The sequence below is a fragment of the Opisthorchis viverrini genome (genome assembly GCF_000715545.1).
Source record: "Opisthorchis viverrini unplaced genomic scaffold opera_v5_47, whole genome shotgun sequence".
Lineage (NCBI taxonomy): Eukaryota > Metazoa > Platyhelminthes > Trematoda > Opisthorchiida > Opisthorchiidae > Opisthorchis > Opisthorchis viverrini.
The window spans coordinates 289,202-361,290 of NW_008751702.1; the positions used below are offsets into that span (position 1 = coordinate 289,202).

Here is a 72,089-nt window from a genome sequence, read left to right on the forward strand (position 1 = left end):
AGGATTGCGTGGAAACTGGGCAGTTCCAAGGGGAGCGGCCATTATCCTACGCGAACGCATCAATGTCTAGAGTGACGTGATCTTAGTTCGGTGTACATCAAGGGCAAGAAACCTAGTTATCATGGCTATTCCCTTTTCTAGGGACCAGGCTGAGTTGAAACGCAGGTCATTAGCCGCACAATGCTTTCAGTTGCACAACCTTGATGAATGGAGTAAAACTTCTTGCGTCAAAATGTTTTATTTTGTTTCCTATGAGTTCAAACCAACAACCATCCTCATGAACCACCAGATTTCATTATCCACTGAGGAAACCATAGCGCTTTTGGAAAGGCCTGGAAGAATAATTTCCCAGCATCGCTGAGTTGCCCTAATACGGCTCAAAAGTTGGGATTAGTAATCTGAAAACAATAGCCTGGTTGCTCCAGCCCATCAGTGACATGTCATAGCTTTCAAAATTCAATTCCATTGTGCAAATAATGAGCGCCAGCTGGTACAGGATTAGCCGCCGCGTTCTAGACGCACACCCTAAATTTTTTGAAACCGTGGTAACACTTGACGGTAATCATTGGGGCCCTTAAGAACTTTTCAAACGGCCATAGTTTTGTTGAAAGTTATTTAAACCTACTCAATTCCCACTATGGGAGTGATATTCATATTCTCAATGGCTGCTACTGTTGAGCACGTTTTGTTCGCGAATAATCTTGTGGACAAGTTAGCTCATCCAAGTTCTTTTCTCTTTCAGTGCAGCTCAAGTCACTTTGAAAGTGTACACGGCCAAAATTTTTGTAGTTTTCGTTCGCTAAACTCCAAAAAGAGTAGCAATTTGCTACCTTTGTATGAAAAGCCTTCTATTGTTGCAGCAGGCGCCCCTGTAGACGAAGTTAAAGTCACGAAATTCGCCGCACCCAGTAGGTTTATTGTTAGTTGTGTGTACCCGGAAGCACACGTCTTACTGATTGTCCGGCAAGATTCCATGTTCGCCGGTACCATTCCTTCTTGATGGTTACTTCCTACTATCTGGAGCACAACCATTCACGCAGCAGGCTTATTTTTGACCATCAGCCGGCGCATGACAGGTGATGAAATAAGGAAGTGTAGTGCCATTTCGAAGTATGGTGCTCCGTCATCGGAGATTCGGCAGTACGTCGCCCACCAATCTGGGATATTACTCACTATCAAAGATGTGAATAATTATCGCGTCTAACGCCGACCCCCTTTGCTAAGTAGGTCGGTGGTTAGCTTTTATTTGGTTTCTTAGATGACATGTCAGTTAAACAATTCCCTTTATTTCCTGTCCGTCGCTCAAACGCAGCCTTCAGCCTACCAACCGATCAGCTAAACGAGCTTGCTTTGATGTCGATCTTGATCGGTCCATTGAGGACAAGTCGAGTCTGCCCCGTAAGGCAGTCGCAATTAATCTGCTTTTTCCGACTTCGGAGCAGATGGATACCGGTAATTTGAGGCCTGATCACAAGCATTCGCTTGGTAAATATTGCTTTCGAATCCCGGGATGACGTGGAATCCGTATGCTTGCTCACGCAGTAACCTCGAAAGCTCCATTCATGTAGGACAGCCCCGTTGACCCCTCTTCAGCTTCCCATTGCGCTGCATCAAATGCTGAATCAATGAACTCGGGCAATCCGCACAGAGTATACATTGGTCCCTCATCACCGGTAATGGGAATTTTGAAGTGCTAAGTAAGTGAGCAAATAAAATTCCATTACCTCAAGGTGCTTAAATTCTGTCCCCGGAGATTGCTTGCTTGCGCATTTTCCGCTTCAGAATCCTTGTCCCGTGAGGTTGATCTTCAGAAAATGAAAACTTGAGCGACTAACAGTTACGCTTGTATCAGCGATGTCAATTAATAAAAATGCAATTCGCCAATTGTGTTTTCGTCAGTTCATTATCAATGCATTTTCAACGCGTGGAGTTATGATTATGGAGCGCCGTCTTTGGGCATTGTGTTAGGCTGTCGTGCATAGGCGAGGCCTCATAATGAGTGCCGCGCACAGCAGTTACGATAAGCAATCGAGGTGAGTGACAGCCGCTGACATTCTCATTCCATCCACAAACGTCATCTCCATGATATGAGTTTGCTCCTAACTGTGGGTAATGGAGGGGTAAATTGGGTGCAATCAAGAGTAGGAAGTGAGTAGCTGCGAGTGTGCTATCAAATTGGGTATGACGGTGCATTGCCGTCGCGGCACTGACATACTTCGGTTTCTGGATAGACCCGCAAGGAACGTCATGTTTGAGGTGGTTGGGCTGGGATGTGCAATTCTTTGAGCAGCCGGGTTTTTCAGGCGACCAAGGGCAGCCACCGAGGCACAACAAAGAAGATGCAAGATACCACTTACAGGCCTAGGGAAGGCATATGATTTCGTGAAGCGGTTTAAGCACATCCGAAGTTGTATTATTTCTGACTGCCGTTTGACAGGTGATGACCGCCGCTGATCGTTGAGCTAGTCTATCATGTGTTGCTGGGGCATTATGGTCAGATACGAGCACGTGTAAGGGCCTGGCAGCTACTAAAGGTAGCGACCATGAGTGACGTAGGCTACGGTTGTGAGTACAATAGGCCGTCGTTGGCCGTTAGCTTAGGGTATCACGCATGTGTGAGGCCCCATTTTTATCGGCCCGCATAGCACACTGGGTTGGTGTTTCCTACAGGCAACGGACAATCGACGGCGCGCACAGTTATGGGTATGACGGGCTGTCGCCCGCCGTTAGATTAGGGTATCCCGCAAAGCTGAGGACTAATGATCAGCGTGGCATATAACCACAGGCCTAGCAGTAGCAATAGGTACCCAAGGTAGAGGGGATTGCTTACAGTAATGATTATGAGGTTCGTCGTTCAACTTTAGATTACGTTTGTGTGCGTAGTTGAGGCCTCGTTTTCATCAGTCTGCATAAACACTGGCCCCGTGTTTATAATTAGTAGCAAACAAAAGCGACAACGCGTAAGTATGAGTATGATGGATTAGGCTGGATTTACTTGCCGCGCATAATCAACGCTGCACATGGACAGGAACCGAACAGGTACGATGAACAGCCAGGCTAGGTGGATTCAAGTACAGTTATGAGTGTAACGGGCCGTCATATTGGGCTATCACGCATTGTTGAAGCCTTATTTTCACCGGTCTACATATACATTGGACTGATGTTTACTGTAGGCTGCAAATATGAGCGGCATTGTGTATGGTATGAAAGACCGTCATTGGACATCGGATTATGTTACCCTGAATAGGTGCAGTCTTATAATCAGCGTTGCACATAGACGCGGGTCTAGCAGTTACAGTACCTATTCTAGATGAGCGAAAACGAGTAGAGATACAAGTACAAGGAGCCGTCGTTTGTCTTTGGATTGGGCTGCCGCGAATAGGTGGGGCCCCATAATCAGCGTCGCACATAGACACGGACCTAGCACTTCCGATAAGTAGTCGGTGTGGGCGACAACGGCCATTGTCATCGTGGAGATCGCTTTATGGTGATCACCATCTATAGAATGTCATATCCATAATAGGAACAACACCTGTACATAGCTCGTGACGCTAATCATCTGCAAGCTAGTTATGCATATTTGGGAAGGGGGATCATCCACAGATGCTCTCCGCATCGCCGCTGCACAGTCCATGCCGATGTCTAACTTAACGTACTTAACGGAAGATGAGATCCATGAGGAAATGTCCTGCAAACAGGTTCGCCAAACACAATCAGCTAATTTGTTTAATCTGAGGAATGTGAAGAGAACAAACGTCTATGAATGACCTCCTAGAGTGGAATTCGTATTAACTACTCTTAACATGTTCTTTCTCCTTATTGCATACCGAGGAACTCGCAAATATGCCAAAGTGTGACTTCGGGTTTTATGTCGCTTAAAGCGGTAGGAAAATGCAAATCGGTGACAGCCTCCGACCTTGAAATTTCACTCACTTAAACCAAATGCCGCATGCAACATGTCACCGGAAGATGCAAACGGATTAGCCTAACTCTCCGTTAAAGGTACAACCTCTGAAACCCTACAGTTTCAGTAAAATCATTTGGGTGTGCGATTAGCCAACGGCCACGTGACGTGAAAATAGCGAATTGCGGGAAATCTGGGGAAGCAACAGCATTGCAGCGATCCAGCTAGTCGGTCTGAACTAGAACTGGAAACCACTGCTGTGATCCCTTGGTCTTCGACGGTGAACTTATGGCCATGGCCACAAAAACATAAGTGGGGTTTGTCAAGTGGATGAATTAGCAAAACAGGTTAAAGGTAGCAAGAATCCCAGAATCACAGCTCACAGTAGGACTGCATAGGCTCACCGTTGGTGCCCGTTGGAGCGTAGTCAGGGTTAAAAGCCGTTTGGAAGGATTAGTTAGTGCGTGACCTCATCGACGTCGGATAACATTCACTCTGTGTGACTACCCTGTTTCCGCGCCAACATGTGTACCCACAGGTCACGCTTCTATTCCAACTGTTCCGTTATGATTATGCTGACACAATGCAATTCATTATCCGGGAATTAATATAATTGCCATTATTATTACCGCGGACTGTAAAGAAAATGATTAACTTTGTAGGCAGCACAAACTTAAAGTCCAGAGAAATGGTAAGATCTGAACAAAAGTTTCATCCCATCGCTGATATGTACGTACCTGCACCTCGGTTGGATTTGAGCAACACCAAGTTCCCTTCATCATCCAGATATTACACACGCACCAGCCCCTCCTGCTCCTGGTTGTGGTCACATGAACAGCATGCAGAGACCTCATAAGTCCCTCGATTCTAGCTCTCACTGCTACTAACTATCGACAATTTGCCACATATTACGCTTCGCTGGAATTCGACACCAGTGGCTCAGTGACTGGCGACCCATAAAACTAACTTTCTGTACACCTTACATAAGGGCTTCCAGTAAATGATCGCTGTAAGTGTGGGCGAAATCTGACGATTACTAGCAACCGCAAGTAAATTGTTTACCTGCCGCAAACATCTCTGAGATGAGTTCCTCCTAAGATGCTGAAGAATTTGTTTGCATTTAACCGTCACGGTCTTGTGTTGTAGATTCATTTTACCTTCAACACTTTTACTTGCGGTGCTCATTCGGCTTCATGCACTACAATTCCATCTTTCTCCTGAATACAATCTACATTTGACTTCCGCCCAACGGCGACACCAGGGAGTCTACCCAGTTTCAGCGAAAACCATACTTCTGAGACGCAACGTGCCATACAACTGTCCCGCGAATATTTTAATCCCCTTTTCCAATTCAGTCTTTGGAGTCACAGACGAGGGAATCAACTGCCCAAGAACTATCATACTTGGCAACTGTTTTCAGTATTAGTTTAAGTTAGTTCATTACTGAGATAGTTGTACTTTTGCCCAAATGTTTAATTCGTCTTTCGCGAGGTACGATAACTCATCACATGAAAAGCATGTCCCTTTGGTGTTGTTTTTCCTCTGGTACGCTGTTGCTTGTCGCGTTCCTATCAGTGTAAGTTTCGCTGCAGCCGCAAGTCAGGCGATAAGTACACTGCATGAAGGATGGAACCTCAGTGGCGCTTGGATAGGCAGTACCGAAATCTTCATAACTAGCGACAGCTACCTTTAGATTCCCTCTGCCTTGATACAGCATAATGTACTGGAAACCAAACTTTCAATTACATAGGACTGATAAGCTTGAAATTTCTACAATTGTTATGATCTAGACGGGACACGACTGCTCAGCTACTGAAGCTACATACAATCATTTGAATGCTTTGTTTGTTCACACAAAATACGTAAACAGTCAGTCACCACCAGACAGACGATGGCAATGGTGTATCGTGACGAGCCCAACTCGTTTAAAGCCGAAATCGCGTATCTTCTCCCCCCCCAGTGGAAAGCTCAGGAACGCTTTTCATTATACCAAGATTTATGATGCTTGAAACAAGAAACAGTAACACTGACTCAAGAACACATGACACCAGCTTCGCCCCATTTTTTCCATGAAAGACAGTATTAACAAAACTGCGACATCACGCGCTCTTTCCAAGAAAAGGAAAATAAAGCGACTACTCAGGCGAAACAGGCACTACACTGTAGTCATGAACAAAATTTCACACAAGTGAAGTTGTAGTGTGAATGAATCAACCCTTTTGTCGATTTAGCACCAAACGGCACTAGAATATGTCTTCCATGGACTCATAAAATGAAGCACGATGGCTTACGCAATATTCGTCGGTCGTCATTGCTAAACCTCCCATTTAACAGAAGAACAGCAATTATCGGACCTCTCTCCAGCAGATAGCATAACCTAAGGTGATGAAAACCGACGGTGAACGATTGTCTCAACATTAGCCTGGAAAAGAAGAAAAAACAGTTACTCAGAGCGCAATCTGCAGCAGTATAGGCAGAGAATCACAAAATAAAGACACCGACAATCTCAATCGAGAATGCTTTATGGCTGATGTATAGACCGAGCAGATCAAGTAAAAAACTGCGGTGTGAAGGAACATTGCGCTAGCAGTTAATAATAATTAATTTTCTGTTCAACATTCAAGGTAGTGCACATGTGCCGTTTGGCTTTTTCTGTTATTTTTATTTCGAAAGCTCGAATACCTCCAGAGATTTGATGTTGCCTAACATGTAACGATAAAGTGGGAAGGAAATACATGAACGTCTGCAGCTACTAAACGGTCTGTCAGAATCCCAAACACCTTCACGATTGCTATTTTTTAGCAATACTCAATGAAACGGGTGAACGGTATCTTCGAGTGACGCGTAATACCAGAACCTCCGGGAAGGCAAAACAAAGTCGGAGCTGAGTTTCTATAAGGTACTATTAATGTAAGACAAATACATAAATTGTTCAGACTTCGAGAGTAGATACTCATCCAAAACAAATGGTCCACTAGGCATACAAAAGTGCAAACCAAAGGAGCAAACAGGCTCCCACGTGAGACAGTCTCACGCGCAAAGTCGGCTACAAATGACCGGATGACCTTAAGGCCAAATAAGTGAAGTGGTAAGGACAAAAATCGTCAGTTCGTATATACACACTGAACGCAAAACAGGGGCGGGGGTTACAAATGGGGACAGAATAAACGTGGGGAATTTCGTTGTCAGCGTTCCGCTCGACACTCGTACTTTAGCGTGCGCGTCTGAATATGCGCGTGCGTGTTTGTGCCCCGTTTACTGTGCCTGACTTGTTCTCACAGGATTCCCGTGTAAAGGCACTGCCAATCAGAGTCACAAGACTTTCGCCGGAAGGGACGTCCGCAACCCACACTATCCAACCACGATTTCCCCTCGGCATTGTTTGGTGTGCGGACCTTGACACTGCAGTGTTCCGGCCAGTGACAGACCTGTGAATTTGTTGACGCCACGAAAGTGGATAATTGAGTTTTGCTTAGCTACGCTATACCGTAGACCCAATTCTAATCTCTGATATTGAGGATAATCAAATTTATGCGTGACTCAAATTTCCGTATCCGGAACCTTAATAAACGATATGTAACCTCGTGTTTTTTATTCATTTCATTTTAACATTTATGAGGGTTTTAGAAGGATCTATGTAATACGTAAAACATCATTGATATAAACGGCCCATATACTGAAGAGCCCAAACGCAAACTAAGGTTGTCGAGCAATTCACTCAAACTTCTCAGTGTGAACTCCGACAACTTAGAGCATCGTCTGGGACTTCAGATCGCTTGTTTAATAAAGGGCTTCAGTCACTTCCAATAGAGATGTCGCCCTGCAAGTAGAGCCAGCTTACGCCCAAAAACACTGCATACCTGTATCATCCTTGTTTGGAATCATCAGCAGCGCGCATCTCGGAAAGTTTCGGCCAATTTGCTCAAAGCCAATAGGTCAGACCGTCCAGCATAGTAATTCAAGGGCCACTGCACTGCGTGCTCTTTAACTGGAACTTGAAAATACTCGAAAAGTCACTATCTTTACTCCTGGGGCTTCATGATAGAAACCTACACCAAATGAATTCACCTAAATCCCTCACACTTCTCTAGCAACGAACAAAGTCGGTTCAGTCTGGCTTCCGAACCAAGTAATTCCGTAGATTCAGATGCATCACGTCCCAACAGAACACCCATTATTGATCGAACCAGCTACGGCGTCATGTGGATTTCAGGCAACAGGAACTATCCTCACACCGATGGTACTAGGTGTCCAGAGATACAGCACTATAGCGACCAGCGAAGCTGATCAACCAACGAATTATGGGCGAATATATGCAGCGCCTCAATAACTCCGGTGAAAAGCAACCGACTTCCTTAAATATTGTTGTTTCGTTTATCGTGATAAACATTCGTACTCCTATGCGTACTGGCTACTGAACTTATACTTACAAATTAAGCATAGTCCCAATGGGCTTTTAAAAGGGTCTTTTGCGGTAGCTCTAGAACCCATTCGGTGCATAGCTACCATGCCACCCAAAGGAAGCGCGACGCTGGGATACCAGGTCGCCCAAGTATAGATAGGGGAAGTCGAGATGCACAGGTCGTGCCCGAACCACGAATCTTTCGGTCAGTAAATTCGCGCTCTAACCGCTGAGTACCTCTCCCCCTACTAGATGTTCATATACATTCTGATATTCTATTAGATATTTATGGCATAACAGCATGTGCATTAATTTTGCGAACCTGACGTGGACATCGTTTCCTTTGCGTTCGTGGTGGAAATGCGGAAGCAAAATTAAATTTTATAGCGGCAACGTTAGGGAGAAGACTGAAAGTCATAATAAACAAACTTATGTGCCAATGTAAGAGCAATGGCTGTTAATCCGACAGATTCAGCATGAATGACGTCCCAAATTTGGGGTGAGGATCCTCGCTGAAAATGGGTCGAGTGCAAGCATGTTTCGCAGTGGTGTGGGCGCCGGTTCTCGAGACGATATCGCTCATAAGGTGTCCACTGGAGACCGCAGAGGGGTGAAATGGCGGAGTAAGGGAACAGGTAGATAACGGAGATGCATACCCTTATCTTCATACATAGTGATCAGTAGGCTCACCTGCTCCGTTCAACAAGAGCCGACTCCAGTTGTCATTCGCGCATCATCTGGACAGCCGTCATTGTGTTATTACGCATAATACAGTCCACTAACCGCTTCACTCATTGCAGTGGACCTGTGGATCGGGAATCTGGGGTGAATTTAAACCGAATGAGTCGGTCCAAACCAGCTTTACACCACCTGACCCATTGTGCCATCAAAATACACACATCTAATGGTAAGCATTTTAGTCAGTGCAGCTAATACTCCTCGGTCAGTTATATTTTTTCGTTGAGCAGACCTGATCACAAAGGCCGTTTTCCTACAGCAGGTCTGTACGACTGCCCCCTTCCATCAGACGGTATTCTAGCAAAAAAGTTATTTTAATTCCCATATACTCATACCGCAAAACTTCTCGTGAGGCAAGCGCCGGAACATCGGATGTCGTCCTCCGAATGCTGACATTTGCCGTCTTGGAAACCACACCAACTGACAAGAATTAACATTCTCAATGCACTACTCATAGGGTTGCTGAAAATTCTTCGACAGCGCTCATCGGGTAGGCGCAGTGTATTTCTCTAATTAACCTTCCCGTCTCAATCGAATTCACGGATTCAAAATTAGACATTCAAACCTATTCCAGAATGTCAGCGGGGAAAATAGTTGCAAGGATCACCCATGGACTAAATTGAAGAAATTCCAAAAGTTCATTGAAACAAGTGCCACAACGAAACTGAAATTCACAGATAGTGTGTCCGAACAGTTTAGTCAAGCAGGTGCCACTTTCGATCCGGAAGTTTAACAACAGTGAGCAAAACAAAGATTTGCCACTTAGGAGCCAGCGTTTACGTCATGGTTCCTGACCAAACAGCACAGTCACACCTGTGTGCATACGCCAAAATGTAATTTCATGGGGTGTTTACTCGAATAGGATACACAGAAAAACGTCAGTTTCACTATGCTTATTTTTCATCGAATAGTAGAACCAACCTATATACGTCAATACAGAAAGCACGTCGTTCTTTGTACGACACGGTAATCAACAACGAACCTGAACGAATTGTAATTCACTAAATATTCGCGAAAATCCTCACAGCGACAGCTTCTGCGTGAAATGGAAACGATAATAAACGAAACGCAATGCTGTGCGAACCAGAGTGGATAAATCCATTCAACCCAGAACCTAAAATGGCACACGTAGCGAGATAACTCGTTTGTTGTCATTACTTTTTTACTCGGTCAATTTTCAAAGCTGCGGAACTGGAGGTGGAGGAATCATTCGCCTGAAAATTCCAGCTTTCAGACTTGTTCGGTCCAAGTGCGTGCGCACTAACGTGGTTCAGTCCGGTTTTACGCACCAGTTTATCAGCTCCTGCACAGCACAGCTACCTACCTCATCTCTCCAAATCGTGGATGGATGAAATTGTGGCAGCTGCAACCAGTGTGTGACAAGTACAGGGTTTTTACAGATGATAATGATGACCTCTAATTGGATACACTGTAGCCGTCTTTTATCTACCCCTCCGTTAATAACCATCGGCGGGATATTAACAAAGGAAATAGTACATTGCATTATTGAGGAACACAATGCGATTTATGCGATTAAAAGTACCGGTTGGTGAGACGATCAATGAGGGAATGGGTAAGAAAGTACGGAAAGCCGTAGTAGACAGTCACGCTGGATGACAACCATACGGAATCACAGTCAGGGATCTCAACAATAAAATTGAATCTGTTTTAAGACAAGGACATTCAAAAGCAACTGGAAGAACCATACAACTGGCAGAGTCGACAGTGCAGAAGGAATGAAATAGAACGCAGTGCGCCAGTCTTCATGATTTGGCACACGTGTAAAAAAACAAGTGATAAGAAAAACGGGAAGATCGTCGGTCAGGAATGGAGAGCGACGCATGGAAGGGCGTCAACAATCAATAACCAAATACCATTGGCAAAAATAACATCAAACGCAGTGGTGAGATGACAACGGAGTGAGATGTACAAAAAAGCATAAGGCAAAGCTCTGAATCACCTAAAGCATATGTAACCGGGTAGCGGATTGTACCAATGACAACACATGCATTGCAGCCGAGTATCAGTAGGCTTGTCTGTGGATGGAGAAAGAAACGATCGAAAAGGCAAGTACTTCTCGTCACAGAGGGGCATCATCATCCAGGTAACGTTTCGATGCAATAGCGAGGGCGTTTGTCTCAATAGGATCGATCTCTTTGTATTCTATTTTATAGTAATCTGCCGGACTGGCGGGAGAATCCGAGCCAGTTACAGTGGAAGTCGGACACGAGCTGGTGACCTGAACATCTTGGGCTTTGGACTTTGGAAGCCGTTTGGGAGGCACAGGTCGTGGAATATTACCGTTGGTTCGCTGAGAGCCTATTTCGAGATTGCAAGGTTCGATGTAGTTCAGTTGTTGCATACGTCGAGTTGACTGTTGAGCAGCCGTTAGGTCTGGATTCGGCGCTGGATTACGACTCGAAGGCTAGGAAGATAGAATAGAACGGAAATTGGCTGCAGAGAACGCAATTCAAGTACGGTTGTGAAACACACACAATCAGAGCAAACAGCTCCCAAATGTGCAAACATCACAATATCCTGTGATCTAAACGTCGGAGGTTCTATTAGTTGAATTGGCATGTACCGAGTTCTACTAAAACAGGGATTGCAACACAGCTGACGGCCATGAAGCAATTGATCAATGGTTAACTGAGCAGAGCTATCTCCGTTCAATATATGCTTACGCGTGGTGGTTCCAGGAGTAATAAGGACATCCTGGATTGCATTGCCGCCCTCTTTAATTCATCCAGTTGCAAGTGGAAGCTTAGTACCTTACAACATAATGAGTTGGTAAACACCCAAGCATGCTGAAGCACTCAGTAGCCAATGCCCAAGGTAACGCGAAACCTTACCGGTCATAAGCAGCTGTAGGACCTAGGCGGAATGAAAGTCTATTAACGAATGACGGCTAATCTGAAAGCTATGTGAGTCATCATCATTATCCGCTGTGATAACCGCGCACTTGTACAGTGGTTGTAGCTGCCACGGTTTCGTTCACCGACGATTTGGGGAGGTGGAGCAGGTAGCTACGCTTTGGAGGCGGGAGCTGATAAAGTAGTGCGTAAATACGGCACTATAGTTGGACTGTTAAGTGGGGGGTTAAGAACGGAGCTATGCATTGAAGGCAATAGCTTGGATGCATGAGCGCCATTGAGGGCGCGGTTGGGCTATGTGAGTAAAAAACAGTACACTCGGTTGCTACTATCGACATCACATAGTTCAAGAAACTACAGTGCCTGTTACAGCATAATCGGCTATGGTGTATCAGAAGACCAAATTAAACCAGTTGGATCAAATGTACCTGAGATCAAGCAAGAAGAGAAATGCCATCTCGTATACTTCAGATTTAGAAGCACAGGTTCAAGAGGTGATGCGAGGTTCTACATGGAACCACCGGTCCGCAAGATGGGTTTGAGCAGCGCACACGCACTCAGATCAAAGCATGAAATTATATATTCAGTGCTTGGGTATCTTCCAAAGACGTGACTGGTTGTGAAAAGGGATCCTTCATTCATCTTAGCCAACTAACAAGGGTGCCAGATGGACAATTTCGTGGGTATAAGTTCAATTTGCGTGAGCACTGCATGCCACGACGGCGGCAGGTACACGGAAAGGGTGTTCGAAGGTCATGTCGCTCATCATTATTAACAAAAGCTCCGGTCTGGTGTGGTTAAGCTCATATTCGTCTATTGAAGATGGCTGCTGAGCAATTACACAAATCACTGCCTCAATAACGCGTTGGTTAAATGTGACGATCCAAACGACTTTGTAATTTCTTCAAGGCACCAGTGAATACACATGTATGCAGGATTCACCAAGAAGGTCAATGAAAACGTATATGAGAATGCGATGAGTTCTTAAGAAGACGCTGCATGATACCTGATCAGAAGCTACTAAACCTCTTCAGTACAGAGATGCTGTGGTCTTGTCAAGTCAGACATCGCGTAATTTTAAAATCAAGACCTTTCGGGCGCAGCGAAGTGCGCTTCTCAAGTAGTTCAATCGAATGGTTCGATTCAGTTTATTGGGGCTACTCAGCTGCACCTTCCGCCAGCATGTAAATAGAGTTGGCTACTCGGCGCCAGTTATTCACACGACTGGATTTGTTAGACGCCTGCGACAGATACATGCTGCTGTGTTGTACGCTCCCTTGATTGAAAAGATTACCGAAATACACATGATGTTGAAAGATAGTTGTACTCCGTCGGTTGGATCTCCATTAGTTCAATATGTCGACGAACGCCGTCTCCGCTTATTGTTGATGCACAGCCGAAGAATTGCGCGTACAGCGTTTCGTGAGTGACGTAGAGCGACAGTGAGTTGAGTTAGAACGATTGATTAGGGCATATACTGACATTGAGGACCGTATTTGAAATGGACACAATAATTGACGTAACAAGGCCAAAGCAATCCTTCGCGAAGAGACCAAGCAACATGAGTGACCACAAATCTGTTTAAATCTCAAGTGCACATCAGTGGTCGGCTGGACTATGTGCGTTTTCTGGCAGTTAGTGGGTTCTCTCGTTTCATACGTTTAAGCACATTACTTCAGCATACCTGCTATAACCTACAGCTTATCAAGGCTCTGTTCACAAGAGATTAGAAATTCAACTAAGCAATACAACCGGTGATGCCACAAGTGCTGGAGTATCATCAGAGTCATATTGCGATACACCGGTGCGATTCGGAGATACCAGTACTCAGAGTCTAAAAGCATGATAGAAAGATAGCGCTGACAGTCAAAGAGGTCATTACACGGGGGGTAAACGAGTAAGACTGAATGTATCTTGTGACTGCTCACCATTCAGATCTAGCATAAAAAGATTATGAGCGTGGTGAATAAATAGACAGTCAAAACAGTCTACAAATAGACACACCTACGCAAGTCACATGACCAACTGATAGCAGGAACTGTGCAAACATACCGCTAACCTACACCCCCTCGAGCACGATGTCTGCATTGTCCACTGAAGGACCGCGACAGTAGACTAGTCAGATTTCATATTGATTGGTATATTCGGTGTGCATTAGACATAGAATTGACCTCAATTCGGTCAACGGTCGGCGGTAAGGTGTTTGGTTTGGATGCAAACCAGTTCCAGATAAAGCCTTAAATTCTTACCGATTGTCGACTAGATAAAGCACAGCTATCTTTAGGAAGTTCGTTACATGTCTGAGTGACCACAACCGAAAGGAAATGTATCAAACAGGACATAGAACGAAAACAAGATACGATCAACCTGAAAAAACAGCAACATGTGTTGCTTCAAATGTGCACCAGTAGGATAGGATCAAAACGCTGTGCGGAGCAGAGAGTAACATCTCAAGAAAGACGCTGCTTACACAAATACCGAGTCAACCGAACATTGGGACAGCAGCTATCCGGCAAAATCGATGGGAGAAAATTACTCGGCATACTAAATGATCCGTCTAGCAAGCGCGGTCAATTTTAGTTGTGAATAGATACGAGCGTCAAGGTGAAAACGAGGGTGGTTTGCTCACGCTATCCACCTTTTTAATCGCCTGAATTCCCGAGGACGGTATGTCATGCCGTGCTCACAACGTTACAAAAAGTGTGTTATGAAAGTGGAATTTCCTCATGGATCTTTGTAATGCACTTCTCATAAGGTTGCTGAAAAACCGTTGACAGCCCAAGACCGGTTTCGCCCCTTTTGGGGCTCATCAGGTAGGCGCAGTCCCCGGGTTTCCGTCAACTTTATGTTCTACTTGAAGCCAAATTGCACAAGCTTAGCGAATATACTCTCATTTGCAAATTAATTAAGTTTTTCGAGAGACTTACCTGAACCCTCGAACATCGTAGCGACTGAAACATGCGGCGGTCTGGTGCAGCACATTCAGTTGCCTGAGAACATCACAAACGAGAGATTCAGCTGGCTACCAGGTGAGTCTCTCGAAAAACCAAATTAGTTCGCAAATGAGTGTATATTTGCTATTCCCCCATGGATATTACGGAAGTCGGGCTACAGTTTGAAACCGAAGCGCTGATGCTTCACAGAGTAACCTCACTCCGACTGACAATCGGTTCCTACTCTGACGCAAGCAATACACAAGAAAAGTTGACACCAGTGACTGTCAAACAAACAACTTTGTTGCAATCACATCTACATCGTTGAAAGTACGCAACTTCCCTTTTGATTGTGTTTACCGGGAACGGATGCACAACCACTACATGGTTTATGTGGTAGACAGAGAGACAAGAACGAACTGCAATGAGGTCGTCAAAAATGTTTTCTTCCCTATTCTGCCTCCATCAGACCTTAATAATCGGTACCAGGACGGCTTATAATCAAGCAAATATCACGTAACTTCTCAAATTGTTCAGCAAGGCTAATTCGGTTCAGAAGCATCCAGTGAATACGATATGCAGCTGTTATTTCCCTATCAGGGTGAAGGCAAGCGGTGAGGCGATGACTACACTGTGAAAGCGGAATGAACGAAATGATAAAAGGGCACAAGTCATACTTCGTTTAGGGTGCTGCCCTGAGGAGGCATTTGACAATCCGGAACTGAAGGTGGTGGAGGTGCTGTCTCTGTCGGCGCTCCACTCAACGAATTATCCAAGAGGGACTGCTCATCTGGTTGGTGCTCCCCGCTCGATACGGAATCTACGCTGCTACTGTCGCTTTCAGCATCGCCCCTGTTCGAGTCGGTAGCACGAACAGGCAGTTCCAGGTCGCTCCTGAAAAAGGATCAGAAAGTAGTAGAAAGTGGTAGGGTAGGTAACTAAATTACCTTCAATTCTGATGCAGCAACACTACCCCTAACATTCCAGTCTCCAGAGAAAGCGGACCCTTCAATAATAGTAAAGCATGTTTCAAGAACATCAGATAAGTAAATTCTCAAGGATACTTTCAACGCCCAAATGATGCGACTGCCATTCAAAGATAAGTTAGTGGAATGTCATCCCGGCCCGATGATTGTGTCGACAGTCAACCAAATGATGTAGTGCGTATTGATCCACGCGATTCGCATATCTGATCATATCCCTTACATATACAAAATGACCACCATATCAAGTCAATCCGGTCCAGCCTTCATTCCCATTTCGTCCGAGTTTCACGGTAATTCCCACGATCAAGACCAAAACAGTTGGACAAATGAAAAACGACAAGCAAAGAGTTGCAAACATACTACATAAAGACGTGATGAAAAGGCTGGAAGTGCTGGAAACATGCAACCATGAGAAGGAGAGAAAGAGAAACGGAAAGCAACAGTTCTTCCTAATGTCTTGGAAAATGGGGGTATTTCGGAGAACCAGTACTTGGAGACTTCATTTTTAAAAAGTGCGTTGGGTTGTCATTTGCTTGTCTGGGTAAGTTATCATAGGGATTGTTGGTGGATAGAGCGATTGCTGGCCAGTAGATGCTTGGAACCGGCTCACACAATTAAAACGTAGTTGTTATTTTACAGAAATCGCCACGAAATGAGTCAACAACATGAGAGGTCAGATGGAACAAGAAACCATCGATTGCAAAGCTTATCTATGAAACAAGCCATCTGAGTGGCCCTAGTCACGATCGAAAATCGAAACTGCTAGGTTTTTATGACGCGATGTTTATAAGAACAGAACAATTCAAACTGCGTGCCAAAAATATTGATCCAAGACGTCCGACTGCCCCGAAACCGAACCTAATCTGCGTCCGCCCTCGTAACACTGCAGTTCGACGTCTTTAACCTGTTGCTACTATGTTCGACAACTATGAACAACCGATGTTTTACGTAATCGACTGACGACGGTAATTTGAAATGTTAGCATCTCGTAACTTGTGCCTTTTGGTTGGCCCGACAGAGTTCCGAAATTGCCGCTTTTCCGTTGCCATACAGTGGGCATTTCCACACATACAGGCCGCAACACAAACGGGACTGGTGCAGAGACCGTTCCAAAGCGAACTAATGATAATACAATGGTATGAAACCCAATACGGATGTAAATAATCGGTCTGGATCAGTATTGTTTATTTACCCAGCCTGGTTCCGTTTTAGTGAAACACCAATGAAAAGAATTTCCACCAAGCCCTTTCGTGGTTTGAAGATTACTGTCCCTGCAAAACTGTCTACTACGTTCCTATTCATTTGTCATTTTCTCGAAGTTGATGGTTTCCAAACACTAGTGCTAGTCTAGTACTTAAATTCTTCATAATGAGTACATAACTTTTCCCCAGGCGTATCATTAAGGCCAGACTGCGGTGAAATGACTAAGTTCAGGCATCCAAAGAAAAATCTCCATCAGCACGAAATTAGAGAGACCTTATGCCCCAAAATCTGTCCAGATGGCATCACAGCCACCCGCTCACTATGAGAACCAAACCTTTCCCCACCCCCCCACAGGGGCCGCTTCCATCAGCTGAAAAAGACGGAAAAACCCTCTATACAAATCGCCTCCAGACAACGCCTGAACCACTGTGTGTATGAGACATTCGGGAAAAGAGCACAAGAGGCCATAGTTTTTACTAAGAACCTAGGGAACGTGTGGGAGAATGAAATTCCAGGATGAATATCCAGCAGAAAATCATTAATCGATGAAACACGACCAGCGGCTATGTCAACTCCGGAGGTAAACATAGCACCAACGTTAATGAAGCTCGAAACCGAAGACAGAGCTATTCGCCATCAAAGTTGCAAGGACTAAGAACGAAGCTAGGAACCTCCTACAGGTTAACGTTAGTTGGGTGACGAAGATTAGAGCACGGTCAGTTTTTTGGTGAGGATTTTCTGCTTAACCTGTAGGTTAGCCAGATACGATAACGCGCGAGCAGCTTAAAACGTTTGCGATGTTAAAGCAGATGAAAATTCCAGTGAACTCCATTGACCGTCCGACTTTCGATCGGTTAAAAATAAACTAATGGTTCACGAACACCGCAGGCAAGAAAACCCCCGCAATCAATTTGTTCGTCTTGGAGCTATGGTTTGATGAGGACTTGTTTTTCCTACGGACTGGTTGCATCGCATCTTCAACGGAACGTAACCAGTACGGTGAGCTGGACATCGTTCTTCTAGTAAAACGGAGCACGTAAATTAGCAGTAACGCGCAAGAGACTTTAGTTAGATTTTTTTATGCAAGCTAACCATTTTTATCACGTATCCCCAGCTCCAGGGAAACAGTATGATCATTTTAGCGTTCCTACCTGTCATACATCATCTGCTTCACTAATGAGGTGATGGATGATGATGTGACCTTGACGATTCCTCAAGGACACTTTGTAGGGAGAAAGCTCATGCCACTGTCCGACAAACGTTGGAACAGTTCATATTCTACCTATGACAAGCACACATTCAAACGCTTATGAAGAACCTCGTTGTCATACGTTGTATAGAGAGCACGACACTGCAATCTCCGCGCGAAGCGTCATCGCCGTACTGAATGAGGCTACTGTTGTATGGGGCGAGACCAATAAACCATATAGGGAACCGGGTTCGCAAGACTATAAACCTTATAAAAAGCTGACGCGGGTGAGATCCGACGACTTGATACTCTCGGCTTTGTGCCCAACAAACAGCCTGTAGATAATCTTAGAGCTGTCATGTTATGAACTTAAGAGTAATAGGATGCCACGTGACATCGCTATCTGATAGCAAATGCCGCAGTGGTGTCCAGGAGGAATTGTTTATCGTCGTTAAGCACTGTAGTTTGTCCGCTACAAAATAGGATATGGTACAAAGAACTAACGAACATGGAGGATAAACAAGAGTCTAAATGTATGGATTTGTAGAAAGTGATACCCTAGTAGTGTAGAAGAGTATTTCGTAGTACAACACTATGACGCATTCCATTGATGGCCACCGTCACCCGACTATCCCTAATAATAACTAAGTTTCTGGTTCATTGGGGAAGAGAGCGGAAGCCGAAAAGGGCAGATAAAGAAGATATCGGCCATGGCCACCTTAAACGGTTGACTTGAATACCACCACGGGGAAAGCTCTCACAAGAATACAATGGAAAGTCAGTCGAAGCAGACTATGAATATCGATTCCTGTTCGACCGAGTTTTGCCATTCCACGCAAAAAAAAAGGCTGAAACAATGTATTTCTGATAGGAATAAGACATTTTGAACATTATCAAACAAGTTGTTGACCCAATAAGTTTCGAAAAAAGTATCCACTGTATCGGGTCTGCATTCACGTTTCAGTTAATAGGGGAGGATGATTGCACATAAGCAGTGGTAAAATGAACAACTGGACAGTCATGGACAAAGGACGACATAGAAAAAAGCAAGACAAGTGCTCAGATCGTAAGAAAACTTGTACCATATATGTAGACCCTTTTTTCCGTTTCCTCCACCTTTACACTAAAAATCAGTCAACTGGTTAACAACTCACACCAAATAGACTGCCGATCTCAGAACAATGGAAACTAGGAACACTAAGCCAACCGGTGAAGCAAACATGTGGTGCAAGACACACTACGCGACACCAGTAACGCAACGTAAAAACTGCTGGACGGCATTCGTGATACGAAAGAAGACGGGTGCTCGTACATCGGCCGGTTAGGAGTGGACAGAATGGACAAGTTTAAAACCGGATTGCCGGGATACCCACCGCCCAGCAGAAAACCAACGCGGCGGCATTCCAATTCGCATGTGATAGCGTTGCTAGGCCCGTGTGTGCACGCAAACATACACAAAAGACATTACTAAATGCCACCGCGAATACATGGGAGTGACAAAATCTACCATGAGTCGACCGTTCCGTTCCTGGATCAACAAGCAACTTGGTCGTTCGTCTGGACAGTTTGGCCGGTTGCCAAACGCCCTGGTCCATGGGCTTGCACGAACGAAAAGTGTGGTCTCGTTGTGACAAAAACTATGTCGGATGACGAATGGTACATGAGGCCAACATGTGATGCACAAACGACACTTCCGATCGTGACATACACACAAACCCAAACTTGTAGATAGTTCGCCCAAACCAAATACGCGACAAGCCTACCTTTTATATCTGGCCGCTGCCGCGCATGTAAGCAGGTGACGAGGTATGTGCACGATACCAGTTTGACCATTTAATCAGGCAAGCTACGGCCAATGTCGATCAGTAAGACTCAAATAGCTCTGTCATGCTTTTCGTCCGGAGTCGTAACGAGAAGCAACGGGATATTCGTGGCCAAGATAGTGTACACATTGTTTAGCGGAATGGGGAGTAAAACTACACGGATTACCAGCTAGAAGGAGCATGTACGTGATGATCAGAATAAGTGTCGAGTTGAATTTACGGGTGAATCTGGGGGACACAAACTCACTCAGCGCAAGGAGCTCGGGCGATCGTATGTTCGGATGAGAGCTTGGTGCATGGGAAATTAGAGGGCAGAGTGGCAGTAGCTGGATTCCGAGCTGGTGGCGGAGGGGGAGGGGACCGTGTGTGTAAAGGTACAGAAGTCGAATCATTTGCGTAGTCGGACACTGTTGGGTTGGGTGCAGCGAAGGGGACTTGATGATATTGCGAGAGCCGTTCATCTCGACGAAACATGCGCACCGGTCTTGCTGCTATCGGTTTCTTTGGTTTGGCCGCTGTTGGCAGTGGAGAGCCTTTAGGTGGAACGTTTGGAGGTCCTGGACCTAGAGGAGGACGTAAGCCAAAAGTGATATCCATGGACGGTTATGTGTGGGGAGGACGTCTAATGCTACAGAACAGTTATTCCTTTAAGTCATGCACGGTTTAACCAAGGCGAGAATGCTCGCGATGTGAAATGTTGATAAGTTTCATTTCTGTGGTAGCGGATGTTAACGAAATTGCCCATTGAGAGGATGGCTTCATTGACCAGTCAACGGGTAACAGCAAGTGAGGCACTAAGTCAGCATTGAATACGCACAAATGTGAAATAGGCGAAAACGTGACTGGGGGAAAGCCAGACATAACAACGACTATGAGGTAAGATGTTACGCGCAGATGTTAGTTTCTCAACGTTTTGGTTAGCCTTCTTCAGAACAGAACAGGTTTCTTTTCCGGTAGACAGACGAAGGGAAAAACATAAAAATGGCCGGTGGATTCCCACAATCAGATTGAATTTAACAAGTTACGTTGGAGAATTCGCGCGCTCAGTGTAGATTTACAGAAAAGTGCGAATGAACATCGATCGGCTGAGCTTAAAACAGAGTAGTTGCTGCTCAAGATATAAGAGGTTCAGGTGCGTATATAATGGACGAAAATGTGAACAAGCACAAGGATTTCCGCATACATTGAGTTGTGTGCATCTAAACACTGAGTAACAATTCGCATCCATAGCATTCAATGGAGGGAAATAGTGACGAAGTAAAAACTTGCTAAGAAAGGGTCGATTCAACAAAACGGCTCAGGCTTTCACGTTCTCTACCGACTGCAATACGGGGAACTAGTAACGCACGACAGGTGGTGGCGTGAATTCAGCAGCAGTAATTGATAAGACTTCTGAACGTCCGGTAAGTAAACAAAATAATATCCAGTACTGAGTGCAGAAGAATTAAACTATCTGATTTGACAAGATTTCGAGATTGGTCCGGATTCGTTGCTACTGGCTTAGTACTGGTGCCGTCCCGTCCGAGACAGTGGACGTAGGGCAAACAACAGTCACCACAGAGAGCACCATGGAACGCAAAACGTGTGACGGTTAAAGGACCGTATGTGATAAGAATGAACAAAGCATTTGAGACTGGATAAAAAGTAACCATAAAAAGTGTTTTATCGTGCCTTTGTCAACTTCATTCCCATTATCCTGAACACCCGCTTCCCATACATTGAAATAAACACTATCGGAAGATTCGCTCCGCTGCACGGTTCGCTCTGTCACTTGTTGTTTTGTCTGAATTTTAGCAGGGTCCATGGTATTCGATTTCTGTCGGGTTGGTCGTGGTGGGACAACCGGGAGGGGGTCAGATGATTCTGATGGGTAGAAAGGCAAAATGTACGGCTTAAGAATGTGTCGACCAGAAAAGGCGAACTTGGAAACAACATATCCTGGGCAATAATGTTGACATGTAGATAAAGTAGTTGTTGTGTCAAAGGGCATGGTAACTAGAATGGATCTAGATCAACGCCATGAGACTAAACAAACGCGACCGAGATACCGGATTGTCAGATAGGTTATAGAGGATACGACGCAATCGATATAAATATAGTTCGCAAGCAACCCCTGAATGGCGTTTATTAATAACGTGTTATTCAGCGTTGCTGGTATCTGGTCATTTGGCTGACTGCATAAAGGTGAACAGTCTCGATTACTCGAGCAGTCGAGAAAAGTCTAACCGGAACACACAGATAAAAAGCTAATCAGGTAGCATACTTATTGGCAACTATGCCTATCTCCACAGAAAGTCTAGCCCTCGAAACTAACCACTTTTGGGGATATACACTCATCTGCAAACTAATTTGGTTCTTTCGAGAGACTCACCTGGAACCCAGCTGAGTCTCTTGTTTATGATGTTCTCAGGCAACTGAATGTGCTGCACCAGGCCGCCTCATGTTTCAGTCGCTACGATATTCGAAATATCGCGATACATGTATATCGTTGTAATGTACTACTCACAAGGTTGCTGAAAATCCGTCGACAGCCCACGACCGGTTTCGCCCTTCTTGGGGCTCATCAGGTAGGCGCAGATCATAAGGTTGACGGAAACCCGGGTTCCAGGTGAGTCTCTCGAAAGAACCAAATTAGTTTGCAGATGAGTGTATATTCGCTAATTTCGTGCAATTTGGTTTCGAGTAAAATATAAGGTTGACGGAAACCCGGGTTCCAGGTGAGTCTCTCGAAAGAACCAAATTAGTTTGCAGATGAGTGTATATTCGCTAATTTCGTGCAATTTGGTTTCGAGTAAAATATAAGGTTGACGGAAACCCGGGTTCCAGGTGAGTCTCTCGAAAGAACCAAATTAGTTTGCAGATGAGTGTATATTCGCTAATTTCGTGCAATTTGGTTTCGAGTAAAATATAAGGTTGACGGAAACCCGGGTTCCAGGTGAGTCTCTCGAAAGAACCAAATTAGTTTGCAGATGAGTGTATATTCGCTAATTTCGTGCAATTTGGTTTCGAGTAAAATATAAGGTTGACGGAAACCCGGGTTCCAGGTGAGTCTCTCGAAAGAACCAAATTAGTTTGCAGATGAGTGTATATTCGCTAATTTCGTGCAATTTGGTTTCGAGTAAAATATAAGGTTGACGGAAACCCGGGGACTGCGCCTACCTGATGAGCCCCAAGAAGGGCGAAACCGGTCGTGGGCTGTCGATAGATTTTCAGCAACCTTGTGAGTAGTACATTACAAAAGTAACCACTTTTGGTTGGCCTCTCGAATGGTTAACAAGAAATAATAATGCTAATAATCATTCCGCTGTAACACCCTGTCGGTGCATAGCTGTCATGCCATCCGAAGGAAGCACGAGAGCTAGGGCACTACCAAGTCGTTCTAGCCTACACAAGAGCGACTGAGAGGCAGAGGTCTGGCTCGAACCATGGACTTTCCAGAGCGCTAAGCTATCTCGGGCCCTGGCCTCTCAAAGCTTATACGGAAAATTAGGAACCTGGGAAGGACACTTTTCATATCGAAGCTCATGCCTTTTGCGGCCCATTTTAGTTCAAATACTATATGAAGGAAACAAAGAAAAACATACGACACTTTTGGCCTATATGCAAGTGGGCGGTAATTTTCTCTCGAGGGGCGTTCACACCAACAAATGATACCTGTGCAACTTTAACCAAGTGTATGTTCGGTGTGACTGTTGGTCTTTGTGTGGTACATATGAAGTGTAGGGACAAAATTTTAGAAAACCAAGTCAGTGGTAGTCGGTAATTTCGAAGTACGCGGTATTTTGAGGTCTTCGAAGCTAAACGATGAACGCATCATGATTCATATGGTCCTTTGATGTGTGCGAAGTCATTCATCTTAACCTCCGCCTTTCACTGTTTAATACAATATGTTAGCTCGATGCGCGTTTGAGTGCAGTGACCTAGACACCTGGAACAAATAATGGGTGAACTGCATACGCTTGTACTTGGAAGTAACAGGGATCACATACGAGATAAGCTGTGGTGTAATCGGACACTGAAGTGACAACACACCTCCGGACTTTTGACACTAGACTTATTAGTTCTCTCTTCTTCAGAAGACATCACTTCTGGTTGGTCTTTTCGGAGAGTAGCACCACAAGAGAACATATACAGTTGTTTTTCATCGTTTGAGCTTGAAATTGTTTCTTAAGAAAAAGTTTTCGGTTTGCGATCTGGTTCTATCCACATGGAAGACCTGATAGCAGTGTGGTCGGATGCTGTCAGTGCTACATTACTCATCGACTACACAAATGCCTTTGTCAGTGCTAGCTGCAGGCTGTTGCTACTGGGTGTTATTTCTCATAGGCGATGGCCAATGTTTGTTAGAGCTAGTTCACAAGTATTCACCAAGCGAACAAAATCTACGTGCCAGAATGGATGGAAGTCCTCTCAACTACAACCGTACACGACACGCTTCCATCAATTCCTCTGTCTGTTTTGTTAGTTCATGAGACTTGTCCCTCCTTCATTCTTCCATGTAATGGAAACACCGATTCCAGATAACAAAGTGCAGAATGAACAAGCTGAGCCCCCGGATGCTTTGCTTTTCACTAAGTCCACAATAAGAAGCAGTTTCTTCCCTGTAAACAAGTGAACAACCCTGAACAAGAACGAAAACATTGCTGCTGATACACCAGTTGGACGTTCACATAAGCTAAATCGTTGTTAGTTTACATGCATGAATTTGCTCTCCGACAGGAAGCCAGTAAATGATGCCTTAACTTGACGGAGTATGGAATGCGTAGACACATACATGATGAGACAAAACGAGATATGGGGAAAGTACAGACCATGATAGGAATATAAAAAATGACGTGAAGTTAAAACAAAACCCAAAAGCCATAAGGGTTTTAGGGTAGTCCGAGTACAATGCAACTAGGTTAACACACTGAAACCCCATAAATGAAGCTGTACGTTAGGGACGGTCGTGAGTTTGATCATCCGAGGGTCCGACAGCAAGTCTTCAATGACAGAGGAGCATCTTATTACAAAAGACTAGGCGACCGACCATACCCAGAGAAACAAAAATTCGGCTTCGTGGGATAAGTAACTGAGGAAGAAGACGACTGTGTTCACTGCATTTGGTCAAAGTACACTAGGGTGTATTGCGCTTCCTAATGGAACAGCAGGTATCTGCCGACTGGACTTACCAGCAGAATGCGGGTCGATCGTTGATTGCGTAGAGGGGAGAAAACTGTAGCCATCGCCGCAGGAAACAGCCGTTTGTTGGTCTCCGTTATCGGTTAGATTGACATAAGAGTGTTTCAGAGGAGGGAGCTGGTTTTTCCGGGAAATTGTTGGTAGAGGGCGAGAATAACGGATAAACCAACCATGAAGTCGATTTTAGGATACAGGTTCAAAGTGATATACAATAACACCACTGACCCAGAAGTCCATATACTGAAACCTAACGACGGGAGTGATTTAACGATTACGCACCATTCGGGTTCTGTCTGTTCAAACCGCAACATGCAGAAAAGACCTTTCAAAACATAGAAAGAAAGTAAATAGGCAAAGAAAGGGCCTCAGGGGATCCGGCAGAAACTCGGCTCGGATATTGCTAAACAGACTGAGCCCCATGTAATGCGTAATGGTGAAACTTGTAAAGTCAAAACACGGAGTAGTGCAATAAGATGTCGTAAACCGACATTTAGGTTGCCGTGGTCAACCGTTGTCAAGGCATTCAGCGACCAGTTGAATATACCAGTGAGGTGCAGCGTCACTTGGATAAACCATCGTGTCTTCTGATTCGTGCGTTTCTAAGAGCAGTTGGCAACAGATGTGTCCAGCGTGAGTGGGTGTGTCGGGTCTGTGCACGTGTACGCGTGGTTGTGTGTACTTTGATAAGGACGTGTCTCCGTCTGTTGTGCTGGCTATGATGCATAATTGTCGAGATTTCTGCTGGAAACAGAGCTACAGTGTCTACTGAAGCCAAATACGCAGGCCAGAGAGCCAGGCAGCTGCATGTGCAAATGACGGAACCGAAATGAAGTGAGCGTTTTCCTCCTAGAAACCCGATTGCGAATCAGCAGTTGCATACCACACACTCGAGTTCAGCCATAAAATCAACTTCGATGGTGCAAGTATACTGCAGTTATGATTCAAGTCGCACGTGGAACGGGCGGGCGCTAAAGCACGAGATCAACAAAAGACCGCACTGTATCAACAGTAGTGATGGCGCCAGCGTCCCGTCTATCTGTCCTAGACACCTTAGTAGTCATAGGAGCCAGGTGTCAAGCCGGGAACCCAAGAATGACGCATCACAGCCAGCACAATCACGCGTACACGCACACAGATCTAACAAATACCCACAAACGTTCGTCGTGACTGATTCCCAACCGATGTCAGTGGCGATCTTGTTGTCAGTTTCTATTCAGATTGCCCGAATGAGTGCTTGGAGGTGTAGGCATCTCGAAATGATTGTAGTGAGCTAGCACTAAGTCAAACTCGTCCACCTTATTCTTTTCTTCACAGGAGCGTACTAATCAGCAGACATAATAACGGCAGGGTGTTTTGACTTTAATATTCCGAAAAATCCCATTTGGAGTAAGAACAAAGATTGATTGACGAAAATGTTTTCGGCAAGGTCTCTTCAAGTCACACAGTTGCAAAGGTTGAGAAAGCAGTATTTAACTATCAGAAAGGTCAGATTCCTGAAATTAATCTCAGGACGCCCGGAACCTACTGAGACCCTAAAACTCCAAAATGTCATCAGGAAAGCAGAAAAGCATCCAGGCCAGTCAATCTTTTAATCAAGTCAGCAAAAGCCTATGAGTGTTCAGGCGCGCCACAGAAGCACGACCGAATGCCATCAGCGTTCAGGCATTTCATAGAAGCACGATCGATGTTTGTGGGTGCTCACTTAACGCCTATCAGTTGGCCTGGATAAATGTCCGGAAGCGCGGGGCCGTTATAGCTTTTGTACTCGCATGTACCCTCTTGTTTGGAATAAAGCTGTTGTGTACCCACGTCGGTGGGCACTTTTATGACACCAGGAACTGGACTGGGAACAGTAGTTAGATATAACATTAACATAATTGAATGAGTCTGGTGTACATGGATTGAACATCGAGTGAGAAGTGACACTGGCTATCTGTCGTGGAATAACTGGTTCAAGCCACCATAAGGATGGTCTGAGTTCGTTAGTGCTTAGCACAGGGTGTGTGTGGAGGGAGGTGAGCTGGACCCCGGCAAGTACAACACGCGAACAAAGGGTTTTTGCTGACAAAGGAACGGGTTGTGATGTCGTATGATGTTAGCGCCAGCCACTGCGATCGTGAGTTGATGTACCGATTTGGGTTGATTAGCAGGCGCCTTGTAAACAATACTGATGCTTTGGCTCGGGACCACATTGTGCGCCGTGTCTGCTAGATGTACGACAACGCTGATTATCGTCCTGCTAGTTCCAGAACCTGGTCAGGGTGGGTTGTGTTCTTTCATTCTTTGGCCAAGTTGCTTAGTCGTGCGTCCAATGATTTCCGCTGCACACCAGCAAGAAAATGAATATACTAACATATTTAGGGCGTGGACGGGCACTATGTCTTTGGGATTAAAGGAACACAGACAATTGCTTGTAAACCAGGTTCGGAGAGTTGCGACCGGGGAAATATTGTTCAACCTAGTATAAAGTCTTCTGTTCAGTAGGTCGGTTGGTACGGCACCCTTAAACGGAGGGCTAAAGTTAACGTTTTTTTAACTGTGACAGTGACAGTGCTGGCTTGTCCCCTGTTCAGATGCTTTATAATAAAATCGTCTGTAGACTGGTTGTCTCTCAGAACGTTGGCGACAGTTAGGATTTCTTGTTCCAGCGCATCATCAGGGCATATCATCTTCGCTCAGTTAGTTAAGTTTTCAATCAGATTCCGTTTCTGCTTTAGTGGCCCGGATTATCAGGCCTTAGGAACACCGATCGTTTCAGCGCACCATGGTGACGTCGTTCAAGACCGACATCTAGAAAGCAGAAGTTGTCGGTTTCTCCTACCAAAGTGAATTGGTTGGCGGTGTGAGACTTAGTGAATTTGAAGCATTAAATTGAAGAAATTCCATCTCCGCTTTACCGTTCAATACAGCGAAAATGTCGTCCACATATCGGCAGTAGAACTATGTTTACTCTACACTAGCTTTCAAGGGACCATTTTCAAGTTTGCTCATTTAAATGTCGGCTAGCATCGGGCTTAGTGATGGCGCAGTGGTTAGGGCGCGAACTTACTGCCCGGAAGGTCCGTGGATCGAACCCGACCTCTGCATCTCGACTTCCCCTATCTAGGCTTGGGCAACTTGGCAGGTTCCTTCTGGTGACATGGCAGTTAGGCACCCAAAGGGTGCTGTAGGTGAATCCAGTGGTGAGCCCATGGCGAAGCCATCAATTTGACGGTATAGCATGTCATTTAGCAATAGTTGCACATTTGATGTGCATCGCAGGAGGAGTTCTCGCATCCCTCGTGCTTCCTTCAGGTTGCATGGCAGCTAGGCACCGGAAGGGTGCTACAGCTGAACGCTCTCTAACGCTCTCTCGCAATTCGTTGACTGGAATCGGTAAGTGAAAGTTATTTGCATCTATGTAGTTATATGGGTACTTGAGCATCACTGACGGCCGCTGAGGAATTTCACGATGCGTGAAGATCTGACTCAGACGAAAACGATTCAATCTATACCTAGCTGGTTCACAGTTCCGCACATATTCTAACGAATTTCGCACCGGCTGCAGGTCGGCTAACCAGACATACCAACTATTTTAGTAGGCAAACATTTCGCTGCAAAATATATCGCAATATGCGACAGTGTTTATCATGAATGGATGGTGTGTGTATGTATGTGTGAGATGGAGTAACTTGTCCGCATTCAGTATGCTGCAAAGGTATACGGAAAGCCACAGGAATTTTCCAATTCACGTACTCTAAGTGGATTTTTCGAGCATCAGCGTTACTTACCCACCACTCCTGCATGGTATGGTCGGGAGCCACTGGCGCTCACCAGAGTAGACTCAAACTGACGAATGAGAGAGGAACTAGTAAACACATGCTATATGGTGAAGTTGCTTAAAGGTTGAAGAATTGCACAATATAGTAGACATAGGGTCATTGCCAGGAGCCTTTGACTGAAAACTATGCCCAAAAGACAGTGAAAGGATGTGGGATTTTGTTCCGGGACCCTTCCTGACATCGGAGCCAAACTCTCAATAGTATAACCCACCTAGCTACAGGGAGCTGATCTGCCCCGAGGAGGTGATTAGTATCTCTAGAAGGACCCAAACGATCAAGCATAAAATGCCAATCTTTCAACGCAGCAAGGCACCTGGTCTGCATTGTCTGCATCCCGTACTCCTCAAAGGTGGGGTGGACGGTCTTCAGAGGATTTCGAACAAAAACGGAACAGAGCACCTCGGCCGTCATCCCAGTCTTCTACAACGGCACAAGAAGGTCATGCGAAAACCACCATGGCATCAGCCTGGTGTCCATTGCAGTTAAGATGCCCTCTGATATCATTTTGCGCAGGTTGGTTGACTACCAGGAGTTACAGATTTTTGTTCATAGTCACACCACTATCGTTTGAAAGGTCGTGTTCCTGTTCTGGCGTTATCATTCCGATGAGTCCACACCAAAGTGGAGCACGGGACTCGAGTTTCGTTCTTATCTGAGCTCATCAGCAGTGCATATCTAATGGCCGTGTTGGGATTTGAACCCCGGACATCTGACATGCGAGGCGAGCGTGTAACCACTACTCAACCAACGCACGCTGGACGCATCTGAATTTTCACGTCTGAACAGGCGAACGTGTTCACACTTGAGCGATGTGGCTGGTGTGTCCGACTCATCGAACGACGACCCAGTAACTGTCCTGGTTGTGACGATCGATTGACCCGCCAGCGTCGCTCTTCCCAAGTTTGGCATCCTTCTTGATCTGGAAACTGCTTTTCAGCCCAACCCTGTGTTGAATGGAAGTGACTGGTAGGTGGACAACCTATGGCCTAACTAACGAGTAAACTCAGTTGGGTTAACAGCAGGCACTTCTTTGAATGTGGCCACCGGGACTCAATGTTTACTGACACTGACAAACATGGCCCAATTACGCATTCACTAACGCTCGTGCATCAAAGCTACCGCCTTTAATGCGTAGTTGGTTGGTTGCTGGTGCTTTCAGTAATATACAATGTGAGGCAAGTGATATCACCACCGCTTCGAATACTTGGCTATCTCTTACGGTCTATGTTCCGGTGACCAAAACTCTGGCATCTGGAACCAACGCACACTTGGTACACAATTTATTCGTGATGAGCTGAGCAGAACCGAACAGGTCGTTTATTATGGGGCCGATTACCAGTGAGTTGTGCGACCTCAAACGTAAATGCTTGAACTAGTACGGCAATGGGTGGAAGGTGTCAAGACTGGTCGAGTTTTCATGCTGGCGAATCAACGAACAAGACCTCTCAAGACAAATAGGTCAAATTAGGTGCTGGATGGAGTTAATTTAGTGTGGGGGGAAATCTTAACAAGTATACAAACAATATGTCGGATAACCAAAGCGCAAATCCATCGAATGATGTCGTGCCAAATGACCAGCCGAACTCCACTCACAACCTAGTCGCGTCATCTGATCGCTTCCGCTCCGCATCTACAACCGCAATTGTTGGACTGTCAATCTTTCTGTTTGCAGACATCATGCGGTGCTCCAGCTATCAGAAGTCTTCTCAATAAAGTTTGTGACTGCGGTAGCCGTTTGGATGTGTCAGAAAATTTGCCCGTGTGCGTGTCCGTTCGCCACTCCATCAACAAACTGGTGGTGGCTGTAGTCGTTGATTGGACGCACGTCTGATGGTTTGCATGCGTGCATCTAGTCGTCGATAAATCAGAGAACTATTTGTGTTAACTGGACACGTGACTCAGTTATATGCTTATCCGTTACAAGGCAGACCTGTTTGGTCGCATTTGCACAAAATACCTGTCCTTACGTACGCGCTTTTTTGATTTACAACTTGAAATACTGGTGACGGGGATGAGATCCAAACCCACGCGGAGAAAACCCCAACGGACTAGCAATCCATAGTGAACATTTTCATTTGCTGCAGCACAAATAACAGTTGGCTCAACACTAGTTAAAACGTTAGGAAAAACTCTAATACGAACCATACGATAATTGAGCAAAAATCACCAGCGTGTCATGAATACCTCTTAGTGGTGTGGCTATGAGAAAACAGTTGCATCTTATCGAGGCAAAACGAATAAAGATTTGGTCCGTTTCGTTGGAGAACGCTTGAAAGCCATGGTGTAGATATGTTTACCATGCAGTATTTGGCTATAAGTCTAGAGGCCATGAAGGTCATATGAATGTAAAGATATGCGTGGTGTTGAGTGCCCCTTTATGTCCTGGAGTTTTAGGATATAGTGGTTTCCCTCAACTAGAAAACCTTTTATTTGTCACTGTCAACAGCGTTGATACTATCAGGTCCTCCAAAGTGAATTAACCGATACAAGTGTAACGGTGATACTACTGATGGGAAGGCATGCGAATAGTATGTTTTCTCGTAAATCCGCTTTGCGTCTCTTGAAAAGTTAGATCTATCACGGAATATGTGGAGTCGCTTTGTAGCATTTGCTTATATTTGAGCAGAATATCCAGGAAAGTTCAGGAAGACGCGTTCAAGGAGAAGAGGGATATTCAATTTTGTAAACAAAATGCATATGAGAGTTTTGCCTCCCTGTCCAATAGTTCGTGACTGTTCAGTTGGTAATTTCTAATAAATAACTCCGCAGCGAAGGCTTGCTTGTGAGTCACACTCCACGCGGAGGTTCTGATAGGGTTCCGTCAGTAGTACCCCGTAAGGCAAGAGATTGCCGCTTGGCTAATTGGCAGTGCATATGCCGGGGTTCGAAAAAAGGCTCAAATACCAACCATGAAACAGGTGCGGGAGGAGGGTGTTTGGTATACAATGGCTAACTTCGCTGTTGCACGATAGTGGTCGGTCACCTTGCCGTGCAGTTTTCCTGTCTTTTCAATACTACGATTACCGGATTCAGTGCAAACAATAGTTGGTATCGACGCTGGGGGAACGCACACTGAAAGCAACAGAGCCAATAAATTCCTCCAGTTTGATGACGGATTCGAATAATAGGTCCTGTTTCATTCACCAGAAAAAATACAGCAGAGAGATTTGAATACCTAAGAATATAGCACCTTAACGGATCCCATAGCAAGGATATCAGAGGACAATTTCCACCCATTTGTAGACCTCATAAAGTTTCAACTATTACAATCTATGCACAGTCAACTAGGCTTTAAATTCATGCGTTTTCTTGATGGTCATAAGGTGTAGAAAATAACCCATTTTTTGCATCATTGCTTCAGCTCAGGTGATCCACAACAGAAGTGGAGAAGTAAACGGCACAACATCTATTAATTTCTCAGCTGAATTGCCTGCCGATAGTCTGTACACTGAGTTATCTCGGCAATAGTATGAAAAATGCATGAGCGTATTGAATCATCAAGCATCGCACTGTTATCAAGTATCTTTTGCCTTTAGAACTCATGCTGTGTAAAAGAAAACAATGAAATCGACTAAAAAGGACATCACGAGTGAACCAGCTGCCCCCGTCTCCATCAGACCGCGTCAGTCATGGGATAGTGGGTAGTCAGCTAGAGCATATACCAACTTTTGGAGAAAAAACAAGAAGCTATGTATGAATCGACGCGACGAACCTAGTAGTGCATGTCGACAGTACAAAGACTTGAATTGTGCGCAGGATTACTAGGCGGAACATCAAGGAGTTAATCCAAAATGTGTGGTTGGCTTTAATCCACTACTTCGCAGAAATAGACTAGAAAGCACCGTCACAACATACTCACTTTCAAACTTAGCTGAAAGCGACTTAGTTCGTCTGAAAAGATAACTTACTATATATACAACACGGGTAGTTCACTGACAAACGGTGTGGTATCACTGGATTTGTAGAAACCACTCGAGTATAGGTTTAAACACACAGGAACTGTCTACATCTGTAAGATTATAGTCAGGTTGTTATGCAAGTGGTTAGGCTGCCTCCTACTTCTGTTTTCAGTAAGTACCTTGTTTACATTCAGAACAGTGACCTGAAATTCTGGAGCAATATGGACCTCATTGGAGTTCCATAGTAGTGCGCATAGTCAGATATAAATGCAGGCACTCTAGCGACTGAAGTAAGCGTGGTTCGCCAACATTCCACATACAATGGTGAACGGGTCTGGATTATCATGCTTGAATACATCAACATGTGTGCGCTTGGGTGACACTTCTTTTGTTGACGTTGCGTTTCGCTTGGCAACCTGATTCATCCGTATTAATCTGAAATGGTGTTACTAACAGGGATTCTGCTGACTCCATACGAATTTCTAGATGAATCAAAGGCAAAAGCTGATCAAAGCTGTGAAACGATGCTCCAACAGGTGTCAACAGGTTTCTTCACCGAGCATAATGGGGTCTGATGCCCCGCGTTGGCTTCAGAAAACCTATATCTTAAACCTACACCTTAAACAAAGGGGCCTGCATCGTCCAAGTCCAGCGAATCTCAGCATCAGGTTGACGTAAAAAATTACAAATCCTCGGATACGAACCGGACGGAATTGGCTGTGTTGGCTCCACAATTCCAAAACAGGAACCATCTGTTTCACGAATCACTGACTGGAATGGCAACCGATTTCTGTTAAGCTGTGGTGAAATAAGATGTCCAACAGCCACATATTACGCTCTGCCGGTTACCTAGTGTCCGATGAGCCAGACAATTCTACTTTCCGTTCCTACGACTTGTGTCCGATGCAGCAAATTGCGAAACGTACAATGGGAGTTGTTAAGCAAACCAATCGGAAGTGGTGGATGGCCTGGTTTTTTCCGTTAATGCTAGAGGCACCTCAAAATTTGCGGGCTTGCATTTTCAACGTCTCCCAAACGCAGCTTCAAGCTATGTGAAAAACACAACAAAAAAACACCACTTCAAAGAGAGGTTACCGCTCTGAAGAGGGCACAGGAGCACTCCCGTCATCCGCGATCAGGTCCAGTATAGCAGTCTACTAAGATTGGGAAAGTTGCTGACACTCATAGGAAGAAAGAGATCAACCTAACGCGAGAAACGTAGATAAAAGCGAAGATCAGTTACGCAACTCATTCGTTACAGTAGAAGGCGATTTCTCGGATTTTTTGAAAGGCCGGTAGTCCTCAAATTTTTCAGTCCCGATAAACGACGCTATCACAACAGGGTAAAGGTTGTTGAAACATCTTCAAAAATAATATTGATCGAATTTGTTCCTCCGGAGGAACGACCGTCCTCTCGAGAGTTTCAGTACCTCTTCCTAAAACAGCATTCCACACACTGCATGCGGAAAGGGAATAAATTCACACTTCAAATATTCTCCATACCACTGGCGACGTAGTTCTATTTTAGGGTGACCTTGATATTCAGTTTAATGGTTCCCCAACCAACTAAACTGACTCAACACCAATTAACTGATTACGCCATCGCCTCCAATGCTGGGCTATACCTTTGCTGTCTTCCGCTTTTCGGTGACCGAAACTATAGCAGGTGGAACCAACGTGCCCTTGGTTTTTTGCTGGTGAACTGAACTGGACTGGACTCAGACGCTACAGTACATGTCGGAAATCGTCCAGAAATTAGCACGAGGTGGGTTTGCCGCTCATTCAACCTGCCAACGTGGGATAACATTGGGGAAGCTATTGAGGGAGCATGGAATCCTGTCAAATGAGGGCATAACTACATATTAGCATGTGTAAGAATAATCCGATACGGGAATCATGTGGACGCAGTTCACTAGTAGAAGCAGCGAGTAGATTACTACCAAATTGTCACGAATCCGGTTAGCTACTGTTGTCTGGTTTCCACCACACCGGACTTTGTGCAACTGCAAGGGCCCTATCAAGGCATGTCCCGGTCGAACAAGCGAACACCAATCACATGCAACATCGCTGTGACTATTACAAAAACGATCTTTAACGAATGAATGTGCCTGAAAAACAGCACGAGCCCGTCGGAACTTAACGGAATCAGACAAATTCGGTTTGTTTACACACACATGCACGCACTTAAGAGTACGACTGACTAACGTACAGTAGGCGGATGGATAAGAAATGTCCTGCGTAATACTTTATTAACGTATATATTGAGTATTTCAGTGTGAACACACAAATCAGTATTTTCGCAAAGAAAAATAGCTGGGGTTATAAGTACCCAGGATAGGAAATAGCTAGCATTCATTCTAATTATGAACACTAAGCTCCAGTCCCATGAGATTTGTTTTGAAATTAACCCCCTACAAGAGGTCGATTTTCTACCTTCCAACAAAGACCATCCTCACTGTCCACATGGTAAAAAACATTATCCCAATAACGAACAGGGTGCGAAATTCATGTAGCAAGATTTTATGTACTTTTGAACCAATGAAGTGTCTGAACAATGACACAAATACCGGATTGCCCACTCCGTTTAAGGAGGTCTCGGCATGATTTACATTATTACGGCACAAAACTACCCACAGTTTTCTTCCCTCATAAGGATTATCGTAGCCGAACGGTAAGGGTTACCCTAGAAGGGACCCAGTAGCGCAGACCTCCTGAAGGCACCCTTCGGAGTGGTAGCAACTTTGCTCCACTTTAGTGATCACCTGAAAAAAACAATCAAGCAAATGATCCATTTCTGTTCTGCTTCTTCCACAGGAGAAAAGGAGCGACCGGTAGCGACCAGTTTGCAAGTTTGTCTCTTTTGGAAGTAACCCTAAAAACACGTTTCAGATGCCACACAAAGTGGTCTTTTTTAACGCTGGATCCCACGCAGATAAAATATTACAATTTCAGCCTTTGATAATCGCCAAAACACAGAACCTAGAACTGGCAATACAGCGAACTATTGGTAGTGTGAGTCAACTGATTGTAGATCAGGTGTCTGTTGCTCTGTTGGTCAAGTTCGGTAGTCTGCACCAGGCACGTGGAGGCCATGTCTTGCGTTCAAGAGGCGTGATTACACACACACACACACAGATATTCTTTCCGAACGCGTCGAAAATACAGGCTGTTGTCGAACGCGTATGAACCGTATACTCGGTGAGAGGCTTTCGTTGTCTAATCGGGTCCACTGAATGTATGCGACTCCCAATCTTATGCGCTGTTTCTCCGGTGTATGTAATCAGTACACGGAAGAATTGGTGGTACAATAATTGACGCCTGCTTCGGAAGTCTTCATGTAGGTTTCGGCCTAAGCCAACAGTTACTGATAGCTACGGAGTATAGAGTCTCAATTTTCGTGTGAACACAATACCGACAAAAGTGCACAGGATTTAGGAATGGATGACAGCAGTCAGTTGAAGTCAGCAAGTCGCGTTCCAAAGGGGCGTTGCATGTGACGATAGGTCTGCATAGTCTAACTCAAAGTAAGCAGCGGATGTTTACTGCAATCACCGCAAAACTGAATGTGCAGCAAAATATCCTTAGAATGGACAGAATCCTGGGCTCCAGAGAATATATTGCAGAGAGATTCTTTTCTCTCGGCCGCAGACAGAGGAATAAACCAACTGTTGATTGGCCAGTTTTCGAAGCACACGGCACTTCGGGTGAGGATGAAGCCCACAGGAATAGTAAGACCAACTGCGGTACTTCCGGTGTGTTCGAATCGTACTGATAACGCGGCTATACAGGAAATTGCATATCCGCATCGAGGCGGATGGGTTGAACAGCGTCGCGGAGGAAACAAGCAACAACAAAGATGCCACATGTGTTAGCAATTCCAACCTATGGAACAGCGACAGTGGCAGTCAGTGTCAAGTGCATGAATCAACAGACAGTCAGTGGCATGCATCCATTCAAATGGACCCATCATTCCACATTACCAAGTGTTCCTCAGACAGTACTTTTTCAGATGGTTTGTTTAGGCCATTTGTTTTGGAAAAAGGCCTTACCACCAATTTCGTTGGCTTGTTGAGATCAACCAAAATTCGGGTCAAACGTCCGCTGACTTGCCGGACGCCTGACGAACATTCGGCTCGGTCCAAAAAATCCTGTTGCAGCAGGATTTCACAGTGCTAAGTGATGCGGCGGTATGGATACGGTCAGTGGTCTAAGTTACCTTCCCACGCACCATCGGTAGGTGTGCAAAGAGTTTCCGTCCATTGTCAAAAAAAACGCGAATGAAAATGAATAAATAAGGGAGGACTGTTCCAAGAAATAGCGACGAAAAACCTTGTCAACCACCGCAGAATAAGTAAAAATCTCACAGCAGTAACACCTTTCCGGGTGCTACCCGGAGGAAGCACGAGGGCTGGGATACTGCCTAGACAGGGGAAGTCGGGAGGCAGAGGTCGGATTCGAACCACGGACCTTCCGGTCGCTAAATTCGTGCTAACCACTTGTGCCATCTCACCCCGACCGCAGAATAAGGAAAACAAGAAATCAGGATGGCGAAGCTGGTGGCGAAGGCTGGATGCTGCTTAGAACGCAATCAAGCATAGAGCAGAAGCGAGACATAAGTGAACGAACATACTGGTTTAAGCCTTTCCTGTCCTTTCAATTTTGGTATGTTTGCAAAAACTGAGATGTGACAGTTTTAGTTCAAGGTTGATAATTTGAACCCAATAGAGTTCTTCTCCTTGGCTTCTAACTAGCCCAACCGAATGGATTTCAGCAACACCTCAAGAATGAAGGGTACAGAAAAATTGCGAAAAAGCATAAGGCATATGAAAACGAGATAACGACGGACAACTTACAGGGTAATAACCGTCTTTCTCAGCTTCCGAAGCAGAGAGCAAATATTCGTTCTGCGGGAACAGGATAAATGGAAAATGGTGCAATCTTAAAAACTGACTCCATTTCCAGAGAGATGTAACTAAAAATGCAACAGCCGAAAGTCTTCGGTCTATGCTCGCGGACGACTTCGTCTTTCTAGCGTCAAAATAAAAGTTTAGACCAAGCTAAATACTGTCAACTTTTGGGAAGTCAGACCTGTTCTTCTGGTTCTATACACCTGAATCCCATATAATTTACTCCATAGGGTCGGAAGGTCCCACAATCGACCCTGGAAATTCGCCCAGCAAGGTTCGATTAAGGTGAAAGGAAATGATCGGTCACCATCGGCAAAGCCATTCGCCGATCTGATTGACTGCGCTACCTACAGTTCTGATACAGCACCACAGAATGTTCACAGATGACATCAACAGTGGTTGTCTTGAACTGATAACACAGAGGTAGGTAAGCTCAGTACTAAGCCCATGAATGCAATAAGCCAACTATAGTACAATTTTGCCGTTAAATCGCGACCAATCAAGCCAAAAGCAATAAAAAGTAAGTCGTCGGTTCTAATAGCATTGATAATAGAAGACCATTGAGAAACTTACTCCTGACGCTGGTGGGTCACGATATCCATCGTCTAGTCTAGGGTGCGTCAATGTTGGATGACTAGCAGTCACCACACTTGGATTACTTGAACGATGTGTACTGCTCAGTGGGACCGGCGAAGGCAAGGGTTGGTTCAGTGCAACTCGTCTTTGTCGTGTGTCCCAAGTGCCTTGTGTTCCTTGAAGTGAACTGGGGTAAGGAGGATAGGCTGGTTCGACTGAAAGAACGGAGGTAAAACAGCATGTGTATAATATTTAACGGCAGGCTCAAGAGGTTCTAGAAGCACGCTTTGTTGTAGTGCAACAACCGTGAGGCGCGAAGAAAGCGCACCTGTCAGGAGTGAGTAACCAGGATGGTGAGGTCCCAGTCCCATAGCACTATCAGAAAACCGTTCATTGGTACCACAAAAGGCCTACACCTCCAAGAGCCAGCTGTTTTCCTGTTGCTGAAAGTGTTCACTTTCAAAAATTGCTGAGTTACTACGGCAGATTGCCCGTCAGCATAAAAAAATTAGGTGTTTGTTACTAGTGATGATCCAATTGTGGAGGTCACTATTAGGGGTCTGTTGAAAAGAGATAGGACAGCAAAGTGCCAGCGTGACAATGGAAATACGAAGAGATGACTGCTGTACTGATGCTTCCAGTTTCCAGTAAGATATGATGCAGATAGGAAAAGGTCGGCCGAGCCAGCTGAAGAAATGCAAAAGCTTAGAACAACTAAGCTAGATAACAACTAAGCTACATAAAATCCTGGGTTGCCATCGTTTGGTTCCACCCAGACTGGCAAATGATATTCTGAGACCAGAAACCCTCTCCATAAGAGACAGTTATTTATCGAACACAGCAACTACCCTCTTGGTATCAACGAAACCGAGGCCATGCGCTTGATTGGTTATGTGTGGTTACTTGGCGAGGTCTGATGGTGCGGAAGTGCACTAATCTCACATAAACAAGACAGTTTGCAAATAATGTCATTTAACTATGGCAGTTTCAATCTCAACGTATATAAACATACTGGATGTACACCTCACGGTTCAGTACTAGGCAATGCAGTGAAAGTCAACAGAGTTCCATATGGCGTTCACATAAGATTAGGGTTGATAGGTATAGTGTGAATTCGCATCATCTAAAACTTTCGAAAAACTGTTGATCAGGACAATGATAGTGATGAACCGGAGTGTCATCCATTAAATATCGACACTTAGACTCACATTGACCCTGCCGAAATACGTATCGGGCTTCTGCATTATAAAGACAAGACAAATGGCAGAAACTTCATTGTGCGAAGTGGGTAGACAAGCTGAGAGATCTTCTTCAATGGGCCCGTACAGACAGAGGTACGCCCAACCCCTCTGGAAATCGTAACGGAGGACGTGCTAGTAAGAAGCAAGCCTTATTTTTGCTTCGGACGAAGTATTTGTACGAAATGACAAGGTGAAAACGACTATCCTGTGCTAACACTGGGCTGATATAAAACGAGTTTATCTGAAGAGCTCACATGCGGACTATGAGCCAGCTGATTTTGCACGCCGATCCATTTGGATGCTGCCTGATTAAACTGTCTACTTCGGTTACATCAATCTCATCAGTAGACATGGTAGGGGAGGACCAGATCATTTATTCGCAGAGGTTTGGTAAACTATCGGTGTATTTATTGCTGGGCAGCATTTCGCTTTTGACACAAAAGCTTCGTCAGGCCAAGTGAGTAAGTAAGCAGGCAGTTAGGCGGCCAATTCGTGAGATTTTGCATAACTAGCCGATATGATCAATGCTAAGTTCCTGTTTTTTTAGTTAAAAAGGATTACTAACCTCTACGATGAATCGGTTAGGAGGGTCGTCTTCATGTTGAGACCGGATTTCGCGGCCTTGATTTTTCGGTCTAGGACACCTTAATGGAATAATCCCCTTGGGAGTTATCACAGATTTTGTTCATCAGGGGGTGTCGAGACGATTAGTTTGAGGTTGGGTATCTAATTGGATCTTACTCTGCTTGGATTTTGTACTTTTAGACCCAGACCATTTTGCTGATAGCTACACCCCGCCTCGTGTCGTCTCGGTTGATCTAAAACCGCTTTCCACGCGCTTGTCAGTTCTACGCCCTCCATTCCATTCACCTTGGGATGCTTCGCGATTTCCACCGACTCGGCCACCAGCTGCTGTGGTGTAATTCTCAGTCCCCGTCTTAGAATGTCCACACTTTCCAAATCTATCCTGTGCCCAGTGTCTAGTGCATGCCATACCATTGCCGAAGCTTTGACTATCGCCTGACATTCATCCGCGTTTCTCGGTGGCCTGTTAATGCATCGCTTATGCTCACCGATTCTGGTTTGTTATTCCCTGGCTGTCTGACCTATGTAAACCTTCGTACAGTCGTTACGTTTTACTTTGTATACACAGTTCCTAGTCCTACCAACTGGAAGGCGATCCTTCAACTGCCCCAAGTCATTCCTCAAGTACAGGATCACTTTAAGTACTCAAATTTTAACTGATATCCGTGACCGCGCATGTCGTCTCCACCATGATCTTCAGTCGGCACTACCGCCTGCAGAATTCGAACTACTTGATACCAAAGCGAAGGAACTAGAGTCAGTTCAAGGTAAACAGTGCAAGGACAAACAAATAGGGATTGCTTTCCATGACTTGCTGTTTTACTAACACAATAGAAAAGGGTAAGCCATCTGCCAGCTATTGCAGCGTAGTCAATTTATCAGGTAGACCGTTAAGTGACGAAAAACATTGTCTCGCAGTAAGTGAAAGAGTCATAAGGGCGGAAGAGATCATCCCTAGTGTTTGGTTTGTGTTCCAGAAGCTTCCTTCAATGGAAGCGGAGAAATTACGTCTACAGTTGGTCACAGTCCTGAAATCCCAGCAACCAGCCGAGCGAACAGCCTCAGACACATAAAAACATGTAGACAGTATAGTAATTACAAAGGCAGATAAAGGTAAAGCCGCGTTCGTCACGAATAAAAGTTACTAACTGCAGAAAGTTCGACAACACGTAGCTGATGGGCCCCACCGACAAATTAGTGATGGAACGATTGTGTCAATAATGAATAAGAATAAGGGTGAAGTTGGAAGGTATCTAAGATCCGTGATAAACCATCTGGGGCAAGGTAAGTGGTATCGATCGTACCCAGAAAGTGCAATCCAACCACGACTTTATGGGTTACCAAAAAGCCACAAGGAGGGTGTCCCCAAATGTCCAATAGTGGATGGCATAGGTTCACCACCACATGGGCTGGCCAGATTTCTGGCAGATATCCTTAAACCACTTGCTGGCAAGTCACCCACACACATCCAAAAATCGTATGACTTTGCTAAAAAGTAGCTGGGTTTAAGTTAGAACTTGATACAGTTCTTGTTAGCTTTAATGTCGGCTCGACGTATCCCAATGTCCCTAAAGCGGACGACGAAAACAGGCGAACAAAATCTGTGGACGACTTCCAAGAGGAATATTTCATTAGGATATTCTAGACCGAACAGCAAGGCCGCAGAATACGGTTTCAACATGAAGACGATCCCCCTACCCAATTTATCGTAAGTGTTAGCCATCCCCACTAACCAACAAACAGGAACTTCAGACCGATTTCAGCAATGATCAAAACGGCCAGTCACAAGGAACCTCACGAATCGTCTCCCTGAATGCTTTAAAAACCGATCAATAGCTTACTTACTCACTTGACCTGACGAAGCCTTTGTGTCAAAGGCGAAAAGCTGTCCAGCAATAAACCTTCCGGTTCTTTACCAGACCTCTATGAAACGATGAGGTCCCAATCGGTCCCAAACATATACCAATTGATTCGGGACCGGATCATCTAAAGTTTCCTATCGAAAGGCTGTAGGATTCCTGGCAGGCTATCACGAGAAATTTGGGAAGATATCCTGCAAAAAGCTATTACAATGAAAAAGAGATAGATGGGTAAGAATATATTGACGCTAAGAAGTCTGAATAAGCTTTCCGTATTGTGAGATTGATTTCAATTGAGAGTATGATGTGCTCGCCAACAATAAGATGACGAATCGGGTGGAGCTACATGTGACGTAAATGGTTTCCTGGTTAGTCAAAACGCTGGAATATTGGTTATCCATTCTACCTGATAACTAGTGCACCACTGCACCCAACTTTAAGCCGACCAAACAGGAAAGACGGTCGGTGTACGGATCGAACTGTGTAGTCCACTGCTGCATCAGACATGAGAAGTATCGGCATGTATTTATTACGCAGTCCTCACGCATAAACATTCAAGGGCTCTGCGCCATACAGCAGCGGTCGCCCAGTTGACCGGCTCCCTTTCTGTAGTACCTTTTCATTGCTTACGTATTACTGATGATGCCAGTAAATCGCAATCCACAGGTACATGGTCTCTGCCTGATTTCAGCCGACGAGGGAGTGTGTTGATTTCCCATCGATTGCCTCGCATCAGGCAGAGAAAACCACTCGCGGTGAGACAATGGACAGACAATCCAATCCACAGGTACATGGTCTCTGCCTGATTTTAGCCGACGAGAGAATGTGTTGATTTCGCATCGATTACCTCGCATCAGACAGGGAAAACCAACCGCGGTGAGACAATGGACAGACAATCCTCTGAGTCTGAAGAAAACCTATTCAACTCACCTCGTCAGTGTGGATATCGAACCCAAATAAAAAGTAACATTTAGGGTGTATACTAATACTGTGCTAGTGTATCATGAAGAATGAAAAGTATACAAGTTTATACAACAACTGCAAACGGACGGCAGTGAAGCATCAGCATCGGTAAGGCACAGCAGTATCACCCATCGTGAATCACGCTTTCGCAATCGGCAAGCCATAAATGAAATCCGTACGTTGTTCGTGCATGTCTGGTATCCACAGTTTTGCGCTGTTTCAACCTGCCTCCCACTTCCACTACCTGTGAGGAAATTTTGTCCCTGAAAGCTCCAGAAAATCACACCAATGGACAGCAACTTCACATTTGGTCTCATTGTCAATGAACGCCACAGATATAACAAGTTTGCAATCGAAAATAAAATTGATAGTTCACAATGTAATGATGGCCGTAGATTAGACAATTTAGCTACCACCAAACTACCCATCTCACAGAATAAATCAACGGCCGTTATAACGAGCCTTCACTAAGTTCCTCCACAAACACATACCGGGTTGAGAATTGTCCACAAAACCCTTGACCTCGACAAGATGCCGTACCCAATCGGACATGCTCTGTGGGTCGGGGGCTGAGAAGTAGTAGATTCGAGATTTTCCTTTGTGCTTCGTGTGTATTGAGAAGACGTTGAGCCATTTCCCAATCTGATAGTCATCTGCAATGCACTCACAGTTCTTTAAGTCCACATGGCCTAAAAACAAGATGGCAGGAGCATACATGTCAAAAAGTTACCGGACTAGCCGATGTCAAGTGTCGAAGCATGTGTGGGAATGGTGTGAGTAGTGAGTAGTGAAATCAAAATCCTATTAAGAAATGCCCAAAAAGATGGTTCGATTATCTCTTCCAGGGAAACCGTTTAGCAGAAGAAACTGCAAACTGTTGGTTCCATGGAAGTTCGATTGAATTTTAGGACTAGAGTGGAATCTTCTGTTCATATTAACCTGCACTGCTTGTCCCCCCAGATTTGAAACATGATGAGCTAGCTGAAATCGATGTTCTATTTGTTCCGATCCCATCCGAATTTATAGATCTTTAGGTTATTGTTGACAGGACAACATTTTCCCAGAACTTTCTGTTTGTATGAACCCTTGATACACCATGTGTTAAGTTGTACAGATCAACCTGCACATTTGTCGGCCTCTTACTATCACGCCACAGGTGTCATGAATAGTTAACCTGGGTCGGACGTCATTAACAGGAATCGATAGGGTATTTTGGCAAATTCTTCTTGCAGGATTGTGTTAGAGCAAGTGACACAGTTGAATACGAAGTGTCTAAACTTGGCCAAATTAGCATTCCTTATGTCTATACTCGGTTGTCTAGCTGCTATGCACAAAATGAATGAGACATCCGGCGATTAATTTTGATCCTTAGGTAAGGCGTACTGTTTTTTTTTCGAAAATCAAACATTTGACGGACTCTGCCCGGGGTTGAGCCGATATGAGTGAGATGGAGAGAGTCAAATAGTTGGATTGTCAGATGACTCCTCTACCAACAAGACGCTGGACGTGGACGAAGACTCCGACAAAAGGAGTTATTGACCTCAGTTTTAAAGTGTGCTCACAGCTATGAACACAATGAAGAACGAGGCTACACAGGGAGCAGATGAGACTTCCAACATATGAACTACGACCATCAAACATTATTGAGTAAACATCCTGTCCTGACTGTACATGAGCTACAATATGGACAGTTGTGATTTCAGTATCTGCCATGAAGTCCTCCATCATCAGTGAAAGATAGATCAGGCATTTGCATGGGTTCTCATTTCTATGGGGAAATTCCCATTCAGAGGGTAATCTATGCCAGAAAACGGATACCTGTCCACAAGTATTCTATTTCAGTAATGTGCGGCGTCATCTAACTTGGACTATTCGACAAAACTGAATATAAAACAGACCTGAAACTTTGGTCAGTGGGACGGTTGTGAACACATAAGGAAGTCTACGCAATAAACATTGCAGAACAGCAACACAAAGACAAACAGACATACCTTTCAACTTGTGGCACTGTTTATCTTTGTAGTACTCGAAAAAAATCCCCGTTGTATCTCGAGAACGAACTTTGTAAAGGACACAAAATCGCTGGCGCCAACGCTGAAAACGTTTACAAAATAAGACTAATCAATGTACAGTACAAACAATAGAGAAAATGATGGTCTGAAGTCGAATTCTAACGCTCAGTAGCTCGCAAAAATCCGGTCTTAAGTGGGTGAATTGGCTGAGAGTCCACCCATAGTGCTAGTTGGAAATTCATCCAACGGCAACAGGTGGACAGACACCCCCAAAACTCTGTCATACGACTACATTTATCTCTGAAATCATCCTACGTAACGATATGAGTTGACTGGAACAGACTAAGTGGGCCGACTTATCTGCAATACAAACTGCATGCATTCATGAATGTCAGCTCGCTTATTTCTTCGGGACATATGAACCTTGCATAACCATGTACTCCATTTCTTTCTCAACAAAACGGAGCATATAAATATGCTTACCAGAGCGCATAGGGATTGACCTGAATTGCCGTTTTCGCTAGTATATGTTTAGCTGTAGAAACCCGTGAAAAAAGTTTGCTCATGGTAGCTGGAACGCTGAGGTGTTCCCGTACAGTACAAGCAAGACAAAACACTCGCTTGGATTGGGATAAAAAGCATAAAATGATACATCGGATATTGCCCATAACCAGTAGTAATTGCTTGCGTATTCAAAAGCCAAGCAGGTCATAGCCAATTCTAGCCAGTAACAACTACACCAACATGTTTTTGCATATTGCAATGCATGGGAAATACATCAACAAACTTCTCGGAATTAGAGAATTCTGATCAGATTCGACTACTAGGAAAAGTTGAGGAGGGCAAAATCGCAGTCTACTAAAACTGAAATTCGCCAGATATGAGCGAACGATAGAAACGTGCAGAAAAAACATTCAGTGCATTCGTTTCCTAAAGAACTACAGGTCAAACAAGTAGCTAACGTCACGGAAAGAGACATCGCGCGATCACCCACCTTCTTGATCAGTGGCGAGCCGAGTCCTCCACAACCCAACTATGGCGACAGGAGAGAAAATTAGTCACGATATTATAGGAACTCACATCCCAGAGGGAACTGAAAGGTCTATTTTCTTCAACAGAAGGAGGTGATTTGATTAGAAAGCCGGATATTATTATCTCCTTCTGTTGTTCAGGCCTGTGAGAAATCAGACCAGATGAGGAAAGAAACTCACGCGTGAAAGGAATTGAAATCCATGACAATCCAAAGCGAAAAACAGATAAGAAACAAATCCAGGTGTGATTGTCACACAGACTAAATTGGAAAAGAAATGACAGAATGCATATTACGTTCATAAATTTAAGAGAATAGAGCGGCTCAAGTTTGCCATAACGAAGGACGTCAAAATAGTAACCAAGAACCGGTAAGAGGTGTTTATTCTCGGGATATCCGACGTTTTTATTTGAATAATTAGCTCAAAAATACAGAGCATAACTTAGAAAGAAGTGAAAAGTCCATATGGATTATGGCTATAGTTAGTAAACAGCTTGTCTGGTGTTAAATGACCCAACACACCTGAACGACATACCCAAAGACAGCATGGACTATGGCAACATGATGGAGTTAACTTTGAAGGGAACAATACATTACAAAGATATACATGTATCGCGATATTTCAAATATCGTGGCGACTGAAACATGAGGCAGCCTGGTGCAGCACATTCAGTTGCCTGAGAACATCATAAACGAGAGATTCAGCTGGGTTCCAGGTGAGTCTCTCGAAAGAACCAAATTAGTTTGCAAATCAGTGCACATTCGCTAATTTCGTGCAATTTGGCTTCAAGTAGAACATAAGGTTGACGGAAACCCGGGGACTGCGCCTACCTGATAAGCCCCAAGAAGGGTGAAACCGGTCGTGGGCTGTCGATGGATTTTCAGCAACCTTATGAGTAGCACATTACAAAGGAACAAAACGCTATTTTAGCGAAATGAGCACGCTTTAGGAATGTCCTACCATCCGGTTACCGAAGGAGACAAAAGTGGTCATAAGATACGGAGAAGCTGTTACGGCCATGTCAAGTAAAACAAAGGGCACTGTTCGAGCAGCTGCCACAGTATGAACCCGTGGTACATAGCTCTGCTCCCAGAGTGCCCCTTTCGCATGAGTATGCTTACAGAGCCTAGAAAATTCAACAAACTCTACAGTCCAATTAGGAAGCGCATTATAACATCAAAATAACTCTAAACACAGATCGTGATGGTGGCCAGTGGAGTTGGGTACTTGATTGTTTTTGTACATATATACGAACATTAGCTTCAGCCACTCAGTATCAGTTGGGTGGGTCGCCTAATTATCTACTGACTGACTACAGACTGAATACAACAACGTGACTAAGACTTTTAACACCTTTTGTTGCTTCATTCTACATCTATCCTGATGGCGTAAACAAGACTGGTCTGGCCAAACGGCATAACACATGACCGAACCACAGTAACTGCATGAAACGTCTTTGTATCGAATCTTTAATCCGGTGTCCACTAGATGACATACCACATACCTTATAAGTAGTCCAGAGTTGGAAATCTGGCGTTTCCATTGCATAGAAGCAACAAGCCACAGATAACGAGGATCAAAGGAAAGTAATCATCTTAAATATTCCACGCAAAGTGACCGTCTCGCACGCATACAACGGTACCACGACGTTTACACCTACGCTTTCACAATGACACCACAAGTGACTAAAATAGTGGAAATTCGGAGGAGTTTTGTTCAATCTACCACTCACTTTGTCGATAGCACTGCAAGAGGAAGCGACAGATCAGATACACCAGTAATACATACTGGCGCTTAGCTGTCATTCAACATGAGGGAAGAAAGCCGTAGTAGGGGGTAGAAAGAAGGATCGAAAGCGTGCCAAGTCCCACAGGGTTTCCAAACACGTAGAACCCAGTCGGGAAGGCAAGAAAATCTCACAGCACTCTATTTGATCGTAGTCGCTTTCATTTCACGTTGTCATATCATGGCCTGTTCCTGGAACAGAAAACAACGTATTCTTAGGAAGATGGTCGTTTGGCATGAGTAATACACGCCTCAATTATTTTAACGCGGTGAGCTTAATATGTTGCTCAGCCCGCTTACGCACTACTTGGTCATGTAATCACTGCATCTAGCTGACTCTTGCCACAATGGAGGGATATCGGCTATCAATAGTTTGAAGACGCCCAAGATTTTCAGATCTAACGACCATAAAGTTGGATTGCCCTTGTATACATCGTATTGTATACAAATATTTAACCTCACCGAAATTCGACTGGGACCAGTAATGGGGCAAGTTGGCGAAAGCCGTCTCACCTTCGTCATTCACGCATTGAATTCATCAGCCGTAGTGTAATCAGGGCTTATCCAGATTCGAATATATGTGAACCGACCAACAAACTCAGGTTCTTCATTCTGAATTTCCAGGGAAGCACAATAAGATGGGAAATCCCAAAGTAGGACCCCGTACTGTGAAGATACAAAACGTATACCGAAACACGAGACCACCTCCCATATTCTGTTTGAAGTACTTTGCGCAGATAAATAAACGCCAAACAGGAAACGATGTCTGCATAATCCAAGTAAAGTGGCTGTGATGCCTATATTCATGGCCCCTTGGAGCGACAGCTGGATGACAAAGTCGGTGACAATAAAGGATGAGGAAGCCCTTCACTAGTTGTGAAGAATCTTTTAAACAACTTACCGCACATCCTAACCGCACGTATGCTTAAGAACTTCCAGGGTATCCCATCGCGACCGAGAATGTTTAGTGGTGCCTAATTTGTTATGTATAACGTCACATTCAGTTAACGTCACATTATCAAACAAAAAAGGGCACTTTCGTCTTTTTTTTCAGCTGAGGGACAAGGGTCTCAAGCGAGAGTTGCCAGAGTGATGAGGGGTACAGTAATTGAAATAGACGACGATAAAGCGAGACTGTCGGTTTCACTAGTACTCAGTAGATAAGACACTTCTTTTTTGCCTGACCCGAAAAGAGGGCTTCCTTGAAGTACCTCACCTTGAATCTTTGACTTAAAGATTGAGTCATAAGATCATGGAGAGTAGGATCTGCCGGAGAACTCTATCCAACGCCGATAATTCAGCAGTTGGTCTCACTTGGCTGTGGGAGGGCGTCTGGCCGAAAGACACAGTGTGCGTGATAGAAATCTGATTCGTGATGCTACTGTGCACAGAAGATGCGTTTCGAGCTGCCCTGGACTTCTGTTGAGACTTAACCGTCTTTTGACCGTATTAATTCACAAGAAGCTCAGGTCAGGATGGAGCGTCACTACTTCTACGAATCTTTACATGCTGGTCACACGCGGGAGACATCTTACTGCTATCCCTCATATCACAAAGGACAGTATGACTCTAAATCAAACAGCCTCGTAATACGGCTAACTGTAACTCGATGATTCACTGATCTTCGCCTGGCTGCTCTCTGTTTGCCTTGCAAGCACGGCCGAACCTAGAAGAACGGAGTTCCAGCTAAAACAACCGGTAAAACGATTGTATGACTCAGGCCCAACCATTACCCTAAACTGCAAATTTTGGCCAGTCCATGTCACAAGAAAAAGGACAGATGTCCTGTTTGTACAGAAAACTGTACTTGATTTTTCAACGGATCAAGGGCAAAGAACGGTTCCAAAGTGATCAAAATTCCACTACCCTTAGTCAGAATAGAAGCATGTTCTGAATACAGAAACCGGAAAAGGAAAAATTGTGGTCAGCCATATACACCTTGGTTGCATTACTTTTCGGCATTTGACGAGCATCCTAAACGAGCAGGTGGGCTAACCGCCCAAACAAAACTGCATGGGCCATTTATCCATTTTATACCAATCGCTAGATCGTCATGCCCATGACCAGTCTACCGCCTCCGTTGTCCTAGAGCTTGACAGAGCTCAGAGCGCAGACCGGAAGGTCCGTGGTTCGAGCCTAACATATGCATCTCGAATTCACTTGTCTAGGCATAGGCAACCTGGCAGTACCTTGGACCTCGTGCTCCTTTCGAGTGGCATGGTAGCTGTGCACCGAAAGGGCGTTACAGTTCGACAATTCTTTATTTTGTGCTTCATTTCCTTGGTACCGTGATGGCCCAACTGGGGCTAGGTCATCAGTCATAAGCTTCCTCCGCGTCAGCTGTTGACACTGATCTGCACTGCAAACAAACTCGCTGAGGCAGCTGATTCCCATGGCTTCTGAAGATATCTTCTAGGCACCACAACTAGTGTGGTATGGGTAATGCGCCTAAAAGGGACAAAGTTCATCCTGTAACGAATAACCTGTACATCGGTCACAAGTGTTCACCAAAATTTGGAGATGATTCGTAGGATTTAGTGATGAAGAAGGTTCACTCTCTAATTACTTTGACGATAGTGAAGCATCAGTTCAACATTGACAGCTGATTCCCATGGCTTCTGAAGATATCTTCTAGGCACCACAACTAGTGTGGTATGGGTAATGCGCCTAAAAGGGACAAAGTTCATCCTGTAACGAATAACCTGTACATCGGTCACAAGTGTTCACCAAAATTTGGAGATGATTCGTAGGATTTAGTGATGAAGAAGGTTCACTCTCTAATTACTTTGACGATAGTGAAGCATCAGTGTCAACATTGACGTTGCTGTTGCTGGTGATGATGATGAGCCCAGATACTGCATGTTTTGGTGAACGGTAGAAAGGTGATCGTTTAACTGCGACACCTTTCCGGTGCCCAACTGCCATGCCACCCGAAGGAACAATGAGGGCTTGGATAGTGCCAGGTTGACCAAGCCCAAGGGAAGTCGACTGGCAGAGGTCAGGTTCGAACCACAGACCTTCCGGGAAGTAAATTCGCGCTCTAACCACTGAGCCATCTTGAGAGAATGTTTCTCAAGTCACACCAACGATAAACTGATATCCTCCGGGTGTCGCAGCTAGTGAATTTTCACGATTGCTGCTCGAAGGGCCTAAACACTTCATCTATGAAACCAACAGTGCCGAAAAATTGTTCTAGATATAAGGAATTTCTGACAACACCAGTGCGACTCTATGAGAAAAATAACACAGCAAACCATAAAACTACCCGGTATCACCGTTACCGTCCCGCCATTGATGATATCCTAGAGGACGCCGGATTACTCATCCAATGAATGGTCTCAGGTGAAGGTTCGGATTAACGGGCGAGCCGTCTATGATGGAGTAAACATGGCTTCGTATGCTCCCATTTTTAAGGCACAGCGCGAGATGAGAGATGATCGGCTCACTACCTGCATCAGCATCAAACCGCATACATACTTTACCGTTGTCATAGTTATCACAGCTTCGTTCGCCTATGATCAGCGAACATCAGAAAAGCTGGTGCAAATTGGGCATAATTGACGCGTGAACCAGCAGTGATAGTGGACGCTTCATTAGGGAGATATAGAAAATAATTTATGTATTGACGGCAATAGTTTGGAACCAGGCGAGACATTGAGAATGCCCCTAGAAATTATCAGTCAATGCCTCTAACTGTTGATGTCTCTCGTCTCGAGATCCTCATCCAAAGAGACGGCAATGACCAGCGCAGCTGAGTTTGCTAGTAATAGCTTCCATACTTCACTGTAGTATTAGTGTCAGTTCCGGTGGTCTAGACAAAGACAATATTTCCATCCGGGTGGGAAAAACCAGAGCAGCTCCTTCAACCTACCCCATTTGTGTCAAAGAGCAAGTTAACAATGCTACGATTCGCTCCATATTGTTATATGGGTCAAAAAACCTGGCCAGTGTGAGCTGAAGTTGCAAACCTCTTAACGTTTGACCACTGGTGTCTTCAGATCATTATCAGAGTCTGGTGGGAACATCGGATCAATAATGCTGACGTTGGCCTAAAGGTGTTCAGGAGAAATAACCCGCCTATGATGGATAGACCTATCAAACGACCCAGGATGTTTGGCCAGTTCACGTGCACATTATGCCAGTTGAGAAAGACTGCCTCGGAGAACCCTTTTCGCACAACCAGATGAATAGTAGAAACGGGCCAGGGGGTCAGGCAATGACTTGACAGCGCATGAAGGCCATTAACAACAGGCTCTGCTGCGCTGAATGGGGACCCCGATGCAGGACGCATCACTAATTGGAGAGATCGACAGAGCCCAACCGTGCGCACGCATTCAGACTCTTGCATTCAGTAAATACCTTCCCTTTCGATCTTTTCAATAAAAACTCCACCATCACCCCTATAATCAGGCACCAATTATATGACCTACCTCCAATACGTAGCTAACCAGCCCTACCTTCCCAGATCAACTGCAAACGAAACTGTGGAAGCTATAACCACTGTACAACATGTACGCGGATTTTGCAGCCGATAACGAGGAGGAATTCGACCAACTGACAGACGATGCATACGTCCAAGCCAGTGCAACCTACAGTGTGATCAGCACATCTATCGTGGGTGTTATTTCCTCCGAAATCATCATCACCACCACCACCAGAGACATCAGCATCAGTATTGACACTGACGCTTCACTACATACAATCACAAAGCCCATCAAGTTATATTTAAAGCCTTGGAGCTGGAAGAAGAGATAAAAGTGGGTAAGGGAGGGTACCTAGTGCTGGCCCATGTCAAGCATTTTGAGGTTCCTACACCTCTAAGCTCTCAATCAGACAATCTTAAAAGAAAATGACAACACGGACGCCACTGACATCGACCAGCCGCCATTTCTTGTAATGTCACAGCCAAGCACAGGTAAGTCACAGAGGCCCCATCCCGGAAGTCGTACAACACCAAAAACGCCCAAAAGTCATACGTTGTTCATCATCACAGTCATCATCATCACGGATAGCATTACATCAGTGTTCAACACTGATGCTTCACATCCGTACAATTCGTACGTGGGCTGGGATACTGCCGGGGCGCCCACACAAACGGGAGGACGATTATAGTCCACAGTCAACGCCTATGGTTAAAAAGCCTGACCGCAAGGCCATGGTGTTTGGCTAGAAATGTAAGCACATTACCATTTTTTACGGAACACGACGCCAGGTGTGTTTCAACCTCCAACACGGAGGACCAGGAGACTGTGTGGGAATGATGATTGAGAAGCTCCATTCTACTGTTATTCTATTTTTCTTCCAAGTATTCCAAGTATTCAACAGGACCTAACCATCTTATTTGAAGAGAATGGGATACAGATCTTGTCGCGCCGAAAGGTCCACATCTCACACTGGATTCCTGTTGTTGACGGTGGACTGGTTTCAACATTCCATTCAAGTCCACTGGGTTGGTTCAGAGGTTCAGAAGAATTCAACTGAACTGTTCAGTGAGGTGTTCAACCCATCATGCAAGACGACGATTCTGCAAAGGAATTGCTGTTCCATCTTCTTCACATATCGTTTCACGGAAACTTGTCTTATTTTGACCGATTGATCGCTGAAATAGGGCGCAGCTTACGCTTGAAGCGAAAACGTTCTCTATCTCCAGAACTTTTGCAGTCCAACAGCGCTCTGCAATTCTTCAAGCACGGGAGGCACCTGCGTACGCTAGTTGCTGGTATGGCCTTTCTGGCAGCAGTAAGACCTGCTGCTCTCGACGATATGGTGTTTACTTAATCAAGCCAGGCGGCATGTACCGGCATTTCTTTAAGCTGAGATCACAGCTTTTTTTACGTGCTTCTATTTAACCCCCAAGCAACCTTCGTCATCCGTACGACTGTGCGTTTCCAGAAGACTTCAAGCCAGATCAGCACGATACTTTTAAGCCACCGAAACTTATCGAAGTTGATCAATGGAAATGTTCTGCTTTGGCATGCGTAATACTGAACAAAAAGCGAACTGATGAGCGGAGCGCACAGAGACATGTTCAGAGTCAAGTAGCGTATCCAAGAACGAACGGCAATTTTTGAGGCTGTCCATCGGTAACTGACAGCCACCTAATCCATTCGAGTCATGATCGTCTTGCATTTGGTGGACTCCAAGTAACTCGATGTGAGCGTTTGTGTTGGAAGTTTGTACTGGCCAGAAACAGATGATGACGATTACACAGTTGAAGCAATCGCTCTCCACTACCAGCACGCTGAGCATCGACTGAAAATCTACTACCTACTTAAGCTTCTTCCGGGCTTAGTCGTCCTAATTGGGCCTTCATATTATCCACCATGATTATTATATCCAGGTCGGGTTTGTTGCAGTTGGTTTTAGTTCACTCGAAAGGCACAAGCGAAGAAAGGGTGCAGCACTGCTCTCTAAGTTCGCAACCGAGGCGATGAGGTTGCCAGCGTAAGGACTAGAATAAAAACGTCCAAAAGTCCTTTGAACTAAGTAATAGATGCAGCACGAACAACCATCGGGGAAAGGTTATCCCACATACTAACTACCCGAAAGGAGAAAATTGTTTCCCAATAGAAGCGCTCTGGGCTTGAAAATCTTCCTACCATGCTTCTCCTGCGAGTTAGTTAGGTCAACAGTGAAAAACCTGTTAGCCAAAACTTGTTTTAAAAAGGCATAAGTATTACGTCTCCTCGTAGGCGACCGTACTCAAGGGGAAGAGGTCAACTACCGAAAGACACGTTTCATAATCCATGGACCAAGGTCGGTAACCATTTTCGTGGCAGCTCGTAAAAAATCGCTCGGCTGTAACACCCTTTCGGTGCCTAACTACCATGCTACCCGAAGGTAGCACGAGAGGTGGGATATTGCCGGGTCACCCAAGCCTAGACAGCTGAAGTCGAGAGGCAGAGGTCGGGTTCGAACCGCGGACCTTCCGATCAGTAAATTCGCACTCTACCCATTTGAGCAGCTCGTAGAACACGCTCAATGAGGGCTATGTATTTCACGCATCCGGAGTAGAAAATTGGTTAGCCTGTTCACCAAGCAGTCTTGCGTAGGCTTCGTGGAGTACCTGAAAGTCCATGCGAGTAATACGGGGAAAGTGCGCCGAGTCACCCATAGAACGGAAAATGACTTTTGAGCGGATTTTTCATGACGAAGTGAGAAGGACAAGTTCGAAGAGAGTTAGATACCATAATCCTCCTCTTGTCCATTCTCACTATGCGCGATAAAGGCATTCGGTAAGTCTCCCCATACACATTTCGTCATTTAGAGGAAATTGTCAGTCCAGCGACCACTGCTTTGCAGTGTCTACACCCAGGATTTCAATCGCCCTCAAAGAATTTGACATGGACTTGAAAGAACATTTGGAAGATCGTTTACGTAGATCAGAAGCATAATGGGTCCCAAAACGGGGCCTTGAGGAACTCCAATGGTGCCCAGAAAGAATAGGTGGAGCATACTTTCACTCGGAACATTGTATCTAGTAGGAACGCCTCAATCCAGCATAGAATTTCTCCATGGATCCCATAAGCATAGGGAAGGTTGCCTTCGTCGAGCGAATAGGGAAACACCACGTAGAAATGTCTTACCAGTGTGAGCGACGTTTCCTTCAGGATCCTTGGTTGGACCTCATCAAGCCCCAACCTGCTGAAGGGGTTTATCTTGTGCAAGATTTGGTGGCCGTCCTCCTTCATGAAGACCAAATCGGTTAGTGACAGTTCGTAGTTACGCCTTGACAAGACGACGTGACGAGGTCGACGGGGCAGCGAGAGGCCTGTGTAGTGTTCTCTATGGGCCTCAGATACTACTATTGGGTAGTTTGTAGGTTACCCGTTTTTGTCCATCAAGCAGGTGGTTGGCTAATTTCTTCGATGGTGTCCCAAGTGCTGGAACAGCATAGTTTTTTTTCCCGGGCGAGGCCTGTTTTCGTATATTCCATTGGCAGATTGCTGATTTACAGCGGGCCGCGTTTTACGAAATGCCAGGTCTCCTGTAGTTAATTTTGAAGAGTAGCTGGGATGCCCTTTCCAGAAGACGCCGAATTTCTTAGGTGGCTTTTGGCCCGTTCGACGGCGTGCTGGTTTCTTTGAGATAGACACCGCGTCAGCCTCGGGAATTTTCTGGACATTGATTTGGTACATCTCCTCCACTGAAGTTCGTTCCAGATTAAATTGCTCAAGAACTCTATGCATTTCTGAAAAGTTCGCACAGCAGAAAATTTAAATCAACGTTTGAAGTTCCGGGTTCCTAGCTCAGTAGCAAATGAAATCAAACGTCAGCACACAGCGGTCACCATGTCTTATTGGAGCTCTAATTAATATTGATCAAGAGGTGTCTTTCGTTAAAGTCAGATCATTCAGCTGTAACATTCTCTCAATGCCTAACCGCCATGCCACCAGAAAGAAGCATGGGAGCTGGAGTACTGCTAAGTTGCCCAATCCTAGACAGAAGTCGAGAGGTAGAGGTCGGATCCGAACTACGGTCAGTAAATTCGCGCTCCAACCACTTAGCTACTTAGTCTTCGTCGGTGATAACCAGATAAAGTAGAAATGGTATTTGGCCTGCGCGGTATCTGTTGGGTGCGGCGACATGTTGAGTCCACGCGCGTTCGTGAACGACTTCGGTCAGTGTCGATTCAAAATGTTCAGAAGACTCGGTGCGCTGAAACTCTATCCAGGCCTTGGGAGCGTTAAAATCATCTAATGGCAAGAAATGCGTGAAGTAGTCGCTGGACGAGAGTTGTTCAAGGATTTGCATGAGAAATTAGTCATCTTCCTGTGAACTACGCTGAGAAGAGATGGCACAGTGGTTAAGGGCGATATGGCTGTGGCAAGAGCACGAAACTATTGAACGGAAGGTCCGTGGTCGGAGCCCGGCCTCTGCATCTCGAATTCCCCTGTCTACGCTTGGGCAACCTGGGAGTAGCCTAACCCTCATGTTCCCTTCGGGTGGTACGGCAGCTAGGCACTAAAACAGTGCTAAAACTCAACGATTTATTTTTATTATTTATGCCGGGAAGAGATTCGGTCCCACACAGTGGGATTTGAATCCACAGTACATTTGTTTCCGGGAACTGCTATTCGTTTGCATAGAGGGGTTTTGCCCCAGAGAGTTCGGTTTGTGCGGGCCTTTTGCCCTTAGGGAACGTGATTTTCCCCTCGTGGTTGAAGACTTCTTGAGTCCCATGCAACACCATCTTTTGTGCGCCTGGACTCGTTGTTGTTCAAGGATTTGGGGTGAACATGCGTCTGTTTTGTTCCTCGGGCCTCCAGGAGCGGTTTGGCTAGCATGCTGCTTCTGTGAGGACCCACCGCGCCACTTGTGCATTGAGTGGTACCAACAAGGAGTATTCTTTTTAGTGGCATATCAAAGAGACTCGTTTTCGCAGCGGACTGCACCTTGAATTCAGTAAGCAGCTTTACGATGGGGCAAAGTTTACGTGGCTTATTAGACCGCAGTTACTTCCCTTCTGTGTTTGTGTGTACTCCCAAGTTGCCCACCATAAGCTTGGCCAATTCGGTGCACGTAAGATTTTTGGTATATTTTTGTCGGCTTTGTGGCTCTGGCCACCGGGGTTATGAGTGACGAATTAGTCCAGAATTAGTCAGGTCGTTTTTGACGGAGTGGAGCTGGAGGCCAGTGGTTTCGCATTTTCAGTGATTGTGGAGTTCTCGTAGCAGTCTCCGTCTTCAGGGTCGGTGGACTTCGCTGGCTGGCTCTTCACAGCTGACCCAATCCAGCTAACAAATTGTGAATTGGGTCGCGAGTTCACCGCTGCACCTTTATCGTTCGCTGAGCAAATAAGCGGCGATAATTCCACATACGTTGGACGTTGTGTCCCTGTCAGGCTTCGGTCACCCCGAGCACCAGTGTTGTTAATGGTCGACAGGTTTGCGACGGTAGAGTGGAAACTGCAATCTGGGGTTCTGGTTGGTTGCATCGGTATACTTTTAAGAGCACAAAAGTCCATAACTACCATCCGGTCGGCCATAAGTTTGAAGTCGGCTGATCTGTCGCTAAGTGGAAGCTCGTTTCGCGCCTCCCCTGTAGGACCACCGTGTCCGTTTTCGCGCCCCTAGGAAGCGATTCTCAGATGTATGCTTGATTTTTGTGAGGGCCTTTTGAGTACTGACAGCCCGTTCTATGATGTACGATAGTTGTGGACTAGAATTTCCAAAGTTTGCTTGCTTTCCTTTCCGTGTAGCCATTCTGCGTGAAGTGATAAGTATTCAGGATTCCCTACGACACCACCAATGAGCGACTGCGCCAGTTCTGTTGGCGCGATTGTTCTAGAGAACGACCCCCATATGATCGGCCTGAAATCCCTCGTCTACTAGGGACGCCGTATCGGTCTTATTTGCCGCATGAAACAGCTGGATAACCTCATTCTCAGCCAAAGGACCCCGACCGCTCCGGTCTTTGTATTTGATTCATCCAAGGCTTTCGGAAGTACCAGTCGTTCCACGAGTGTCCCAATTAAAATGCAACATTTGGACTGGTCTTCCGAATTGAGAAATGGAGACTAGCTTTCGTCAGTGTCTGCAGTCTTGCTAGTTGAATCCATAGCGCCCCTGAAATAGAGGAAGCTGGCGCATACAAATGGGGCAGGAGAGTTTAATTGCTGGTTTATCTGATCATCCTGCAAACCCATACATTTGGAATGCCACCAGGCCTTGCAAGTGTGGCACTTTATTTCACGTCTTACATTCGATCGACATCCATTTCATCCACATATGTTGTGGTCTACCGATGTAACGGTGGATGATACTGATGAGGCATGACAGTAGAACGTCGCTCCGCGCTGATATGATGGATTCATTACGGAATTCGTGGAACTGCTTTGTAGCATTCGTTTACATTTGTTTGACGATCAATGAAAATCCAGGAAGTTTCAATAAGACGCGTTTCCTTAAGGGGACAGGTAATCAGTTTTCAAAAACTAGGTGCATCAGAGTTTCGCTTTCCTGTCCAATATTCTGTAACTGTTCAGTTGGCGTTTTCTAATAAACAATATTCCAGGGAAGGGCTTCATCATTTCCTCGATAGCTGTACAGGAAAGAGGGATGTGATCGGGTTCTGGATTTAAAGTAGGTGCGCCACAGAAATGGAGTGCAGTCTGATAGAGATTTCCAAGCACAGGTTGTTTGGGAAAAAATTCAACAAAATGAAGTGCTGCACGCGCAAAACCGAAACCGATTGGGAACGTACAGCCCAAGGTAGCGTCTTTATCGAGCGAAAAAAACGAAAGTGTACATGGTCTATTAGCGCCAAAGACATGTCAAAAACAATGTGCAGTGTGTGACACATCAAGTGCGTGTGGCAACAACATTCCCGCAACCCTAACGCCTTCTGGATGGGGCACCCGCATTCGGCGGAAACTTAATCGTGATTGGTTGTAGGGTCCAGACATTCGGCCAATCAGAGCTCGCCTTGACGTTGGACGGGTAAGCTACCTGATCTTCTGATCAAACTTGGGCGGACTAGTACAGTGAGTAAATGCAAGCGGTAGAGTGGCTTTCTCGAAGAATCTCGCCGAAATGCTTGCGACTCTAAGGTCTGAACTGAGAGGCAGCGGTTGTCACGGCATTATTGGGGTGGGTCGTTCACCTGAAAGGCACAAGTGTAGCACTGCTCTTTATGTTCTCAGCGCGGGGGCAGTATGCTCGCCAGCGCGAGGATTCGCATAAATAAATGGCTAACAGTGCTTTAAACTGGGTTCTACAGAGAGCGTGGACAACCGTAGGAGGAAGGTCATTCCACGCCGCTACTACCTGAAATGATAAAAAATTTTGTCTAATGAATGTCTGTGCTCTGAGCTTGAAAATTTACTCACTATGTACCCGCCGTGTGTTTGCTGGGTCAACGGTGAAAAAACCTGTTTGCCACGGCTTTGAGGCCGGCATCCATTCTGGAATCGGCCCGCTGGACACACACAATGAGGGTGACGTCTTTCGTGCTGAGCAGACAACTTGGTTGGCGTACTCCAGGAGCGGTCCCATAGAGTATTTGGAAGTCTTTGGGAGTAATACGATATAAGGTGCGTCATATCGTCACTAAAATGGTGAATGCCTTTTGGACCGATTTCTCATGGTGCAGTGAGAAGGACATGCTTGAGGAGCAGCTAGTACCTCATTAGACTGACCCACTTGCCTGTAGGGACAAGTGGTAAGATGTTACGCGATCCTTGAGACCCGATGATGCCTCTTTTTCATGCCGTAATCGGCACAAGAAGTATTCGTGGTGTTGAAGATTCCTGCATTGAATTAGTCCGCCACAGAATCGTAAGAGCCCGCGCAACTTCTGATGTACATATAGTGTTATACGCCTCTGGTGTCGTTCTTGCAAAACTTAGAAGTATAATAAAGAGCCCTGCATCCCACGGGGCCACTATACTTTATGTACGCAAGGCACACATCGAGGGACTTATGACTTTGCTCACCATTTGTGAAAATACTTATGCTTTGCCTTCTGGTGTCGTTCTTGCAATCCTTAGAAGTATAATAAAGAGCCCTGCATCCCACGGGGCCACTATACTTTATGTACGCAAGGCACACATCGAGGGACTTATGACTTTGCTCACCATTTGTGAAAATACTTATGCTTTCTGGTGCTTTTCTCAACAATGTGAACAATTTTACCTGTTTCAAAATGCCATTTGTGATGTGCACGATCGATGCTTTGTTCAATGCTCTATTCAATGTTCGCTCGTTTTAATATTCCAATTGCTCTTGAAATCACACAAAACCGGGACCCTGGGTTTTTTGCACACACATCACTACTCTGGTGCTTGGCTGAGTATGAAAATCCTTTCCGAGGAGCCCTTACCAGCCATACTTCTACGAACTGTCCTCCGGTCTCGTTTTCGCGCATCTTCATAAAACGACGTAAAATAACCAACAAGGGGTCTGATTACATTTAGTGATTGTCAGTCATTGTGGGTTAACTTTGGCTGACTAATTTAATCCATTTCACCCAGAGAGAGAAAAGCAATTACCGTAAGCATTTACAACGCACTTTGCTCCATCAACAGCAGTAGATCAGTGACGCCTAAGGATAAAAAGGCATTCTTCTATTTCCGAATTCGTCAAGGCTTCCAAACTCATTGCCTATGGCTAATTTGCGGGCCAAGTAGTAAGATAGGCGACTGAACGTGGCCGGCTGCATTGTTCTAGGAAGTGTCCAACCCAGCGATCCACTGAACGTCCGTCTTGGAGACAGGCGAGTTGCTACCAGTGACTGTTCCGCTGACCAAATGCCCCCTGGAGCTGCTGCGTGTATCAACTGGAATAGCCCACTAACATCCCCAAATAGTGTCGCTTACTCTATCTTCTCGACTTTTGGATCCAACAAAATTCTAAGTTTGCGTGGTTGGACCTTTACACATGAAATACGACAGCCCGCTAAGTGTTATTGTACCGTTCACTGTGTTAAAGTTACGGAATTGAGATCATGTCCTTGGATATATTTGTTCTCGCCGTTCCACAGTCATACCACTCCATCTCTTGGGTGCTAGACAATAACGATGGCGAATTCACAGGGCGATCGAATTTCCGGTCGCAATTACGTAACGACAATTGGCGAACAGAAATCCATGACGCTTATCGAAACAATTTGGCAGTTTGCTGAAATACAGTACAAACCAATCACTCAGAAATTCCGTTTTTGAACACGACCAGCCAACACCACTGAAGCAAATGCCCCTTCAGCTTATACAGCTTTGTCCTCAGAGGCGCAGCTCACATTTGGCCCCATCGTCGGCACACTCCGGATTCTTGAACCAATATGTATAAAAACTGCTCAAAACTACTTTTTATGAGCTTGATGGTGGATGGAAATTCTAATTTTAAACATAATGGTATCTGCTTCTAACACGTACTATTTACGGCGGCAGGAGAATAGCCAAATCTAAGCAAGGAATTAGACTGAATAATTCCAAAAATTGAGAGCAACCGATACGGCTTGAAAACTGTTTCTAGGAGAAACTTCCGCGAAAAGACGCAAATCTATGTGGCAGCCAAACAGAAATCATCGATCGTTATCGCAAATATCCAAAATCAATTTGCTTTTAGCGCGCCAATATAGTTTCCACAAAAGCGCATTTTTGCAAACGACCACCGGCATTGATGAGAGATGGAAAACAAATCTGCCGAATATGCATTACCATCCGCATCGCATTTTCCGTTTTGAGACATTTGCGTTCTTTTGGATAACGCCTAAATTCACCATGAGTCTTTGCCACGGCAACTTTTAACATAAACGTCCATAGTTTTTACAGCGTGCCTGATACGGCAGGGTGAAATGAGTTATGAAAGTTGTTCAACACCACGTTGTTGTATTCCACCTTCAAGATGTTTACGAGAAGTAGAACTGGTGTTTCGGCAATAAATTTGTGTATGTGGGGGCATTTTGCTCTACAACAAAAAAGATCAATGAAACCATCAAGAAGATCCACATGCTGGGTCGATTTCGGCGATTCCTATCCGAGTGGAAATCCATTCGGCCGATTAATTGGACAACAACGGCACGCCAACTGGGTCACTAGAGAAGGCAGGCCTCTGCAGATTACTCGATTTTTGCCTGATCCTACATTTCGATTTCAACTGAGAATATTATGGACAACTAAGAGAGACATTAATGGGATAGCCAATCTTAGGATTCATTGCAGATGTCACCGCGAAAATTGGAACAAATTGTGTTCCTCGACATTAACATAACATAACAGAATGCTATATAAAGGCACACATACAGGGAAGAGGCACCCACCCAACTGCACGCTGATGATTTATGTATGGTGACGAAACGTTTGCAAGCCAATTGCCAAGCTTGGGAAACAGATCAAAAGCCACGTGATCAACAATCGATCTTTTGAACTATTTCATGCTGAAAAATTTAAAGGAAACAGATCAAACATTTGGCCAGAATTCGCCACCGCAAGCCACGGGAATTGGGGTCTTAAACAACATATATCATACCAATGATCATCACCACCATCAGCCGTGAAGTTAACTTGCCACGTCAAAATTTGACCCCAAAGCTCATTACGCCACTGAATATTGGAATAACATAAACTCCATCCCATACACATCTCGAAAAGTTTTTGACCATATGAACGTAGCCACAAAAGTTATTGTCTCATGTTCACGTTGAGGTATGTTGGTTGAAAGATGTGGTACATATCACCTTCACTTGACGTAAGACAGCGAAAGCAACTACCCCATTAATGTTACAACTGGACTGAAACGTCTTCGGTGACCGTCAACGCACAAAAAATCTGTGACATTTGATTACGCCTTCATACCAAGTATTTGGAGTTAACCATGCGCATGTGCTTGATCCGGTCATCGGGTTTTGTGGTTCGATTCTTTCTGTGTGGCAGACAATTTTCATTTTTATCACCTAAATTCATCTTTTATTTTTTCTTCGAACCTAAACAACCTTGAGATATGCATTGGCACGGTTGAACTGAATGCGGCACTTGATTTTCGAGCGTTGTAAGCTGTTTGTAATGGCGAACTCAACAAAAAAATTTCAGGGCAACAAAATTGGCAATCTTAGTTCTTGGATAACTGCGCCTGAAACCTGATTTCTACGGGCTACCATTTGCCCACCACAAAGAATGTTACGGCCATCAAATGGCTCAGCATACCAGGGTACCCACAGTCATATCAGGATTCGCCATCAGCATTCGTTGTTACTCATCACCTGCCCCTTCTTTCTCGAAGAAAACCCGAATCGATAACCTGATGACGAAAGCTTTTTCATTCTTTCGTTTTCTCTACCCTATAAACTTACGGAAGCTGTTGTTTGTTGTTATAACAAAACGCTCTATCATTGTTGAGTAAGTGTTGAGTTGTGTACGAAAAATCAGTTTTATCCGCTTTAAATCACCGATACCTAGATTTTCCTGGCCAATTTAAAATGAAACAAACTAGAGAAACCCTTGCCGAGCAACCCATACAACACTCCTAAGAGTAAATTTTGCAAAAACCGAATTAGACAAACAGCTGGTAAACGTCTCAGAGCATTCTTGGGTTGGTGGTTTATCCTCTGGCATGGCAAACACATCGAGCTACATCAACCGCAAAGTAACGGAAAAGTCCAGAGTACTGGCTCCGCTGAAATTTTGTTCCGGGATCGTGTTGTCCGATGCGACTGTTATCAAATTTTCCAGTGGAATACTTCCGTTTGCTTGTATTCAATCATCTGCTGATGTTTCACTTTATAAGCCTGTCCCCAGAGTACATGCATTTCACTCAGTAAATTACGCGACATTTGAACGCACTCTAGGAGATTTTCGTGGACGGCATAATTAACCTGGGACCCAACTTCCTAAGTACTAGTGAAAGAAGCAAATTTCCAACTACATATCACATCGCAGAGCAGTCAGTTGGAACCCACAAGCTGGGTCATTCTGCCGCCTTAATTCTCCTGCACTTAGCTGACCTCGTTAGATATCCGGTTAATCCGGTCGTAGATGCATAAGAGGATCTGATGAAGCAGGATCCATACGCCATTTATAAGCGATGCTCAATGCCTCCTTGAGCTAACTAGAGTTACGATCTGAAAAATCCCTAGGCGGCTGGGATGATAAACGCACAATGTCGAAAAATAAGTGTCGAGTGCTAACGACTTGCAGTTACCAGAGATTTGAGACTACGAGTGGCCGTGGATTTCACAAATCAAGTAGGTCCGACCAAGGTTATTGGGGCCCTTCGCTTTGTGAAGGCCGCAGTTAGCGGAAAATTTCAAACTTGATAATCGAGCTTGATGAATAACAGGTCTACGTTCCCCTGTACTTGAAAAGCTCGGCGGCAAATCTGGTCTGTTGGGCGAAAATTTTTGCTGTGCATGATATAAATAAGATATAGCTAACTCACGTATATAGAAGTGGTCAAGGAATGGCGTACCGCACTGGGACCGACACTACTGGCTGTATGGTCCGTCCCTCTAGCTCAACCTCTGCCTAATTTTGTGCGACCCGCCAGAGCCATAACCTTCGTGGCTCTTCTAACTTGCACGGAAATACGTACTGAAGGGGTGCTTCAGTATGGGCACTAAGAAGGCTCCGCAAAATGCATGAACGCTGTGTGTACAAAAGTGCGTACTCACTAGAAATGTACCTTTCCGCGAGTGTCTGGCGCCTCTCTTCGTAATTATTTTCACGCCCGTCTACACTGACCCCACAATAATTACTTAATTTTGGCCCTAAGCTCCCGTGCCCAGACTACTTGTGCCTTGTTCCTTCAAACCGTGTCCTTTCTTAAGTAACCCTTTTGGCTCTTCTTAATAACTGTTTCTTTGTTTTATCAAGGTTTAACTGGCATAAACCAAACAGGGACATCTTTTTCTCATTCTATAGACCCAACCTCCATCCTATAATCATGCGCATTGCACGAGTCTAATAACTGGGTCTGAAGGGGCTCGGTGAATCAAATCCTTACTGGTTTCCATAGGTCATTGCTTACCTTCACATAGCGTTCTGGTGCGCGTTTGCTTGACAGAGAAGCGCAGGTACAAGCTTCGCCGCCGCTCACAATCTGAAAATCTTCATCTTATTCCCATGACCAAATAAAAATTGCCGTTAGATTCGCCTCTGCCGTTTGCCTTTTTAGTGGCTGTGTGTTATTTACTTAACCGAACTGACTCTCACCCACACCGCACAAGCCATCTGGGGGCTGGAACAGTTTATTATTGCGAAAGCCGCAATCATGATCGCTTGATGTCTTGTCATCCAGCAAATCCAGGAGCATGCGCGGGGAAAGGAGACCTCGTGTGGTTGAAGACTACGCCGTTCAAGGATGGTACCTCTGGTAAGATGCACTATCGTGCATTCTTGTTCCCTGCAACCCTCCAGTAGCAAGTGCGCTTCACCCATTGCCAGTGGTTCTGATTATGGTCTTTATTTCGGGAAGTCTAATAAAGTTCATTAATCGTGCTAACATCCCATTTTGTGGTTTTTATTGGACGCCGTTTTATCTTATACCTTCTGTCATTCACGAGATGTAACTGATCTCATCTCATTCCCTTTTGTTTCCAAGTTTTAAACTTCCATAATAGACCTAAGCGCTTACTATGACCGTCGTTTACTCATTCTAACTGATCCACAGTTTACACCGGCACGGCTTTTCTCCGTGAATCTATACTGGCTCCAGTCTGTGTCAATCTCCTCGGCTAACCCGTACCCAGCTACCAAGGGGATGCTCATCCTCTGTATGATTACTGCAACCATGACGTTTGTTACGGGGCTGTCCAGAAACCGAAGTACTTCACTACAGTGATGACATAGCATTGTCGTACCGAATCTGGTGGTAAAAATGCATCTCGGAAGAGTTTGTTCTCACCCGCTGAACGCTTCAATGGATCTAACAATGCCGGTTTTCCGCCACAATTTAAATCCGCCCTTTCTACAAGTTCAGCGGGTTTATCTACAGAATTTTTTCGAGCCTGCACATCAGCACCATTTCTTCATCGAAAATATCCTTTACACCTGATTCTACTCCAAGAGTGACAACAGCGAGTCAATTTAGTTTCAGTGGAAACCATATTCCGAGAACCAACTCGCCAGTATTCCCTTTTCAAATTTCTCATTCTCCATCTCCATTTGTGTCTTTTGTGCCAGCACAGGATTCTATGTTTTAGTTCAAATCCGCTGGCCTTATCGGTGGATTCATGCCCCATTGTTGTGGATTATTTGTTTTTTTACGATCTACGATTATTTATCACCTAACAAGTGTGTCTCTCGTGTTGCACCTTCCAGTCCCCTGTGTTATGCATGCAAAGTGCAGGTTGTACCGGCCCGATCATGTTATAGTTGGTATCGCATTCTTTTTCGACCAAAATAGCGGCCTTATGGTCTGGATTACTTTAGTAACACATTTACCATTTTCCAGGGACACTGCTTTTTTATGAGACAAGGAAATGGCTCTACGAATTGGTTGCAGTTTAAGGCCCATCTCGGCCGCTACCTGATGTGTGCCACGGTCGAGCTAGCACATATACCTGCACCATGAAAATCATTATTGTAGGGCTACGATGTTTGTGAGAAGGCTCTGTTAACTCACAAACAGATAAAGCTGATGCTAACAGCTGGCAAATGGTTTTGGACGTTATGTCTTGAAATGCAGATGCATATGAAACCGTTCCTTCAAGTCGGTGGTAACACTTTTAAAGCTGCTGGTGGCTTTCGGTTGCTCGCAATCATTTTTACTTCCGAACATGCTGGACAGCTTGACGACACGTGACGAACCTCACCAGCATAGAATGGAAGATTTTTTAACGTCGGAAATATGGAGCAATGCACCTACCCGTGTTGTAACTGTTCGTGTCTCCATGACTCAATGGTCTGTATTGGCAATATAAGTGCGACATATGTAGATGCTCGCATAAGGTTACTGAGGGGTTTGATGAATAGCTAACAAGGTCTCGGCCTCCAGTTCACAGGTTGGAGCATAGGTGGCTATTCTAGAAAAGTGTAATGTAAAAGGTAGTCATAAAGTTGTATCATCCCTTCGGTATCCAGCTACCGCACTGTTTGAAGGTAATATTACGGCTGACATAACACAGGTTGCTCAGTTGAGATGGCGGGGTTCCGTTTGAATTAAATGCCATTCGGTCGGCAAATTCACTATTCAACGACTTGGCTATCTTCACTATTTTTATACCAGACCAATCAGTGATTTCAGGTCTAAACATGCGTTAGAACATGTTGCGGATTTTTCGTTAAGAATTATTACTTTGGGAACCCCTAAAAGCACTTCCTCACGATCAAAATGTTGAGGCCTTTTTGGATACCCCCTTGTCCACTTGTTTAGTTGTGAACGACATGGCACTATTCAAGCCGATGTGCAATCTTGTTTACCGCAGTTGAATATACTGCGACATCACACTAGCTGTCGCAAAAAGCAGGGTGGTAAAGTGAAAACAATCCCCTGGTGACACCTCTCTGTGGTACTCTCCACACTGTTTTTTTCCGTCTCTTTCAGACAATCGATAACAACCTCCTTGCAGGCCCAACAATCAGGACGGGTGACCCCGTTCACCTTGGGTTGTTCATCGCCTTATTATCTGTGGGTCAGCTGGTACTGACAACCTCATCAAGAAATCAGTCTTCAATCCTCGAAGTTCAGTTTGTATGACCTATTTTATGTTTCGCACTGAAGACAACAGGGCAGCTTTTTGCTGTTGCTCGAATGCTGGACTCTCCTGACATTTATGTTTTTCACGCACAAGAAACCATTCTTAATATTCTGAGCACAATCAATGGGCTCGCTGCCCAGCTAATCTACACCTGCTTTCGGCTGCACATCGCAGGCGATCCAAAGGCTGCTGTGGCAGGATAGGGATCGGTGGTACTGACAACCTCATCAAGAAATCAGTCTTCAATCCTCGAAGTTCAGTTTGTATGACCTATTTTATGTTTCGCACTGAAGACAACAGGGCAGCTTTTTGCTGTTGCTCGAATGCTGGACTCTCCTGACATTTATGTTTTTCACGCACAAGAAACCATTCTTAATATTCTGAGCACAATCAATGGGCTCGCTGCCCAGCTAATCTACACCTGCTTTCGGCTGCACATCGCAGGCGATCCAAAGGCTGCTGTGGCAGGATGTGTAGGGATCGGTGTTGTTCTGGCTCACCCGGCAGAGTTATTCAAACTCGGCGGAATGCACAATGATAGTCAGCTCTGTGGGGTTCGCTGAGAGTCACCCGTGAAGTAACCTCACAAGCGGGAGGCCAACTATCAGCCGTTTACGGTATCTGTGTTATAGCGATATTTTCCTCTGCTTGGTGCTCAGTCTAAACCTTCCAAGCAAGAGTTTCCGTCAAAATAACCACCAAAGATGCACAACGCGGACCAACGCCCAAAACCAGATCAAAAACACATCTACAGGGAGTCGTCTATAAAATGTACGCAGGGATAGCATTCTGAAAATTCCGACGCTCTCATAATGCTCCATTGGCAACCGGCGTTCAGCAGATTCAGGACCAAGATTGGCTGTTGAGCCTAAACCTTCGATCAGTAGGAGCTGTCCTTGAGGCTAGACCTGCAAGCGCCCTGGTCTTTTGGCCAATCGCCTGTAGGATAGGCTTCTAGACCATAGCCGGGCATAACTACGACTGTCAAAGTGGTATCGGTTAGGCGTTGCCCCCAACAGCCTGCTCACGACACAACCGACTGTTGCCCTGAAACCACCAAATACAACCTTTAAAATGCTTTGAGTCCACGTCGCGGTGGGTCAAAAGATCACAACTCATTGTGCTTACCGCGGAATGGAATGCATACTAGCAGACTAAGCGCATCCGAGATTCTATAGAGTTGCAGACTTGGACTGGAATCGATAAGCACAGATAACAGTAAACCACCGTTTTTGCTGTGTTCTGCTCACAGATTTTATTTAGCACTAGCCTCCAGAATAACCGAAATCGCCTAGCTACATGACGTCCTCTAACATCGTGCCAGCAGCATACCAAAATTGACCATACCGCCATCAGTGAGCGCTGGCGTGGAGCGGTAACTGACTACTGCTTATTTTGGAACGCATATGGATTTTGGCCATGTACTCGCTCAGTCGTTTCTTGCTTCTTTTTCCAAGGCCACGTTTGGGGCAGGCTTAGTAACTGAGAGTCTTGTATATTCCGACCTGTGGACTCTTCCAGTTACTCCACCGTTTGATGTCAACTTGCATGGAAATGAGACTACGACTTTGCACTATACTGAAACTTCCGCCTGTGAGACGGTGCCAACGGGTTCACTCAAACACTGGATATTTAACAGAACAGTAAAATTCGTCGTTCACATGTGGCCCCCTTACGGTGTCTAGCTGCCATGCCAACGGAAGGAGGTGCGGGGGGGGGGGAAATACTTCCAGGATGCTCAAGCTTAAGCAAGAGTATTAGAAATGCTGAGGTTGCGTTCGAACCACGGATCTTCCGGTCCGTAAGTTGGCGCCTTAACTAATGAGCTGTCTCGAGCCCAGACAGAAGGACGACGCTCCTTAATTCTGGAGAAGGATTCCCACCGGTTGCGATAGTAATTCAGCTGGACAAATCATCAGGAGTCGAGTATAAGTCAGGTTGCGCGCAGGCCTTGAAGTCTGGTGAACTCAGCTAAAGAAGTAGAAAAGGCACGGAGGCCGGGAATACGCGAAGATTACTTCGATTGATCCGTAAGACCGGTCTTTGCACCATGACCATAATCGGTGAACTTAAAGTCTCCTACCACTTCGAAAGTTTAGGACCGCATATGTTACCATGCGCCAGGGGAACAGTGACACCAATCTACCATCAGCAACCGAAATCCAGCGTGAGATTTCAATTCTGAAGCGCGAATAGGCACCTGGCCCGGATGGCCTACACCCCACGCTCTTCAAAGAAAGTGGTGAGACCCTGTGTTGTGTACGACGAGGGTCGGAGTGCAACGACAATCAGAATGACAATGGAGAAGACTGAGGGCCCGAAAGCTAGGCTTTATTCATCCAAAACTTTGACACTGAGAGCTGGAAAGTGATTTAGCAACAAATGATGAAACGTTTGAAAAACGGAGCAAATATATAACACCCTGGTGAACAGCCCGGCAACCATACTGCAGAAGATTTGGAACGAAGACCATACAAACAGAATTAAGCTCCTCAACCGTCATCCCAGTTTTCAAAAAGGGAGCGGGAACCTCATGTGAAAGCCGTCGTGGGACCAGCCTGATATCCTTCGCATCTAAGGTGTTCTTTGGCACTATTTTGCGCAGATTAATAGATTATGGGTAGAAGCAGATTCGTGAGAATCAAGCTGGGCTTCGGCTTGGTCGAGGATGCTTCAACCATATCTTTACCTTGAGACAAATTCTTGAAAAGCGCCACTCCTTCCGACGTCTCACTTTGGTCGTTTTTCCGGATTTGAACGCTGCTTTTGATTCTGTTGATCGTCAACAACTTTGGCAGTGTGTGTCGATCAAAGATGAGCTTCCAAATTTCTCTCCCTTATGGGTGCTCTGTATGTGAACTCCTGTGGGCGTGTACGAACATACGGGAAGCTCTCGCCTGAGTCCGGTGGTGTAAGACAAGGCTGTCCTCTTCCCAAGTGGTTAGAGCGCAATTTACTGACCGGAAGGTCCGTGATTCGAATCCGACCTCCGCCGCTCGACTTCCCCTGTCTAGGGTTGGGCGGCCTGGCGGTATCCCAGCCCTCGTGCTTCCTTCGGGCGGCATGGCAGCTAGGCACCGGAAGGGTGCTACAGCTGAACGCTTTCTTCTTTCTTCTTTCTTCCCTTTTCCTCTTCAACTTTGTTATCGATATGCCGCCTAAAATTTCTCTGCCTGCCAATGGAACCTCGTGGGTCAAAATGCTCCTGGGACCTTCCCTCACAGACATTGGGCATGCAGACAATAGCGCTATTCTTGGTTCATATCCTTCCCAAATGCAAACGATTTTAAATAATCTAAATAACTGCAACGCACGCTTTGGTATGCGCTTCACACCTACAAAAGTAAAATGCTGCTACAAGACTGGGTGGGATCAAACCCACACTTCATGCTTGCACATGAGTCAATTGGTGTGGTAGATAAATTTGTTTACCTGGGCAGCTGTATAAGTCCTGGTGAACTGGCTGGAGATGAGATTATTTCTCGAATTTGAAAGGCTAGGGCAGCTTTTGCCAACCTCCGACACCTCCGACGTAACGTGAGTTTGTCTATCAAGGGAAGGATTTGCACTGCGATGATGCGATCCGTACTGCTTTATGGATCAGAGACGTGACCCGTACGCGCAGAGGACATACAAAAGATGCCAGTGTTTGATGATGAGTGTCTCCGCAGCATTGGTCAGGTCTGATGGGAGCATCGAATTAGTAATGTTGAGTTACGCCAGGTGGTCTTTGGAAGGAGGAAATCTCCCGCGATAGATGAATTACTCACGCTTCATATGCTGCGCTGGTTGGACATGTGCTCTGCATGCCAGAAGACTGTCTGCCTCACAGGGCCCCTTTTCTAAACCCTGTGCTGAGTGGAAGCGACCGAAAGGTGGACAGTGTGTGACCCAGCAACGAAGTACGATAACACTTACCAGTAAACTTAGTCGGGTAGGCAACCGCCGCCTCCCTGGATGGGGGTCCCGGCACTCAAATCACCAGTAGTTAATGACATTGACGGAAATAGTTCGATCGCGCAGTCAGTGGCGTTAGTGCATCAAA

The 72,089-nt window shown here is 45.2% G+C and overlaps 1 protein-coding gene across 1 annotated transcript; it reads right to left on the reverse strand.

The window, feature by feature from the left end:
- Positions 1-10,475: 10,475 nt before the first annotated feature.
- T265_03282 (hypothetical protein) lies at positions 10,476-48,102 on the reverse strand (the record flags this gene model as incomplete). Its single annotated transcript, XM_009167728.1, has 10 exons — positions 10,476-11,469; positions 15,528-15,744; positions 20,299-20,614; positions 25,223-25,349; positions 37,806-37,856; positions 38,433-38,650; positions 43,575-43,772; positions 45,075-45,177; positions 46,307-46,386; positions 47,859-48,102. The coding sequence occupies 10 exons, from the start codon at positions 47,929-47,931 to the stop codon at positions 11,125-11,127; spliced, it is 1,728 nt and encodes a 575-aa protein (XP_009165992.1).
- Positions 48,103-72,089: the final 23,987 nt, after the last annotated feature.